We start from the raw sequence: 62,578 nt of genomic DNA on the forward strand, positions 1-62,578 counted from the left end.
AGAAACGACGGTGACAGTAAAAAAAAGAAGCTTTACCCCCGTTTGTTAGTGTGAATGCCTTGTTGTTCTCCATACAATATGGACATGCTAGCTTTCCATGCGTGCTCCAACCAGAAACCATTCCATAAGCTGGGAAATCATTGATAGTCCACATCAAAGCCGCTCTCATAACAAAATTTTGTTTCCTCGAGATGTCATAAGTCAAAGCTCCAGAGGACCACAACTGCGTCAACTCATCAATCAACAGACGAAGACAAACATCTATATTCCGCCCCGGACTGCTCGAACCTGGTATGACCATAGATAAAAACATGAACTCCGACCTCATACACATCCCCGGTGGCAAGTTATAAACCGTCAGTATGACCAGCCAACAAGAATAAGGAGCAGCAAATGACCCGAATGGGTTGAATCTGTCTGTACACAACCCAAGACGCACGTTCCTTGATTCAACTGAAAAGGAAGGATGCATACTATTAAAGTGTTTCCAGGCTTCACCGTTAGAAGGATGAACCATCACTCCATCAACCGCATGGTGTGATTGGTGCCATGTCATGTGCTCAGCAGTCCTTGGTGACATGAATAACCTCTGCAGTCTAGGTGTGATTGGGAAGTATCTAAGTTTTTTATATGCCACGAGAGTCTTCCCTCTACCAGTTCTGGGTTTGTAACGGGAATGCCTGCATGTTATGCACTCGATCATCTCAGCATTTTCAAGGTAGTATAACATGCAGAAGTTAGGGCATATATCAATTTTCTGGTATCCTAAACCGAGGGGTTTCATCATGGACTTGGCAGCATAGAAGTTCTCTTTCAGCCTGTTCCCTTCAGGTAAAATGCTTCTCGCCCATTCAATAATCTTGTCATAACCGGCCTCACTCAACCCGTGATCTAACTTGATGGTGAACACCTGTGCTACGGCTGATAATTTACTGTGGTTCGTGCAGCCATCCCATAATGGTTCGTCAGAATCTCTCAACAGATCAAAAAACCTTGCTGCATCTGCATTAGGTTCTTCTTCTACGATTGGACATTCCCTGACATTACCTTCACTCATTATCATTGCATCCATAACCATATTCCTGTAAGGATTACTGTTCTCATTTCCAACTTCATGCATGTTGCTAGCACTAGAAGTTGACCCAACCACTTGTTCTTCCATGCTCTCATCAGGAACAAATAGTTCTCTGTGAGCATACCAACACAGGTAATCTTCCATGAACCCTTTGGTTAGAAGATGCATCGTTACAACATCTTGATGCAGAAACTTTAAATTTTTACACTTCCTGCATGGACACCTAATACTGCCATCAGTAAAATTCCTCGGAATAGATGTTGCGAAATTAATAAAACCCTGGACACCGTTACAATAATCCATCCTCCGCAATCCTTGGGGTGAGTCCCGATACATCCATGAACGATCATCCATGACTTCTATTGAACCTCTATAAAACATAACAAAAATATTGGTTTTCCCCGACATTATCCAACAAACTAAAACAACACTTATGTTAAATATTCATTATCAATTATCAACTATCAACGTTCATACATACAAATTTATACATATATAAATTTACAGAAATCACAACTTCGAAATATAATTTATAACAATTAAACAAGACACTTAAACAAGCTATTAATTATTTATTTCATCACAACGACACATTTAATTCGGTGTAATTCAAACAAAATTTCAACAATTTACAAACAAATATAATTTGACAAAATCTAAAACAAACTATAACAACTACAAAATTATACATTCATACTACAAGTTTCTTTGACAAATAACAATTAAACAAGTACAAACATTAACAAAATACATATACTAAAACAATAAAATTCACAATTAAATATTAAAACTAAAAAGGATAGATTTACTTACAAAAAAATGATAAAATTCACAATTAAATATTAAAACTAAAAAGGATAGATTTACTTACAAAAAAATGATAAAATCTACAAGAAACGGATATTGTGACCACATACAAGATATAAGAAACTTGAGTGCTCGTGTTGAGAATAGTGGAGAGTTTGGGATGGGTGTTTGGCTGCAGTTTGGGAGGGGAGCTGTAGTTTGAGAGGGGAGAGGTGGGATGGTAAAGAAGAAGAAGGAGAAACAGAGGAAGAGAGTGTCGGCAGATGGGTGCATATAATGGTTTTTTCCGACGGAATCACCGACGGATTACTTCCGTCGGTGATTCCGTCGGTGACAGCGCCACATCACTGTACGGCTATCTCAGTTTGAATCCCTCGGTAATTTCCATCGGTAAAATCATCTGACGTCACCACGCCGTTGCATATTTCCAGACGAACTGTATACCCCGTCGGCGAAACCGTCGGTATATACCTACGGAATTACCGACGGAATAAATCCATCGGTATATATCGACGGATTTTGAGACGGAATTATTTTTGTCAGTATAAATTACCGACGGAAAAATTCCGTCGGTAATTCCGTTGCTTTTCTCCGGTTTTCTGGTAGTGTCTAACAAGATGTTCTTTAGCTCCTATCTTGTCACCCTTTCAATTTTGTTCCCAAACTGTAAAGCCAAACCACCCCTAAAAAAAACAAAATAAATTTAACCAAATCCAAGAAATAAAATGTTAGATTAAACAAAATCAACAAAAAAAAATCAAACACAATAGAAAACACTTTAAGAAAAAAAAAAGATTCAGCACAACATGTTACTTGTTCTTTCTTCCTTGCTTTTTTTCTCAACTGAAGACAATCATCCTAAGAGCATGCAATGAGCCGGGCACTTTTTTGTAAATGATAGAGAAGAGGTTGCCTTTCTGAATGTTGAGATGATTAACAAGTGTGTTGGGTGGCCTGATTTGTAGGGGGGTTTTCATACCAAAACTTTATAGAGCTACTATAATTTTAATTTGAAGAAGAAGATGAAATGGTGAGAGGAAAGGAGTAACGAGTTTTAATTCATCTTAATATTTATTGATGGAATTTTCATTGGCATTTACAGACCTTTTAAAATGCCGATGAAATTACCAACAAAATCTTTATTGATTTTTTTTATTTTGAAATTCCATTGTATTTTCCATTAGAAATTACCTTTAACAGCAAGTCTTGCTTTGTTTGTGTTAATAGTTCCATTTTTTTTTCACCTTTCTTTTAAAGATCTATTGATATCCTAATAGTTTAGTTTCAGGTGCAAAGTTCACTAGTTGTCATATATGATTATTTATAATGGATTTAATTTCATCATTAATTGCTTCTTTTCAATATGAAGCTTCAAGACATGAAATTACCTCGGGGTAGATCTAAGGTTCATTTTCTAATAAATATGTTAGAAAATCAGGACCAAATATTTTGGTTATTTTTCCCCTTTTTCTTCTTCTAGTCTAAACTTCATAATCTTCTTAATGGTGATAATTACTTGAGCTAATCTCAATCATTCTCTTAAGTGAATTATTTTCTTGTGCTTTTTTAAGTGAAAATATATCTTTAAAGAATATAATATTCCTTGATTCCATTATAGTATTATGATAAATATCTTCAATACTAGGCTTGTGTACTAGAAATCCATATACACTACAATTGTAGGTTTCATAACTCAATTTTGAGTTCTCCTAAAAAATTATCATTTTCTTAAAAAAAACAAATAAAAAATCAATAAATCAATAAATAAATACCAACAAAAAATAAAGATGAAAATGAAAAAATACTAGCAACTTAGCAGCAGCAGGATGAGAAGGGTTACAAACACATGGAAGAACTAAACTGGGATTTTGAACAAAATTGAAAACTCAATTGTACCTCATTATATCCAAGATTGAAAGACAAAGTAGATTCAATGTCAAATTAAATGATTATTGGATAAATTTGCATAAAAATTAAATCTAAGGACTTAATTAAATTTTTAATAGGCAAATTTAATTTAATCATGGATCCAATAAAAGATTTAATTAAGTTTAAGAATTAATTTGTGTCGAATTAAAAGATTTAATTAGGTGCAAGGACTTAAATTTATCACTATCATTGTTTTTCTTTTTTCTCTAACAACTTCAACAAGGTACATTAGCCACCTCCCCAGGAAAATAGCCACCATGAACTCCATCAAGTCACCGGCTACTTCAGCAGCAACACCAACTAGCCAACATACTACCCCCAAGCTAGGTAATCTCGTTTCTCCTTCCTTCTTTCCTTAAAGTTTCTTGTTACATGCAGGACATGAATTGATTCATGTCTTGCTGTTGTTGGTGTTTGCCAACAAAAAAGGAAGAATGGGCAGGACTTTTGTTTTAGCACAACCCGTATGGCCATGTTAGGTCCAGCCCATAAAAAATGGGCTTATTAGGATATTTGTTGGCCCAACAAAACAAGTTGGGTTGGGCTTCAACCTAGTTCGTATATGTCGGTTTAAACCTCAGACCTAATAGGCCCATCCTAGGTGGTTGTGCCAAGCCCAAGCCTAAACATAAAGGCGAGTTTGGCACGCCCTATTTTTCCTTAAGGTATAAGGTCTTGTTTGGCTTCTTAGGGTGTGTTTGTCAAATACACCCTTAAGGTATTTTTTATGCCTCTGATTTTAGGCTAACGACACATTTGACAAACTCGCCATAAGCTTTTTTCTTTAGTTTTAATTTGTTTATATTTGTGTGTCTAGCCAAATAAATCTTTAAAAAATTCAAAAAAACATCTGAAAAAATTCAAGGAGCATTTTGAGTTTATTTATAGGTTTTTCATGTGTGTTTACAACATTTTATTTAATATCAGGTTGTAGACTTATACTATAAGATACAAACCTAATATTAAAAATACCTACTTTTTCTCAAAAAAATTCAAAAAAAAATTCAAATATTCAAAAACAATTTCCTTGTTTCATAAAACACGAAAAAAAAAAAACATGTTTTCCTTCAAGAATTTCATTTAATATTGGGTTGTAGACTTGCACTATAAGATACGGACCCAATATTAAAAGTACTTAGTTTTCTCTAGAATTTCAAAAAAATATAAAACAAATTCAAAACCATTCCTCATTTCAAAAACACAAAAAAATATATGTTTTTTGTGTATACGAAAAAATTATAAAGGCTTTTCATGTATATTTTCTAAAAAATAAAAATCGTATTTTGTCATGCAAAATGGATATCGTAACCAGTTCATAATTATTCATTAAGATTTGGCTAAATTACCAAAAATCCCACAACTATTAATTTGTTTAATTAATATTCGGAGCGTTAGGATTTAGTTCTAGACTTTAATATTTTGGGGTATAAAATTACATTGTAAAGTATATCATTAGGTATTAAAGATATAAAAATAAAAAATGAATGCAAATCTAAAATTTGGGCCTTAGAACGATTAGGATTTAACCCAATAAGATAAATACTTCCTCAAGAAGAAAGATCTGCCTTGAACCTTAGGCTAAACTAACGGATAGAAACATGACCTAGAAAACAATCAATCAACAATGTAACTTATCTTAAGTAAGGTACATTGGGGGTGATGTGTCTACCCTTTGCACAAATAGTTCCCTTACCTAGGCTCTCACATACCATAGGTTTTATAGTGACTATGATTCTAGGTGGTGACTCCGTCAAATCATAACTTTCTGATTAAACTCAAAACTCTTTTCCATTTTAGGAGGCAGCTCTGTCATTCAATGTCGTGCACGTCATGATAGTAGATATATGTAATAAAAATATAATCCATAATTTTAGGTTATATCTTGACCTTTTGGTATCTGATACTGCTACCTTTGCAAGACACCCTTGTATTTTGAAGTATTTATAAGAAGATCTTCTACCTTTTCATAATTTATATGGTATTTTTTCTAACCTTTTTTATGGGGTACTTTGTTAAGTATATAATTAGCAATTACAATTTCCTCATCTCATAAGTTGTGAGGTGATTTTGAACTTATCAACATTTCATTTATCATATCTTTAAGGTTTTGATTCTTACATTTCACAATGTCATTTTATTGTAGTAAATAAAGAATGATGATTTGGTACATAATACCATTTAGGAATAAAATTTATCAAATGGTGTTTTGTATTGCATCTTTGTCACTTTTTATTACTTTTATTTTATTTTTAAGTTGATTTTCAACTTTATTCTTGTAATGTTTAAACATTTCAGGAGTATCATCTTTTTCTTCATCTATAAAGGTAATATAGTATTTCTTTCCACCTCTAGTTTATACCATTTTTAAATCACCAATATTCAAGTGAATTAAATATAAAGGTTCACTATTTCTTTGAATTATTTGAAATGAAGGTTTTATGAATTTGAACTCTATACAAACCTCACATTTATTATTATTTTTTCCTCAAAAACCATGTTTGGTATTAATTCAAGGTTAATTAATATTTGTATAGAATTATAATTCACATGCTTTATCATACTATGTCATACATCACAACACTCAATCAAATAAAAAGAAGAGGTACTACTACTACTACTACTACTACTACTACTACTACAATGGTCATTACATTCATTTTGAAAATCGCCAAGATATCCCTTTCTTATAAAAATACTTAAGAGTACAAATTTATCTCTCAAAGACTATTCTAAAACCATTTTTGCTCAACAACGAACTAAACATTAAGTTTTTTCTAATGTTAGCAACATGGTAATGTTAGCAACGTGGAGTACATTGTTAAGGACGAGAAGCTTTCTAGAAGTTATTTTTAATATAATTTTCCCAACTAGGTTGATGAGTACCCTATGTATAAGTTTTCATCATCCACTTCTCTATAAGTAAAAAACACTTTTTTTCTTGGTGCACGCATCTTTTATTGCACTAATATCAACCCATCACTGCTTAGGATTATTGATGAGGTTGACTTTAGAAACAATAGTAGATATATTCATTTTTTAGATTGTATTTGTGAGGTGATCAACCTCAGTAACATTGGCTTATGCAATCCCTTTCTTAGAGTTTTCTTATTAACCATTATTTTTACAATTTTTGGCTTGGTGTCCAACCTTATTGCAGACGAAACATTTAATATTGAACTTCTTAGCAATCATTTTCCCTTGCATAACAATATTTTTCTTTTAGTTTTTGTGTGTCTTTCCCACTTGTTTAATGATATTTTCTTTAGAGGTCACACTAAAAGAGTTGACTCTTCTTTCAAACAACTTATTGTCCTCTTCTATCTTTAACCTAAAAATGAGGTCTTCAACTCCAATCTCTTTGCATTTATAATTAAGGTAGTTCTTAAAGTTTCTCTAAGATAGTGGCAATTTTTCAATGATTGCAACTACTTAGAAGGATTCACTTAGAGACATACCGTCAGCAGAAATATCATGAAAGATAAGCTAAAACTCGTGAACATGTCTTATGATAGTCCTTGAATCATTCATCTTGAAATTTAAAACTTTATTAACTATTTATTTCTTTATATCAGCATCTTTAATGTTATACTTTTTTTCTAAAACTTCCTACAATGCCTTATCACTTTTGATTAAACTATACATATCATATAGTGTATTGTTCAATTCACTTAGGATGTAGTTCTTGCACAAAAAATTACTATGATTCCATTTGTCGACAATTATTATAATAGCAAGGTCACACTCATTAACTGCTAACTTTGGTGCTTCCTTGTTAAAGAACTTTACCCCAAGTTCAAAGTCATTAGATCAAATAGCATCTTTTATTATCGCCTCTTGAAGTTCAATCTATTTGACATTTTAGGTTTCTCATTATACACCAAAGTAGATCATGGTGGAATCCTCCCTATCGAACTAGTAGTTATAAAAGCAACATTGGTTGGAACAACCACTTCTTGATATAAAGACATAATGATTTTCTATAATAAAAAAAAAATAGCAAAATATGTATAAACAAAAATTTGGCTCCTAAAAAATAAGCAATATAAAAAAAATAAAGCAACTATAAAAGGCTAAACAAGTTATCTTTAACTATGTAAGATCAAACTAATCAAATATTGAAAGATATAAATCAATATGTTTTAAAAAATTAAAAAATTAGCATGGTCATACATATAAGTTTCAAATATAATAAGAACATAAGATAAATAATAAAATAAAACTTAAAAATGCTAGAAACCTCTTGAACAATCAATCTAGTTTTTTTTCGCAAGATAAACTAAACAAAATTTAATGAATAAAGCCATTAGATTGTTGTTTGTGAGCTATGGATTGAGCAAAGACTACAATTGTGTGTGTGTGTGTGTGTCTATATATATATAGAACACTAAAACTAGAAAGGTTATGGTACTTACTAGTTGAAAAAACTCAGAAGCATAAAAGCTAACAAGTTGTTGTCATCAAAGATAAGTCCTCTATTCTTAAAGCTTTATTACTTCTCTTTTGGTGTAAAGAAATTATATCAAAATGCCTTCTAGAATTCCAACAACTATACTCTTAAAATGTGCACTTTAAAAGTCAATGAACCATATGATAAAATAACTCAAAACTCTCTACAAGGATAGGAACTTAAGCTCTAGAGTAGAGGAAAAAGGAAAAATAAAAGGGAGGAAGGCTCCAGAACATCTCCCTTTCCACCCCTATTTATATTTATATTGATATTTTGAACCAAAACTAATGAAGAATTAATTACTAGAATTAATTCTTGTCATTTCACCTTAATTATCTACCATAAAAATAAATAAAAACCTATTAATTTTTAGCTTTCAATCTAGACATTTATCCTTTGAAAAATTGTTCAAAAAGATGAAGAAGATTGATTGTTCAGAACTTTTTTTTATGTGCTAGATATTTATAAATGGGCTAGCAAAAAATATTTTTTTTATGAGGCTAAAGAATTATTTTATAATAAATCTTAATCCAAGTCTAGAATAGGTTAGAAAAAAACAAATTCAAACCTAAGACATGAGCCACTTACCCGAGCCTGAGTCGAGCATATATGTGTGAGTTAAGCCCATACCACTTTGCGTATCTCATTTATGACCACTTAACTTCCTAATATATAAACTATAAGAAAATTTTATTTCTTTTCTATGTAGAATATAAAATTTTGGGTTTCACAAAAGATGTCAACTTAGGATTTTTTGATATTAACTTTTTACTCACCAATAATTTATTTTAATAATGTTATCGTTTTATGTTAAAGAACTTTTATTAAAGAACAATTTTTAACAAAATTTTAACTCTAAAAATAAATATATATTTTTTTTTTAATTTGACCTCAAATATACTAATTAGTAGTATTTTATAAAACAAATTCCAACAGTAACATTATCATTCGCAAGTGTCTGATAACATATAATGGTGTTAGCTGGCAAGATATGGATGGATCTCAATATTATAGGAAATTAATGTGTTTGTTTCCTTGTACAAATTGTTGTCCAATTTAGAATAGGATTCTAAGTAGAATAGGTTTCCTTGCTGCCATGTATATATAGCTGCTGAACAAGATGAATAAAACAAGTTGTAGAGAATATTTTACACAGCTAAAATTCTTTATTGTATGTCTACTGAAATCAACATGGTATTAGAGCAAACTTGAAAACAAAGTTTTTTTTTCTATTCTTTCCTGCATCTCTCCTTAAACTTTGTATTCTACGAATTTTCTCCTGCAAACAATGACAAAACATGAACGAAACCCAATTGTTCCAGTAACCCCAAACAACCCCCTGTCAAACCCAATTATCATTCAGTAGGACACATCTGGCTTTCCTATCAGTTGATGGAGATAAGTATTAGAGCTCGTAACAAGGTGGGATATCTCACTAGAGCAACGATGAAACTTGCACTTAATGATCCGAACTATGATACATGGATTACCGAAAATCATAAAGTAAAGAGTTGGCTCATCGAATCAATGAGCCCTCACCTGATGCAGAGATTTATCTATTTGGTTACAACAACAGAAATCTGGGAGGCAGTGTCAAGGACCTTTTATGATGGATCTGATGAAACACGATTGTTTGAACTGAATCAAAAATCTTTTTCAACCACTCAGAATGGGAGATATTTATCCACATATTATAATGAACTTATTCCAATCTTCCAGGAAATTGATCATCGCAACACACCCCAAACAGAATATGTTGAAGGAATTGTACAACTTCATGCAGCGATGATGAGATTGCGGGTACATATTTTTTTAAGCGGTCTTGATCCTGAATATGATCAAATCCATAGAGAAATTCTTTGAAAAGAACCGAAACTGGACCTAAAAGTAGCTTATGCATGTGTGAGAAAAGAGTCACAGCAGCGCCAAGTTATGGGAGTTTCTCGCCTGGTCTCTTAAAATACAGCCATGATAACTAACCGACACCAACGAGGGACAGGTTCTAGTTTTGCCAAAGGAAAACTTAGTCCAGGTTCAGGAAAACTGAATAATTATATCTGCACCCACTGTGGTGAAACTGGCCATTCCAAGCTACGTTGCTACGAGCTTATTGGATATCCTGAATGGTGGGATTTTTTGAAGAAACCAAAAAAGAACATTACTGGGAAAGCTGTGATGGCCACATGTGGGTGCAGATATAATTATTCGAAAAGAACCGAAACTGGACCTAGAAGCAGCCTATGTATGTGTGAGAAGAGAGTCACAGCAGCGCCAAGTTATGGGAGTTTCTCGCCTGGTCTCTGAAAATACAACCATGATAACTAACCAACACCAACAAGGGACAGGTTCTAGTTTTGCCAAAGAAAAACTTAGTCCAGGTTCAGGAAAACCGAATAATTATGTCTGCACCTACTATGGTGAAACTGGCCATTCCAAGCTGCGTTGCTACGAGCTTATTGGATATCCTGAATGGTGGGATTTTTTAAAGAAACCACAGAAGAACATTACTGGGAAAGCTGCAATGGCCACATCAAGTGCAAACATTCCATCTCAGGAGGGGACTTCGATGCCTACTGCTAATATAACTCAGCCAAGTAGTATTGGTAAGGCTAGTGTTCTTTCTACAATTACTATGGATAATACTTGAGTTATTGATACTGGTACATCCGATCATATGATTAGAGACTCTCATAAATTACAAAACCTTGGCTCATCGTCCCAACAGGTCATATCTACAGCCAATGGTGGTATCTCCCCTATTACAAGGAAGGGCTTCATTGATCTCACTATAACCATAACTCTTGATATAGTATTGGTTGTTCCTAGTCTTGAATACAATTTGTTATCTGTAAGCCAAATCACTTCAACGCTAAATTGCACTGTTACTTTTTTGCCCTTTTTGTGTTTTTCAGGATATTCTAACCTGGAAGACTCTTGGTTGTGGTGTTAAACGGGGCAACCTCTACTACTTGGAATTGACAACAACTGGCAAAGGTAGTATAACAAGGTGTGTTTTGCAACGAAGAGTGATCGGACACTATCTGAGGTGTGGCTTTGGCATAAGAGGCTAGGACATCTTTCATTTAGCTATCTCAAAAAATTAAAACCAAACTTGTGAATTGGCAAAAAGCCATCGTAAATCTTAATTTTCTTCTTCCAATAAAAGCTCTAAACCCTTTTATGGTTATTCATTCTGATATTTGGGGACCTGTAACCATTTCATCTGTGTCTAAAACTCGTATTTTATTACCTTTATTGATGAATGCACTCGAATGGCGTGGGTATCCTTCATAAAAAAGTGATGCCAGTACTGCCTTTCGGGAATTCATCAACATGGTGAAAAATCAATTTCAGAAACAGATTCAGGTATGGCAATCTGACAATGCCATGGAATTCCTTGAGAACGTACTTGGTGATTATCTTCGACAACAAGGTATTAGACATCATACCTCTTGCACATACACACCTCAACAAAATGGCCTTGTAGAGAGGAAGAATAAGCAGATTATGGAGATGGTACATGCATCCCTCTTTGGAATGAATATGTCTCATTTCTATTGGAGAGAGGCTGTCAAGTCTGTTGTATATATTATGAACAGAGTGCCTTTCCGGGTGCTTGAATTTCAGACTCTATACCAGAAATTACAAACCTTCTTTAACACACCCCATCAACCAAACTTGGAACCTAAAATTTTTTGTTGCACCGTGTATGTTTATATACCCAAAGTCTTGTGCAGCAAACTTGATCCTTGTGCCCAACGTTGTGTCTTCGTTGGCTGCTTTAATTTTCAGAAAGGGTACCATTGTTACTACCCTTAAACACACAAGCTCCATATGTCCCTTGATGTCTCCTTTTATGAAACGAATCTATATTATTTAGCGGGCAACTTGGGCTCTCCTCTTCTGGGGGAGACTTTGTGTGAAGAAGGAGATCTTTACAGTGTTGTTTCTGATAAAAGTAAGGGTGATGGTGCTGACTCTGATAAAAGTAAGGGTGATGGAGTTTTTATAAAGCTAGAGACATTTGAAAAACAGATGAGTAGCAACAAGCAGAATGCAACCTCGCCCACTGCTACTCAAACTATTCCTGATGAGAGGAATTTATCATTGGACAATGGTGACATAGAAGCTGTAAATCATGATGGGGAAGAAGCTGAGATAATTGAATTATGTGCTGGTGACACAGAAGCCGTGAACTTTGATGAGGATGAAACTACGAGGTCTAACTTGCCTATACCACCAACCAAAGAGTTTTCTGCCCAAAATATCCTGGATAATCCCATCACTGAGGACACATCTCAACCAGCTCTCAAGTGTTCACAAAGACCCAATAAAGGTGTTACAAAGAAACAATATGAGTCGGACATTAAAAGCAATGTTAAATATCCTATCAATAACTATGTCTCTTCTCATAGACTTTCGGAACCTTATGCACTAACCATTAATCAATTATCCCAAGTATCTATTCCTAGTAATGTGCAGAATGCATTGGCAGATCCAAAATGGAAAGAGGCAATGAATGAAGAAATGGAAGCTTTGTAAAAAAACTCCACTTGGGAACTTGTTGCGTTACCAGAAAGGAAAAAAAGCGATTGGGTGTAGATGGGTATACATAGTTAAACTTAAAGCATATGGAAGTCTTGATAGATATAAGGCGAGACTCGTAGCCAAGAGTTATGCCAAGAAATATGGTATTGACTACCAAGAGACCTTTGCACTAGTAGCCAGTCTCAACACCATTCATATTCTCATATCCATCGCTGCAAACAGAGATTGGCCTCGACAACAATTCGACGTAAAAAATGCATTCTTAAACGGTGATCTAGAAGAAGAGGTATATATGGAACTCCCGCCTAGAATAATAAAACATAGTTCTGAACATGACGGCAGAGTGTGCAAACTAAAGAGGGCTTTGTATGGGTTGAAACAGTCTCCTCAAGCTTGGTTTGGGAGGTTTACTGTAGCAATGAAAGCAATCGGCTATCAACAGAGCAATGCAGATCATACGTTATTTGTAAAACATAAAGATGGAAAGGTAACGACATTGATTATGTATGTAGATGACATGATTTTGACAAGTGATGATTCTGAAGAAATGAGGACACTGCAAGAGTACTTATCTGCAAAATTCGAAATGAAAGATTTGGGATAAAAAGTACTTTCTTGGCATTGAAGTAGCAAGGTCCAAACAAGGAATTTCCCTCTCACAACATAAATACGTATTGGATCTTCTAAGTGAGACTAGGATGCTCGCCTGCAAACCGGTTGAAACACCATTACAAATGAATCATCGACTTGGGATCCTTCCAGATCAAATCCCTAAAGATATAGGTCGGTATCAAAGACTTGTGGGTAAGCTAATCTATCTAACCCATACTAGGCCAGATATAACATATGTTGTAGGTATTGTGAACCAATTTATGCATGCACCAAGTAAAGAGCATATGGATGCAGTCTATAGGATCTTGAGATATCTTAAAGGTGCGTCTGGCAAAGGTTTATTGTACTCGAAGAATGGTGTCTCAAATATTGAAGGCTACATTGATGCAGATTGGGCAAGGGATCAAACAACTAGGAAGTCTACATCTGGTTATCTGACCTTTGTGGAAGGGAATTTAATTACTTGGAGAAGTAAAAAACAAAAAGTTGTAGCAAGATCTAGTGCAGAAGCAGAATTTCAAGGAATGGCTCAGGGAATATGTGAGTTATGGATCAAGAGTGTTTTGAAGGATTTAGAGATCAAATATACAGATCCTATTAATCTGTACTGTGATAATAAGTCGGCAATTCAGATTGCACACAATCTTGTTCAGCATGATCAAACTAAACATGTCGAAATAGATCGTTATTTTATCAAAGAGAAGCTAGATCAAAAAATTATATGTTTCTCATTTGTTAACTCTGCAAATCAACTAGCTGATGTCCTCACCAAGACAGTATCAAACAAGGATTTTTTTCGTATGATTGGCAAGTTGGGCATGATAGATATCTATGCACCAACTTGAGGGGAAGTGGTTTGCTGACAAGATATGTATGGATCCCAATATTATAGAAAATTTGTTTGTTTTCTTATACAAATTGTTGTCCGATTTAAAATAAAATTATAAGTAAAATAGGTTTCCTTGCTGCCCTGCACAAGATGAATAAAACAAGTTGCAGAGAATATTTTACAGGGGTGAAAAATTTGTTATTGCATGTCTGCCGAAATCAACAAATGGCAGTAACAGTAGAAGAAAAGGACAGTAGAGGTTATCCTGTAGCTACTTTTCTAGCACAGCTCATAATTCATATACAAGGATGATATTATCATGGTTTTGATTCTTTATTGGCCTTAAATGATGTTTAAGCTACAAAGAATGCATGACAGGAATATTTCACTCAGATTGTCCAGGTTGCTTTGGATGCTGACATCTTCTCCAAACACCACATCATACATGGAGGGCTCCTCTCGAATATCTGCCACATTTCGTGTATTGCAATGTTTTTTGGTTGTGGATTTTATTTAGTCACCTGCGATGAGCTTATAACGAATAAAGCATTTTGATCAATAATGGGAAATGGAAAATTAACAAATATTGTATGCCACATGGAAGGCACACCTTGTGGCCATGCATGCTTACCAGACAAACATGCTCATGCTTTCACATGTAACCTTGTTGCTTTTCGGCTATTTCCGTCAATGAATCTAGCATACTAACATGCATACGCATGTGCATAGATAGAGAGATCTGTGGCACTGTTATGATTGTGTTCCAACCTGAAGAATATATGGAAGATAAACCAAAATCACTACATGTGTTGTTAGTCCAATCGATCTGTCTTCGGTCTGAATCTTGCATCTGTGTCTTGTCAAATAATTAGTAATGGTGCAGATTTTATATATAATCTTGAGAATCTCTTCTTACAAATCTAGGAAAACCTTGAAGGATAATGGTTATAGATGAAACCTGCATGCATCCAGTCGTGCACGAAATGTCAAAATATGTTAGTAGCCGCAGATATAATTATAAACACTTGTGTTATTTATATTTATGTTTTTTTTTTAAATTTGACATTTAAAAAAAAAGTAAACATAATGTAAATCATGTAATGGAGGAAAGAGTAAAATAGTGCACGTCTGCGTTGTATAACCATTGCATATAAGCTCCCCATGCCATGGCAGTGCTCGAGTAAGGGAAAAAATTGCAAATTGTAATGGTGAAGAACGAACCAAGAGCCCTGATGATACCCTGCTGAATAGGTGATATTAAATGTGATGGATCTGCAAATTAATATGGGGGAATGCCTTGTGTTTTTAACTGAATGTGTTTTAGAAATATATTTAACATGAAATATTAAATTAATTTTTTCTTAATGTTTTATGATGATTATAATATAAAAAAATTAATTGTTTTTATATTTTTTTAAATAAAAAATACTTGTAAAAGTCAGCATAAATTGCATTACAATTTTTTATGCAAAACTGGAGACAATGGAAAGTACCTCTCTTATCTTTTTGCCCCATTAATTAATATTATACTTGGAGTACAATTTGTGGGGGGTCCTTTTTTTCATCGAAAGAGGAAGTCCATTATTCCAAAATCCAAACCTAGCTGACATACACAGTGCAGTACCACAGAGGCAGCACCCTGCGGCTTGCACTCGTCTCCCTCAAAATATTTTACTACTTTTAAGGTGATGAATGCGAATCACATTATCTATACTTTAAAATATATAGAAAAATTATTGTTGAAGTACACTGTAGATATTAGAGGAAGATAAGTGTCATTGCTTTTACTATTTTTTTTATTTCAAAAATGTACTAGGTCTGACATGATTATTAAATCTAAAATTTTTAAATTTAGTCCAGCTATTAGATCTAAAACTCTTGAGTGACACCTGCTTGAATTAGTGTTCATGGGTCTGACAAAAACTTTTGGGGCGATGTTATTTTGAGACATTTATATCAAGCATAATACTAAATTGGTAGTCCATACTACGCAATGGCTAAGTCAATTTTTTTAACTCAAAATAATAATAAGTTAAAGCACTACTGGCTTGGTATTTTTTTAAAAAAAAATTCTATGATTTAACCCATTAACTCAATTGAGTTTAATAAGCAAGTTTCATTTAATTATGTTAAAAAAATAGACAACTATAGTAAATCAAATGAATTAAAAAAATTAATAATAATAGCATATACAAAAATAACATTTGAAAATATTTTGGAAAGATTCATTGTCAATATTCTCAAAAGTTTTCTACAATCTTATTTGTTAACAATACAAGAGCTAAATGGAAATTAATATAAAATACAAAATAAAGATGTCAACCAACAAAATATTGAATAAAGGGAATGAACAAAAATTCAATTTTAAAAGAAAGATTCATAAAAAGATATAAGTCAACTTGGATAAGTCAACTAAACCCCGCAACTCAAGTCATAAGAACATAATAATCCAATAAAAGACAAACACAAAAAAATTAAGAAGTCAAATACTCAAACTAACTTAATATTAAAGGACAAAACTGAAAAAGATTGATAAGAGAACATGAAAGAGTAAAAAGACTCGAGATAACCAGCATTCTAAACCTATCACTTAGGTCATAAGATCGAGATAACTCTGTAGAAAAAAAAATAAACAATAAAAACTACAAAATCTGATTCCTAACCAATCCAATGTTAAAGAATAAAATAAAAATAATTAATTTTAAACAAAGAACAAAATGAAAACGATGTCAATCTAAGTCAACCTTCTAAACTCATGGCCCGAGTCATGAAATCAAGATTACCCTTAGAAGCCAAGTAAAAAAAGTTGCAATACCTCACTCTAAATCAACCAAATATTAAAGGACAATTTAAAAAAAAACAAAAGGTAATAAAAAGAATAAATATCAAATTTAATATAAAAATAAAATAACTTTCCACCTTGCTATTTTGAATGAGTCAACGTGAAAATCAAGGGGGAAAAAAAAACAAAAGACAACTCAAGGCAGCTTAACTAATACACTAACACATGTGTTACACGTGCTAGCAATGTTCTACCTACTGGCTCACTTTAATCCTTTATATTTATTTTAATTTTAATTTTTCCTTGAACCATAATTGTTTAAGATCAACAAAATTTTATTTTATTTTATCGGAAATCTTTCTCAATATTATAACATCACCATATTTAGACAATCAAGACAAACCTCTCAAATAACAGTACCGTGAAATGATTAGATTGAACAAAAACAATTTCTTTATCTATACAAATAAGTCCCTAATGGTAGGAAAATATGGGTTAAATATTTGTTAAAGATTTAGTATTGTTCCCAAACTTTTAATTATTTTAAACCGATAAAATTAAATTTTATTTTATCAAATCAAGTAACAAAATATTTTTTCAACATCGGGAGGGTAACCTATACATGCATAGAAAATAAATCGCCAAAACCAATTATAGATTAATATAATGTTAAATGATAAATAAAATAAAATAAAATCAAAGGATAAATCATAATTCACATTAATTACTGGAGGAGCTACAAATACAATAACGTTTTTAGGAGACTTGAGTTTTTTTTAATTAATTTAATTAGCGATGGAAGGATCCTAAGGAGTTGGTAATTTTTGGACATTTACATTGAACAATATTAGCATGAAAGGATTCTAAAAAATTAGCAGGGCGATCGAAGGATTACCTTCTTTTTTATGCATTAGAATTAAAATATTATTGAACAATATGCACAAGTTGATCCAAATATATTATTTACTGTCAAGTTATCTTTAAAAAAGCAATAAAAAATTAAATTTAAAATTAAAATTTAACAAATGTAATAGTTAGTGTAAAAAAGAGCATAAGAAAATCTCAAATCAATAATAAACTCTAAAACCGACTAATGTATTTATATTATAGAGTAAATTAGAAGAGGTGAGCATTGTATTATAGCTAACTCACAAAACATGGATTGCAATATTTATTCTGAATAGTGCATTTTTTTGGTCATTGAATTTTTTACCTTTTTAATTTCATCCCCCATGTTACATTGCCATAGTTTTTTGTTTTAACATTTATTTGATTTTACATTATCTGTCGTGTCCATAATTTTGAGCAACATTCAAAGATTAACTGTGCATTAAATTAGCAAAATCAAACATTAATTTTGATTACAAATAGAAAATAAAATGAGGATCAATTTCGATAAAAAAAAATCGATAATATTGTATGGCGAAAAAAATTAGTTCAATCTCTTGAGTTGTAGTTCTTCGATCATTTTTCCCGTATTATTTTAGAAATTCACATTTTGATATAAAACTATATTTTTTTTTATTTCTACATATATTGAGAGAAGAGAGTCATTAAAAAATTTTAAAAAGAGAAAAAAATATTTGGATTGCTATATGCCAACCATTAAAAAGGCTAATTTTTATGTCAATGAGTTCGTTTTCTTAAGATAAGTTCAATGGATATGGTTTTTTTCCCTGTAAATATGTTGAAAAACATGGATCGGGTTTGTTCAATTTTTTAATTTAATTAGTTTTTATCACTAACTTGGACCCCTACTTTTCTAAACCCTCCTTATAAACATCCTTATTTTGACTTTTTTATTTTTTGAAGCCTGCATTGCATCTTGTTGAGGAAAGTGGATTAAAGTTGAGAGAGAATTTGTTTCGGATTGATTTTGTATTTGTTTTTTAAATAATTTATGGTGTTTTGAGTTGGTAAATTATTTCATTGACACTATAAGCATATTTATAAGTAGGGTTTAAGTGAAAATAGATTGAAAATATCAAAATTTAAAAAGAAAACATGGGATTAGATAATTGCATATGCATTTCTTTTACTTTCAGGGGAAAAAATTAGCTTGTCAATTTAGTATTTAATTATCTTTAATAACTTTTTTTCAATTTATTAGTTCATATATTTTTTTTTTAATTTGCTCTATTAAACCTAAATAATATGTTTGCTTGTCTTAATTAAAAAATTATCATAATACTTGAAAATGCATCTACAATATTAACATGTTTATATATATATATATATATATATATATATATATATATATATATTCAAAATAAAACTAGTATAAATAACATGAGATGATTCAGAAGTAAAACTATAAATTTTATAATCACAAGATTCGAAGTTCTACACTTCCTAATGCCTTATTGTGGTCATTGTAAGAGAAAAATTATTTCCTCAATATATCAAGTGCAGGGGATATTACCTTAACACGAAGCTTTATTTTCTTTTTAAAGTAGAACAATAGGAATAAAATATTAGAGAAATAACATACTTGAACACTTTATTAGAGAAATAATATAATTTAGAGAATCATATATAACATTTACAATTTCATATGATCAAAATGCTAGAAGCCTTTTCTTCTCCTTTCTTTCCTTATTTCTCCTATCTTCCTCTTTTCCTTCCATCACGATCAGTAATCTAGTTTCTCTATATAGCTTTCTCTCCCAACCACAACAACCTCCCTCTCTTCACCATGACAAACCACTTCTCTCTCCCTTTTTCTCTCTTTCTCTCTCTCTCTCTCTCTCCTCACCATGATATATCAAGTATATTACACATAACTAACCATCTAGGTGGTGGCCTAGTGGTAAGAGCTTGGGACTAAGGGGTTTGCTCCCTCTTAGGTCTCAGGTTCAAACCCTATGGCTGCTCATATGATGGCCACTGAAGGCTTACATGGTCGTTAACTTCAGGACCCGTGGGATTAGTCGAGGTGCGCGCAAGCTGGCCCGGACACCCACGATAATCAAAAAAAAAAAAAAAAAAAAAAGTATATTACACATAACCCTTTGTTGATTTGATATTTTTTGTATTGATTTTTTGTATTGATTATGTTAGGGTTAGGGTTTTTTAAGTTAATTTAGAAATTTATTGAATTAGATATAAAGTACATCAATTGAGTTGATAGATTATATTATTTGGGTTAAGGGCTTTTTTTTTTAGTTTAGAGTTTTGTTGAATTAACTATATATTTTGTTAATTAGCTTTAAATTTTATCAATTATGTTATTTAGGGATAAATATGATGAATTAGGGTTTTGTTAATTATGTTATGATTTAGAGTTTCGTTGATCAAAGCTTTGTCAAAATTATATATCTTGACTAATTTATGATATCGATAAATTAAGGTTGGGTGTCGTTGTGTTGTTTCACATAATGTCTCATAATATATGATTACTATGATTTAATAGTGGTATTATTTCCAGCACCAATAATGATATTACTTACAATGGATAAAGTAATGAATTCTGAATTGCCAGATTAAATATGTATCTTATAAAGCTAAAAAGATCTGTATATTGTCTAATTGGAAGAAATTTATTTGAAATTAAAGTTGACTTTACTTGAAGGATAAAAGTTGGGATACATCATATTCATTATGTTGATGCACTCATTTCATGCATTTGACTTCTTTTTTTTTTTTCAATAGATGAATAATATGTCCCTCGTTGAAATAAAGTTTCAAGTTTTGGAACTCAAAAACTCAATTTTTAACTTGATTTCACCTTAAAACACCCTCAAAAACTTTCTAGCAAGCTTAATAAACCCATTTCAAAAAAAAAAAAAACACTTGAATCACTCTAAAAGTTTAAAATCCAATAGAATCAAAACTGACTTTATGGGTCCGGTCTTTTTTATGGTATTTTCAAAGGAAAAATTGTCTTTATCAAACTACTCATTTCTAACACAAAGTCATTAACACCATTATTGATTTTTTTTTTATTAGAATATGAATGAATGAACACTCTCTCTCATATCTCTTTTTTCCTAGTAACTTTCCCTTTTATCTCTCACCATATAGGGATTGAAATGAAAAAAGAAGAAGTTAAGCACTGAAAAAGAAAATATTAACAATACTATACACCAAGCATAAAAAATTAAATTCAAAGGCCAAATTATAGTTTTCCACATCCCATGAATGGTAAAAAAGAGATTTTTTCAGTGTTAATTTTAGTCCTTGTTGTTTTAATTTTTTTAATTTATAAAGCTAAATTTTATTTGTAATGTTAACTTTTAATTTAATGTTGGGCCATTGCTCACCACCAAGAATATGCCAGAGCACTCAAATTAAAATAAATTGTAACACTAAAAATAAAAATATTAATTTTTTTATTGTAAATAAATATATTTCTAAAAATCATTAAAAAAACACAAAAATTAAAAGTCAGCCATATCGAAAAGTGACAAATAGGTCTCTCCCCTGCCAAAAAAAGAAAAAGAAAAAAAAAGGGGGGGAAATACCACAGCTTCACGTTAGTGTCGGTGGCCGTAGCTAAGTACAAATTTTCCATCACTCCACTAAAGCCTTTCCTCTCCCCATGGCTGTTAAAAGCAATGAAAGCTTCATAATATAATAACAAGATTTAATTATAATTATGACACTAATTCTGACTTCATAATTAATTAAAACAGTGGCATGGCCTCAGGTTAAGTGAAAGTAATTAGTTTAACTAAGACAAGTCACCAGACAACCAGCTTAACTTAAATCCCAAGTCAATAATTACCCCATTAATAATGAATGCTGTTTTCGAGGCTGGATTTGGTAAAACTCTGGCTACCTACCACGTTGAGTTGCCTTCCATCAACAACTTTTGTCTTACTTTGGTTTTTTTCCTTCTGGGTTTGATGACTTGAGTCCTAGTTTCTGCCTCCCTTTCCTGTTTTAGCATCAGGACTTAATTTTCAAATGCCTTTCCAAACGGGTCTGTGTAGTCGTAGACATATTAAAAGCACCCATATTTATGTATTCCACTCCTTTCTTTTTATTATTATTACAGGTGTATAAGCCAGTTTGTACACGCTTCGATTAATTTTACGGGCCTTAAAATTAATAATCATATAAACCTTCAGTGACCTTAAAGTTTATAAAACTTGAACTAGTGATCTCTAAGAAGCAAACTCAAAACTTAACCAATTAAACTACACCTCTCAAAATAAATTTTATATAATCCAATTCTTAATATACATAGCTATAGTTATTATTTGTTTGTGTGTTCTAGTTGCACTTTCTAATTTTTTTAAAAAAAATAAAAATAATTTTTTTATATATTTTTAAATTGTTTTGATATACTAATTTTAAAAAATAAAAAAAAATATTCTGAAAAATAATCTTCAATACAATACCAAATATTAATATTATAATGTTTTGTTTGATTACAAACAAAGTCTGCTAGAATGAACAGCTTTAGAGTTTGATGTGCTAACTTAATTGCTGGACTGTGAATTTAGTTTCAAGACTTTCAAACCGAAGATCATATTCTAACAACTATTGGAGGATGAGCGATTAGACATGGCAACAATGCAAATCATCTTCCCATGAGAAAATGTTCGAAGTGAAATCAACGCAGTCAAATTGTAAGAGAGCACCAAGTCACTTTCTTAGCAAACAAAAGCAAAGGGGTATCTAATGGTAGGAATTGGATTTGCTCCTCAGCATTCGTCATTTCAAGATTTTTTAGAATCGTCAAAGATTTACTCGATTATTAACTTTAAAAATTTATAAAATTAATTAAAATATACCCACAAACTGGGTTGAACATCATTAATTAATTTTAAAAAAATCACAAGACCACACCCATCTTCACGTGTCAAGCACCAAGGCAGAGGCAAACACCATGCTTGCTTGTTAAGATGTCCCATTAAGATCACAGAAAGGTAAACTGTCCCCAGAGTGAGAAAAAAAACTAAGAGTCAGTAAGCAATAGAGAGAGAAATTACAGGCTTTGCTTTGCAAGATTCCAACTTTGGTCTGCAGTTAGCATCCCTTCCTTTGTTGGTACATTGTCCCTCTCTTCTCTGCCCTTTACATTCCCTCTCTCTGCACCCTCTCCTTACACCCACACACGCACGCACACAAACGCAACTCTCATTTGCAAACACTTGGCCAAAAAAGAGAGAAAAAATGTCAGAGAAAGTCTTCCCTTCTTCAAAACCAGCAACCAATGGCACCGCCACTGCTAACACCACCACCACCGCAAGCAACCCACCAAACGCCACAGCAAACAAATCCCACCTATACAACCCTACTTCCCGCCTACCTTACCGTCCACAACCTCACACCCGTCGCCATCGTAGCCGTAGTGGACGAAACATCTGCTGTTGTTGCTGTTTCTGGACAATCCTCACCATCCTCTTGCTCCTCCTCCTCGCTGCCATTGCTGGTACTGCTCTTTACATCCTTTACCGACCTCACCGCCCTACCTTCACCATCACCTCCCTACGCATCCACCGTCTCAATCTCACCACCTCTGCTGACTCCTCCATTTCCCACCTCTCCACTCTTCTTAACCTCACTATCATCTCCGAGAACACCAATTCACATATCTCACTAGACTATGAACCCTTCACGGTCTCTGCATTATCTGATGGCAATGGTGTGTTTCTTGGTAATGGTTCTTTGCCTGCTTTCAGTTTGAGTAAAAAGAATCAGACAAGTTTTAGAAACGTTGTGGTTTCTGGGTCGAACGATCTTGACGTCGATGCACTAAATTCTTTGAGATCGGATCTGAAGAAGAAGAAAAGTGCAGATGGATCAGTCATGTTGAAGATTGAGATGGATACAAGGGTGAAAATGAAGGTGGGTGGATTAAAGACGAAGGAAGTTGGAATTAGAGTTACTTGTGATGGGATTAAAGGGTCTCTACCGAAAGGTAAAACACCAACAGTTGCTGTTACTACCAAGTCTAAGTGTAAGGTTGATCTAAGAATCAAGATCTGGAGGTGGACCTTTTGAAGTTTTTCATTTCTCTTTTTTATGTTTTTGTTTTTGTTTTTCCCCTTCCTTTTTCTTTCTGGTTTTATATTTTTTTTGTGGTTTGTAAACTTTCTGAGAAGCAAGAAAGTGCAAATTATGGATTGAGAAAAAAAAAAAAAAGGATAGTAGGTGAATGAGAGTGAAAAAAGGTGTTGAAATTAAGAATTCTTGACAAATATTGATTATATTTTGGTGATTCAAGTTAATCTTCTGTCTTCTTGGGTGATGTATGCTTAGTATTTTAGCATTAATGGTTACTTCTCTCTCAACTGTAATAATCCATGTTCATGATTGAGATTTACCAGTTTTGTGAACACCTGTTGAGCAATAATTTCTGGGCATTAAACCCCTGGAACTGCTCCACATTTGGAGGTGCAGATCCCAGAAGAGCAAAATCGGGTGCTTGTGTTTCTTTCAACCAAGGGAAGGACGAAGGGATGGGCCAGTGATGCTGGCATTTTGGATTTTTTAGTAACTGTTTGATGTCATTTAATGTTTTTTTTTTAATTAAAATATTTTTCTATAAATTTTAAAAAATAATAAAAATATTGTTGTAAAATATATTTTAAAAACGATAAACAGAAGAAGCTCTATTACTTTTCTAAATACCTTCCTTTCGATGTGATGAATTTATTTTAATGTAGTTCGTTTATTTGGAATCATGTGGGGAGGTCTCGATTAATGCAAGAGCACTGAAATTAATGGCAAAACCACTTTTAAACAATTTATGCAAGCAAATTGTGGAGCTCGCTCTCTATTTATTGATTTTCATTTCTAACTTTGATTTGTTTTTGTGGTTGGGAAATAATTTTATAAAATTTTAATTTTTAATTATTTTTAATTATTTTGATATTTTAATATTAAAAATAGATTTTAAAAAATAAAAAAAATATTATTTCAATATTTAAAAAAAAATTTGAAAAAAAAATACAATACCAAACGAGATTCTAAAATCGTTGCAATGGATATTATAGATCTTTTTGCAAGCTTTTCGTCCATAAATCATAAATGTGATATTGTGACCTTTGCATCGCAATGGTAGAGTCGAAAATTAAATTGAAATTTAGAAAAGATCCAAGGCATGAAATAATGAAGTTGCATAGGACAATCCAAGTTGAGGGGCAAGAAGGACGAGGAGGCATTAACTATTTAAAAAGAATGAGAGAAGACGGTAACTTCTTAGCAAATTTTATTTTATTTTTTTATTAAAATAAATTTTCAAGTTAATTTATACGTATCTTAATTAATTTTATGGATTTTAAATTTAATAATCATATAAATTTCTAATAACTCTAAAATTTATGAGACTCAAACTGATAATTTTTAAAAAATAAATTCATGATCTGATCAGTTAAGTTATATATTTACAAATTTCATTATCTTCTCACTATAATGATGTGAGATAGGTCCAATTCATTCAATGCAACTTATTTTCCATGTTGTACATGGTACTACAACTACTCTCATCTTTCATGTAATATATATATATATATATATATATATATATATATATATATATATATATATATATCTCGTAGTTGACCCGTCTTTACCCTGCGTTTCAACCAAGAGTTCGATTGCCAATTTCCCAAGTAGGAAGGAGAAGAACATGTGAAAGAAAGAGTCAAAACGTGGAGCACAAATTGCTTGATAGATATCATAAAAATAATATAAAAAAAGGGTACTTCTGAATTAAGGAGGAATAAGGTCTTCATTCAGTATTTTAGATTGAACTTAACTTGCTATTGTTAAGCACTCAAGAAACTATTAATTTCGTGCAACTATGGTGTTATTTTTTTTTTCCTCTTAGGACATCTCCTATGTAGGATATAAAAGAGAAGCCAAACCCAAAAGAACTGTTCTTTTAGTTTTTTTTCTTCTCAATTAGAAGTTCCAATGGGAATATAGTAAAAATATCTCTCTTTCCCATAAAAATTATTTTACAAATTTCTTAAAAAAACTAAAACCAACAAGCCAATAAAAAAAATAAACAAATTAAGTGAAGCCATGTGAAAAGAAAATGATTTTAAATTCTTTGAAGAAAAAGTAAAGCATTTCCTTGACGTTCTCCACTAAAATTGGATCTTCAAATGACTTCTTTTTTTCCATTAAAGTACAAGACAAAAAAGAAAGAAGCTATATTTATATTATTCAAAATGTCATATTAATATTTTGGCACTTTAAGATAGCATCTTGCCTTGGAGATGTTTTTACAATGACATACTGAAATTAAAATTTTCTTTCTTGGGATATAGCACACCTAAACTAATATATTTATGAATTTCTTTCATGTTCTTTTTTTTTTTAATTAAATTCAAACCAAGAACAAAACCACTTACAAAAATTCATCATCTTTCCAAGAATTGCAATGTTATTTCATAAATGCACCCATTAGCTAGCTTAGTTGGTTGCAATCCCTTTTCCTACTCAACAACTCTTGTTATTATATTAATCTTTATAAGGTGTTTTTTTAAATAAAAAAACATTTCATAAATACAATTCCTTTAATGGGGCATAATTTACCCCAATTGCCAACAACATTAGGATTATTGACAAGTCCCAGCCCCTTGCACTGTGCAAATTTCCTTAAGTTATTAGCACATACCACAGTGTAACAGTTGCTACCCATATCACACAATGGATATATTTTTCAACTTATCTCTTTTTTTAGTATGACCTATTCTCTTCACCTACAAAGCCATTATTTTTTATGCCAATAACTATCTCCTTCACCTTGTCTCTTCTGAGATGCCTACTCTCTCGCTAATGGTTATACCTTGACTTATTTCACTCTTAAACCTTTCTACTAATGATAAATAAGACACAACAACTAAAAACTTATATATCTATATGACCCGAGGTAATGATTCTTCGTCATTTCCCCCCTTTAACAAGGTAAACTCATATGACCTAAGGTAGGGAGGAAAGGTCACATGAGACCATTTATTATTCTTCTTTGTTCTACATACCTCATCATCATATACATACTTCTCATATCATTTATTTATTGATTTAAGCATCAAATAGTCTCTTATTTCGACAAGAAATTTATTTTGTAGGAAAGCTCATGGACAAATCTAATCACTCCACCAATCTAAGATTAGAGCCATGAGAAGCCCAATCCAATTTGAGGTTTTCATGACTTTATTTGTAGCTCTAGCTAGTTCATTTCAATTTCACATCCATCACTCTTGTTACCTGCACCACTAGGTGCATATAAACAACTCCAAATTATCTAAGAGAACATAATAGAACAATGTGCAAAGTAAGCACAAAAACATTTGTACTCTAACTCTACGAAGGAGTCGCTCATACTATAAAAAGCATTCCTCAATAAGCCCTAGCTAAAAAAATGGCTACCATCATCAATTATTTTATGAATGTTGCTCACATGCTCGTCATTGAAAAAAACTAGATGCGAGATGAGATCAATAATTGCATGAGCTTCTAAGAATAAACACTAAGTAGAAAATGTTCCACTTTATCATTAAGTATTACAAGCTTATCTCTTCGAAGGTTGAGTCTTCGTAAAGGCCATCTTAAACAATTACGAAGATCTTACAAACCTAAAAGAGCACATATAGAACTTGGAAAGCATCCTAGAACTTATAGCACAAAAAAGTGATGTTATGTGTAAAATTCTCCTGACAACATTCCATGGATTTGCTTAGATTTGGTATCACAACCTTTAGCCTAACTCCATTATTAATCTGGATGATCTATGTGTTAAGTTTATCTCTTATTTCAACACTAACATACCAACTGAAAAGAACACCATTAAGCTCTTTATTATAAATACAATGGGAATATGAGAGTACTAGAGCAATATCCAAGGGTTTAATGAGGAAATGTTCAATATAAAGAATCTACTCGAACATGTTATCACTAAAGCTCTAAACACTAGAGTCTATAACTACTTTTTATTAGAATAATTGAATACTCTCCATTACTGAACACTCCTCAATGTGAAACAAGTGATAGAAAACCACGTTTGAGTAAAGAAAGTAAGTGTGACCAGACAAAAACACTTTTGTTTTCGGTCATGAATAACAAAATTTCTCCAACATCATTAACATCATACTAACCACCACACATGTTAAGGTATTGGTTGTTAATTAGTAAAGGAAAAGAATTCATATGATACCCACATTACATAAAAAGTGGCACAAGCACAAGAACATTAATAACCTTTTCACTTTCATCACGACCACGATCATGATACTAAGGAATGTCATGCCCTAAAAAAGAAGATAGAAATATTAATGGCTAAGGTTCACCTCCAATAATTTGCGAGGAATGAAATGCAACCTGAATAAATAGGAAAATATCCTTATGATGCATTAAATAAAATCAGATAATCTGTAGAAATTGTATCTCCATTTTCATGAAAATATTTTGAACTTTTTAATAAAAATAGTAATGTTTTAAAATTTCTCCAAACTAATTCTCCATGCCTCCAAATAGGTTTTCATGTCTCTAATAAAATCTCGATAATGAGATCTCTATGTCTCCAAGAGAAATCTCAACGTCTTCATGCAATATCTCCTTATATAATGTTTTAACACTACTTTCACACAACATTCTTCATTTTCTACGTAATAATATTCTCTACTATCTCTCTTATTGGCATCAAATTCATCAAACTTCCATCTCTCTTATTGGCAAATTAACAAAATTAATAAGGAAGCACATTATCAAAAACCATGAGAAGGTAAAATCACATGTATAAAATAATAAGTATTTTCTTACATCTATTAGTCAAGTCTTTCAAACATGAACAATTTAAAAAATAAATTTATAATCTAATCAGTTAAATTATACTCCTATAAATTACAAATTTCATTGTCTCCTCATTGTATTGATGTGAGGTAGAGGTCCAATTCATTCAATTGATGTGAGATAGTCCAATTCATTCAATGCAACTTATTTTCCATGCCGTACATGGTACTCCAACTATTCTCCTCTTTCATGTAATTAATATATATATTAGTTGACCCGTCTTTACCCTGCGTTTCAACCAAGAGTTCGATTGCCAATTTTCCAAGTAGGAAGGAGAAGAACATGTGAAAGAAAGAGTCAAAACGTGGAGCACAAATTGCTTCATAGATATCATAAAAATAAAGAAGGTTACTTTCTGAAATTAAGGAGGAATAAGGTCTTCATTCAGTACTTTAGATTGAACTTAACTTGCACTATTGTTAAGCACTCAAGGAACTATTAATTTCGTGTAACTATGGTGCTATTTGTTTATTTTTCCCTTCTTAGGGCATCTCCTACGTAGGATGTAAAAGAGAAGCCAAACCCAAAAAAATTGTTCTTTTAGCTTTTTCTTCTTCTCAATTAGTAGCTCCAATGAGAATATAGTAAAAATATCTCTCTTTCCCATAAAAATTATTCTTACAAATTTCTAAAAAAGACTAAAACCAACAAGCCAATAAAAAAATAAAGAAATTAAGTGAAGCCATGTGAAAAGAAATGATTTTAAATTCTTTGAAGAAAAAGTAAAGCATTTCCTTGTCGTTCTCCACTAAAATTGGATCTTCAAATGACTCTTTTATTTTTCCATTAAAGTACAAGAGAAAAAAAGAAGAAGCTATATTTATATTATTCAAAATGTCATGTTAATATTTTGGCACTTTAAGATAGCATCTTGCCTTGGAGATGCTTTTACAATGACATACTGAAATTAAAATTTTCTTTCTCGGGATATAGCACACCTAAACTAATATATTTATGAATTTCTTTCATGTTCTTTTTTTTTTTAATTAAATTCAAACCAAGAACAAAACCACTTACAAAAATTCATCATGTTCCCAAGAATTGCGATGTTATTTCATAAATGCACCCATTAGCTAGCTTAGTTGGTTGCAATCTCTTTTCCTACTCAACAACTTTTGTTGTTGTATTAATTTTTATAAGGTGTTTTTTAAATAAAAAAAACATTCCATAAATACAATTCCCTTAATGGGGCACAATTTACCCCAATTGCCAACAACATTAGGATTAGTGACAAGTCCCAGCCCCTTACACTATGCGAATTTCCTTAAATTATTGGCACATATCACAGTGTAATAGTTGCTACCCCTATCACATAATGGATATATTTTTCAACTTATTTTTTTTTCCAGTATGACCTATTCTCTTCACCTACAAAGCCATCATTTTTTATGCCAATAACTGTCTCCTTCACCTTGTCTCTTCTGAGATGCCTACTCTCTCGCTAATGGTTATACCTTGACTTGTTTCACTCTTAAACCTTTTTACTAATGATAAATAAGACACAACAACTAAAAACTTATATATCTATATGACCCGAGGTAATGATTCTTCGTCATTTCCCTCCTTTCACAAGGTAAACTCATATGACCTAAGGTAGGGGGGGAAAAGGTCACATGAGACCATTTATTACTCTCTTTTGTTCTACATACCTCATCATCATACACATACTTCTCATATTATATATTTATTGATTTAAGCATCAAATGGTCTTTTATTTCGATAAGGAATTTATTTTGTAGGAAAGCTCATGGACAAATCTAATCACTCCTATGATACCCACATTACATAAAAAATGGCACGAACACAAGAACTTTAATAACCTTTTCACTTTCATCACGACCACGATCATGATACTAAGGAATGTCATGCCCTAAAAAAGAAGATATAAATATTAATGGCTAAGGTTCACTTCCAATAATTTGTGAGGAATGAAATGCAATCTGAATAAATAGGGAAAGATCCTTATGATGCATTAAATAAAATCAGATAATCTGTAGAAATTGTATCTCCATTTTCATGAAAATATTTTGAACTTTTTAATAAAAGTAGTAATATTTTAAAATTTCTCCAAACTAATTCTCCATGCCTCCAAATAGGTTTTCATGTCTCTATAATGAGATCTCTATGTCTCCAAGAGAAATCTCAACTTCTTCATGCAATATCTCCTTATATAATGCTTTAACACTACTTTAACACAAAACATTCTTCATTTTCTACGTAATAATATTCTCTACTATCTCTCTTATTGGCATCACACTCATCAAACTTCCATATCTCTTATTGGCAAATTAACAAAATTAATAAGAAAGCACATTATCAAAAACCATGAGAAGGTAAAATCACATGTATAAACAATAAGTATTTTCTTACATCTATTAGTCAAGTCTTTCAAACATGAACAATTTAAATGACATGGAGGCAAATAATAGTGCCAAAAAATCAAGTAGGAAAAAAAAGGTCAAAGCAGTAAGATAAGAAACACTCCTACGGTTTAGGCCAAGCTCGAACAATAAGAGAAGAAAAACACAAAAAAAGCCCTTAGCACTCGAGCTAGGCCTAAGCAACAGGAGAAGAAGAACCCTTTTACTAATAAGCTAAACATAACAAAAAAAATATCCTTGCCAAACAAGGATTTTGCATGGCAAGTCCTTGCACCTTGCAAATTCCCAAAAGTCAATGGCACATACTACAATGCAACATTTGTTAGCCTTTTCACCCCATGGATATTTCCCTCAATAGTTACTTTACTAACTTAAGTATTATAAAGTCCATTGTTTTGACATGAGAGTTGTTTTACAAAAAAGCTCATAGACCAAACAGTCAAACATGCATTTTTTAGGGTTTTTGTTTTGTTTGCTATTTTTGGTTTTTTCTAAAAATTTATCTAAAATATGGATAAAAATTGGATAGCAACAAAGAGGAGGAAGATTTAAAAGAAAAGGTCGAGGAGGTCGAGGAAGCCTCAATAAATCAAATTGTCGACCGAATAAAGGGAACCGATTAATCGGTTTAACTGGCAATAGCAATTTGAGATCCAGATTTGACAACAGGTTTAACAGATCAAAATTTAAATGCTATAATTATCAAAAGACAGGTCATTATGCTAGGGATTGCTGGAGTCCAACCAAAAGGGTTGAAGAGAATGTAAATCTTATGATAGAAAAAGAAAAGGAAGTCACTCTACTACTAGTGCATGATGAGAGAATGGAAGACAAAGAGAACATGTGGTACCTAGACAACGAAGCTAGTAACCACATGTGTGGAAACAAAGCAAGTTCATGGAGCTTGATGAAGTAATTAGAGGTAATGTCACCTTTGTAGATCATTCAAAGGTTGCCATCAAAAGGATAAAGGTACAATTTTAATTAAATTAAAAGATGAAAGTCATCAATTTATTGATGATGCCTATTATATACCAACGATGAAAAGCAATATATTGAGATTAGGATAATTGTTGGAGAAGAGGTATGTGATTAAGATGAAAGATCATATTTTGACATTACTTGACACTAAAAGAGATATGATTGCAAAGGTAGCCATGACAAAGAATATAATGTTCTTGTTAAATATAGAGATGAATGTGTCTAAATGCCTAAATGCATGTGTGAAAGATGAAACTTGGCTTTGGCATTTGAGATTTGGGCATGTGAACTTTGATAGCTTGAAGATGATGGCATAAAAGGAGATGTTGAAGGGTCTATTATCCATTATACATCCAAATCAATTGTGTTAAGGATGTTTAGTGGGCAAGCAATTTCACAAGAATTTTTTTCAAAAGAGCCTACATCAAGAGTAAATCAACCCCTATAAGAAATACATGTAGGGGGTATACTTCTTAAAAGAAAAGTCTAATGTGTTTAGTTGTTTTAAGAAATTTAAGGTATTAGTTGCAAAAGAAAGTAGATATTCTATAAAATCACTTAGGACAGATAGGGGGTGAATTTTGTTCTAATGATTTTAATGAGTTTTGTGAAGATATGGTATAAAGAGACTCCTAACGATGCCTAGATCCCTACAACAAAATGACATGGTGGAGAGAAAGAATAGAAATATCCTTAACATGGCGAGAAGCATGCTCAAAACCAAGAAAATGCCTAAAGATTTTTGGGTTGATGCTGTAGATTATGCTATCTACTTGTCAAATAGATGTCCCATTAAAATCTTGAATGACACGACTCCATAAGAAGCATGGAGTAGAAGAAAACCAAGTGTCTCTCACTTAAAAACTTTTGGAAGCATTGATTATGTGCATGTAGATGATCAAGTAAGGACCAAACTAGATGACAAAAGTAAAAATTTGATTTTTATGGGCTATCACCAAAAGTCCAAAGGATACAAGCTTCACAACTCTAATGAAGGAACGATGGTGATTAATAGAGATGTTGAGTTCAATGAAGAAGGAGCATGAGATTGAAAGGTAAATGATGGTGAGAAATATGACTTCTTACTAATTCTTGATGAAAAGGAGGAAAGATATGAAGATCATCAAGAACTTATAGTCACACCTCCAAAAACACCAATGAGCTCAACTTCTTCTTCTAATGAAAGCTTAAGTAGTGGCACTCCACCAAGTCCACCAAAAAAGATGAGGAGCCTTGATGACTTATATGAGGTAACTAATCCTATTGATGATGTAACACTATATTGTCATCTTGCTACATGTGATACTATAGTGTTTGATGAAACAATAAAAAATGCAAAATGAAGAATTACTATGGATGGGGAGTTGCATGAATTGAGAAGAATGACACATGAAGATTGATTCCTAGATCAAATGAAAAGAAGTCAATAGGTGTCAAGTGGATCTACAAAGGAAAGAAGAATGTCAAAGGAGAGGTTAAGAGATAAAAGGCACGATTAGTGGCAAAAGACTATAGTCAAAAGCATGAGATTGACTATTAAAAGGTTTTTGCTCCTGTTGCTAGATTGGAGACCATTCGATTAATCATTGCCACCGCTGCCTAACATAGATGGAGAATCTATCAAATGGATGTCAAATCAGCATTTCTTGATGGTTTTCTTGAAGACAAGATTTACATTAAGCAACTTGTAGGATATGAAGTGAAAGGACATGAAGACAAGGCTTTAAAGTTAAATAAAGCCTTGTATAGATTGAAGCCAGCCCTAAGGGCTTGGTATAGTCGCATTGATGTCTATTTCATAAAGAATGGATTTGTTAAGTGTCCCATGAATATACTATCTATGTAAATATCAAAGAGAGTGGTAATACACTTATTGTATGTTTGTATGTGGATGACTTAATCTTTACAGGAAATAATTCAAAGATGTTTGGAGACTTAAAGCAAGCAATGATCAAGGAGTTTGAGATTATGAATATTGCTCTTATGTCCTACTACTTAGGGATTGAGATCAAACAAGGAGAAGATGAAATCTTTGTGAATCAAGAGAAGTTTGCAAAGAAGATTCTCAAGAAATTCAAAATGAAGGATTGTGCAAAAGTGAATACTCCAGTCGAGTGTGGAGTGAAGATGTCAAAGAATGATAAAGAGGGGAATATAAACTCTACAACATTTAAGAGTTTAGTTAGGAGTTTGAGATATTTGACATGTACTCGTCCATATATTTTTGATGAAGTAAGACTTACGAGTAGGTTTATGGAGACATCAACTATGACTTACTTCAAAGCCTTGAAGCGAATTCTACGATACATCAAAGGTACCATAGATTTTGGCTTATTCTATGATTATTCTAATAGCTTTGATCTTGTGGGTTATAGTGATAGTGATTAGACTAGAGATATCGATGATAGAAAGAGCATTACAAGTTTTATTTTTTACATGGAAGACACAGTTTTCACATGGAATTCAAAGAAGCAATCTATTGTCACATTATCTACTTGTGAAGCTGAATATATAGCTACCACAACATGTATTTGTGATTCCATATGGCTAAGAAAATTATTAGAGTTGTGAATGCCACAAGAGAAGCCTACAAAGATTTAAATAGACAATTGATCAGTCATTACATTAGCTAAAAATCTAGTTTTTCATTTCAGAAATAAACCATTTTACATTGTGGTGAACCGTTAGCATTGGATTGTTCTCATCGACGGTGGAGAGTGAGCCAGCAAAATCAGGTGATGTAGGAAAGAAGAATGAAAAGAACAGGGGAGTGAGTGATTGGGTGGTGTTACTCGGTGGCAATTTTGGCAGCTCTCGTGACCATCACGTGCTGTTGTTACTATGAAAAAAGACAAAATAATGAGGCCCGCGAAGGAAAAGTTGGGTCAGCCAATTCAATTAGTGGATTTTATATAAAAGTTTATATATATATATATATATATATATATATATATATATAACTAACAGTATTTCTAGTGTAGTTCTTAAATTAAAAGGTTGGTGGCAAAAATAAAATTGAAGGGGACCAAATGCAAGTGTCATTGTGTTATATGCACACACAAATGTCAACAATATTTTTAATATTAATTTCAACCAAACTAAATATTTTTTATTCATTTTCATTTAATATCAACTTTAATAATAATTTTAATTAAATATATATTTTAATCCAACTAAAACTATTTTATTTAAATCTATATTTTTTAAATTATAATCACAAAAGTTAAATACACACTGAAACATTTTCAAGCATTGCTAGATTCAAAGCTTACTATGATTCTAATGAGTTAGCTTTTGGTCTCTGATTTTCAACTAAATGGAAGCTTACACTCTCTTGCATGGTTAGTATTTCTGAAGCTGGTCTCTACCAACTCCAGCATGCCTCATCTATCTCAAACAACGCTTATAAAGCAACAGAACTAATGTCCAACAACCAGAATAATGTTAGCCAAAGAAGGTTCACCCAAAAATGCGATGTTTATAGCTCTGGGGTTATTTTGCTCGAGATATTGACAGGGAAAATGCCAAACGGAGAGAGATAAAAGTTTAGTGAAGTGGGCTCAAAGAGTGGCAAGAGAAGAGTGGACTTGGGAGGTCTTTGATTTTGAGTTGTTGAGGTATAATATATGGAGGGGGAGATGGTAGGTCTCATCGCCGAGTGACCGTCCAAAGATGAGCACGGTGCATACGATGATTGAAGATATTAGGACAAAGGGTGGTGACCGGAATTCTATTATCTATCAAAAAGCACAATCAATTTCACCAGTGGGAGTTGATTTCTTTATAGAAGAGAAGGGACAGCTGTTGTGTTTGCATAATTAAGCTCATAATTAGCAGAAAGGGAGCTGGGATTTGAGATAGCAAACCATGGCCTGGGCTATTTGCAAGTTCTGTTAGAAGTTAGAACAATAGCATGTAGATATCATCTAGTTTTCATCGTAGCATGTTCTGAATGATGGAAATTATATAGTATATATGTATAAATGCATGATTTCAAGCACTAACAAAGTAGCAGCAGAACATTTCTTGTTAGCAATTAGAATGCCAGCGGAAATGTAGGCAATTGGGATCTTGTCGTTCTTAGCGACTCCGAAGCTGTTTGACATTTAACACCAGTTTTTTTTGAAACAGAGGATTGAAACTATTGGCACGGTACTGGTTGTTGTTGGGTGCACAGAATCGTCAGTTGTTCCTGAGCCAAAAAAAGGGGCGGTACATCTTCCAGATGAAAAATCTCAGGACATGGCCATTCAAAGAAGGTCATGTTTGTTTGCTTGGTAGTCCTGGGACAGGATTTCAATGTTAATGCTATCTTACTCGGACTATACAGGATTGAATGAGCTTTTAAGAGGTCATGAACAACAAACACAATGCAACAAAACTAGAAGCTGACGTGAGAAGATGTTAACTTGTGGCTATGAATGCAAGACAAATCCAAAAAGAAAGGCCACAAAATCACATGGTTTTGACCAACTTGCATGGATGCTTCTTCATGTGGAGCCAATTTTTCCGTCGATCAACGGGTTGGCATTGGGGTCCAGAATTCAGGTGGCTCCAAGTAGAAATGGAAAAGAGGGAGATGGCTTTATTCACAGGATCGGTCGGTCCATCATAATCTTTCAAATGGCTAGCATTTCTTTCAGCTTTTAAGCAGCTATCTAAACCTCTCCTTACCTTTGTAGGACTCTGAATTGATAAATCCAACAACCATCGATAGCCATTACTTGATGTTTTCAACTGTAGCCAAAACAAATCATGAAAAAAATCATGGGCTGCAGCCTAAACAGCGAATACCTTGAGTACTGTGGATATTAACTACAATTCACCTTGTGAAACAAACTTTCAAGCGAGGCAGGACTTCACATCAAAGTTAGCTCCACTTTCATATACAGAAAATGATCCACATCAAAAGTGAACTTCCAGCAGGGTGCGGATTTACAGGTGCAACAGAAATTTAAGATTGTGCTATTCAATGACATTGCTAAATTCAAATGATTAAATGAGACCATAATCACAGAAGGCACGAAACAGTGGAATTCTCTCCTGCCAAAGTAAAAAAATAAAAAAAAGAAGCTAAGTTGTGTAATGCAAATCTATCAAACATGTCACTGTATGAATTTCCTGCTGGCACGTGTCTCCTCTCGGTATATAACAATCAAAATTATAAGAAACCTGAGCAGAGCTACTGCAACAGTTTTCAGTCTAATCTTTGTCATTTATCAGTTTTCCGAGAAAATACCATGGTATCATCCTTTATACTGTCCACTGCTCGTGTTGGCATGATTTTCCATCGTGTTTTAATCCTCTATGGAACTGAAAACAGAACAAAACAGAACTTGCATCAGTAATAACAGCATATCACATTGGTAAGAAGACACTGATTACCACTAGAGTGAAGCATCTTCTTTTTACAGTGCAAATACATGCTATACTGATTGTCCACTCCTATACTGATTATCACATTTCCCTGAGAGTCTCTCTCGGTCAACCAGGGACCTAAAGCCCAAACTACACAACAAAAGTAGTAAGGTAGGCCACTCTGTAGCAAGACAATGCTCAAGCAGCCCTTTGGGGGTCTCGGAAAATAAAACAAGGTCCAAGAAATTTTGCACTTGCTATCCAAAAACATGAATGAATGAAATGATATTATTTGCATAATATGTGAAAGCAAAAACTTGAGCTATCCTATTCTTTTTTATGCAACACAATTGTAAACTTGTAGGAATACTTGTCACTAACACCTACTATCCCAAGTCCAAACCAATTGTTGATGGAAACCATCTGCAGAGGAATCAGTCTTAATCCTTACTAGCTCAGTAGTATTTACTCATGCATTTGGTAATGTGTGAAATAAAACGAAAAACCAGATATAATCTCATTTGAAGTTAATCTGGGTGATTCAAAGCAACATTCTACAAGCAAAACATTAATTTATGGCTCTTTAAGTAATCATAACCGACACAATCACTCAGAGTTGCTCCACAGTGAAATGAATGCATGGCCTCAGACTTTGCAAAACAACGTAATTATCTAGTCTTATATGCACAAACACAAATTAAGAAGACAACAGTATTTATTTATTTTTTGAATAATTTACTCTATTATCTAATTACCCTCATCAATTTTAATTTGGGTTTCAACTCTTTTAACATTACAAAAACACAATTCTTTCTTGTTAATTGTTTGACACTTGTAACTGTTATGCTTATATATCACCTATTAACTCTTGACATTGACTAATAAAAACAGTAAGAATTATATGCATGCACTAATCAAGAATATCAAAAACCGTCATCGCTCACATCCTGGAGTGGTCGCTTCCCGTGTGCTTTTGAAGAGGATGGTGATGATGATGGAGGCCTTTCAGTCTTAACAGCAGGCTGGCCAATAGAAAGAGAAATCCCTTGATGAACACCATCAAACAGTTTAGTTTCTTGAGCAAAACTGGATTCTTGAAGTTGCTGAGGGTTCTGAAGATTCTCATACAAAAAGTCACAATCTTGATTAAGAGATTGGACAATATTAGCACTACTGTTTTCTTGAAGAAAGTCCACAAAGCCTACGTTATCAACAACATTTTGGTCTCCAAGTTGTTGTTGCAGGGTATGAAAGCAGGCCACTTGAGCTTGCACAAACTCAAGTTCAACCTTGACAGCGTTAATATTCTGCAGCAATCTTGAAATGATGCCAGTACAGCCACTAACAGGATCTCTTACTCGAGCATTAGCTTCATAAACCATAGATGTAATAGACTCAGGTTTCTGTTCGGGGATTATTTTCTTGAGGTTGTTGACAATATTATGTACCCCAAAAAGCTTGTGAGCAGCCTCAAAATCTTTTGCTTTCTCAGGAGGAAAAAACGGAGCCAGAGGGCAATCTGGTCTACATCTCCTACGTTGGTGCCTACAAGCTGCACAAGCAGGCGGTTTCATGAGCTAAGATCCCGGCAGCTTGAGATGAGAGAGAGATTAACGGGTGTGAAGGAGAAAAAGAAGGAAGAGAGGGGGGGGGGGGGGGACGAGGGCTTAACTGACGTACACAATGATTTATAAAGATAGAGGGACGTGGCGTGGTGTACGTGTGCTACAGTTTTTGTATTTTGAATGAAATTTGTATTTTTGGTTATCTTGATTTTCTTTCTCTGTGTTTGTTTTCTTGCTTGCTTTGCGCATGGAAATCTTGAAAACAGTGGTCAATTTGTGTTCAAAATATCCATCTGTATTATCAAAATAATATATTTTTTATTTTTTAAAATTTATTTTTAATATTAATATATCAAAATAATTTAAAATTATATAAAAAAATTAATTTCAGATAATTTTTTTAAAAATTTAATTAACCTGTTTAAACACAGCCGCAATGTTGTTGTCAAATCCATCGCTTGCTGTCATGTCGTCGGCGACATTAGGCAGATATATGGATAAATGTCTGCTCATCGATCATGGAATTGCCAACGTGAAAGTATTTTTTAAAAATTCTTTTTAGAATAGTATATTAAAATAATTTAAAATTATTAAAAAATTATTAATTTAAAATTAAAAAAAATTTAAATTTTTTCAAAAATATTTTTAAAAGGTTTTTAAATCCCTTTTAGGATAAGCATTTTAAACCAAATTTGTGCCTTATTATTGTCGTCCATGTTATTTTCATTCTAATTCTAGGTATTTTTTTTAACAAAAAGATTTAATAATTCTTTCGGCAGTGCATTAAAATTTAAATTACGCATGTGGGATAACACTACTTTTTTTTTTTTTTAATGTTAGAAAAGGGAACCCAAGACCTGCAAGAAAAAAACTAAACGGGGTACAGATCCCAACTACATCTTCTTGATGTAACAACGGCTTTCCAAAACAAACGGCACACATCTACTTCTTATTAGTGTGTAGGGATGTGAAAAAACATCAATAAATTAATTAATCTAAGAAAATTATAAAAATTAAATTATAAAAAATTTTTATTTAAATCTATTAGAATATTTTAAAAAATATTTGATTTGATTTGGTTCAGTTCGATTTCAATTTTATTTTTTGTATTTTATAGAATTTTGGCTTGGTTATTTTTATAAGTAAAAATCAAACCAAACCGAAAATAATTACCCCTACTTCCTTGTTAACAAACACTAAAATTCATGATGAAATTATTTATTATTAACCTACATATAGAGCAATGTAAATTACCACAATGCTCTTTTTAATTTTTTTTCCTTCATTTTTTGTTTTTTAATTACATTTTTATAGGAAAAAATTAAAGGCTAATTTAGACAAATTTATCAAGAAATGACAAGATTGAAAGATTCAGAGTCAAAGTGAAAAAGAACAAATAAATAAATGAGTGACGGTATTAAATTTAATGTAAAAAATTTACTCTATCCCTATTGCTTTTTAAATGATAACTTTTTGGTTACTCAATATTTTTAAAACTTAATTTCAGTATAAAGTTTAATTTTTTTTATTTTTTAGTTCCTAGCTTTACAAAGAAGACAAATAACTATTCCTTAACCAAAAGTTGTTAACACAAACAATATCTGTGTGTGTGTGTGTGTTGTGTGTGTGTGTTGATATCTAAAATAAATAAAAAGATATTGTATATTATTATTACTACGTCGTTGGAATGCACTATGCTATAGGTTAGATCAATTTTTTTAATGTAAATTAAAAAGTTAGGTATTTGCTAACATATTTTCTAGTAAAAAAAAATTAAACTTGTGGGAGTTAACCTGATGTGAACCAGTCAACTTGATGAGTTTAAAAACAACTTAGATTACTAAAAATATGACAACAAAAATAAACTCTTACAAAATCAAGCATTAAGAAAATAAAAAAATATTTATTTGAAACCATAATAATTTAATGGATAGCAAAACAAAATAACTTATGAATATCTATTTAAAATAAACCAAATATTAAACAATCAAATTGTTATATATATATATATATAACAAAATCAAATAATGAAATTAAAAAAATACAAAAAAACCTAGGCATGCGGGTCTAAGTGGCCCAGCTCTTTCAGGCCTTAATAAAAAAAAGATCAGGTGCATGAGTCTGTCTGCCCTGCTTGTGTGGTGCTTAGGCTTTGATATTTTTTTTTAAAAAAAAGCAAACAATATGTTGCCAACTATCTAGTTACTGGAAATCGGGACATGAGTGTTTTACATCTAAAATGTTATTTATAAACCATAATTTGACCCAAAAATACCATGGAGATTTAAATAAACCTGTTTATACATTCAAATAACTTAAAAAATAGACCAAGAAAAAAAAATCTAAATTCCAAAATTTTCTAAGGTCATTTCTATTTTCCCAACCAATTTAAAAGTAAAACAATATTCAAGTGAAACTCTTTATTAACACCAAAATTAACTTTTTTTAGTTGCTAGATTCGATGTAAACTGATGTTTCTCTCACCACCACTATAATCCATAAACTCTCTTTTCTTTCTCAAACTAAAAATAAAAAAATAAAGTTTTATACTAAAATTAAAATTTTAAAATCCATAAGTGTTGAAAAGTTTTTATGCGAGGAGTAGGAGCTTCAAAGTGAATGCTACGCACCAGCTTTTAGATTGTAATCTATTTTCCTCATGTTTTTTATTTTGATCCTCTATTTTTTCAATTTATCCCTCTCTTAGCAAATCAAAAAAAAAAAAAAAAAACAATTGGCTACCAATTTGTCGACGAAAATATCATTTCGATGTAGAAATCATCTATGCCTTTTAGTTCCGGATCCATGAAAGTCCCTTTTAGACCAGTTTTTTTTTTATATATATATAATTATTGTTCTGTTGCAATGTGGTAATGGATTTCTTGACAAGAGTAGTTATAGCTCGACTAGAACAGATCAAGAGGCCGATGTTGCAATGTGGTAATGGACCAAGATGATAGAAATTTTGAGAATTGCTTATTAGAACTTTCAACTTATTTTATTATATTTATTATGTTCTTTACAATTCCTATGCTTATTTATCTTTACTGTTTATCTTACTTTTAATTTATTTATTACTCTTACTTTTAAAGCAATCTAATGTTTTGAATCTATAAACTCAAGACAAACATGCTTAAATTAATTATATTTAAATTAAAATAAAATAAAAAACTACTTCCTTGTTAAGCACTTTAAAAGAATGAATCTTGATTTTGTTGTTGTCGTCAAGGATGAATAATTTGTTATTAAAGTCTTGTTGCTCATTACTTATGCAACTAGAATATATGCAATATGTCTCTCAAGATTCCAACACCATCACTGTGGTTTAAATACACTTCTAAGTTAAGGATTTTGAACCAAAAAATATAAAATTCAAATATTTCTCAACAATATGAATCTAAACTCTAGATTTAAAAGGAAAATCAAAGTATAAAATGAGAAGAAAACACTAAAAATATAAGGTGAGGAAAAATGTGAAAATCTGAAAAAAATATAGTTTTAAAATTCTTCATTCACTTTTTTTTTTAATGAATTTTAAGAGTTAAAAGGTTGAAAAATCAATAAGAATTAATTTATATCATTAGCAACTTTTAATTAGCCACCATAAATCAAGAATTAAATATAAAAAACAAAGTATTGTTTAAGTAGAAAAAATAAAAGTTTTTAAAGTTAATTTTTTATTAAGTCATAATTTATTTAATTAAAACAAATTTTCGCAAGGCATTTATTCAAGTGAATACATGTTGCTGTTACTGTTGCTGGTGATGGGCCAGTGACTGCTCTTACAAGTAGTGTGAAGTTTCCATAGTCAGGAACATGCAAGGGTTTTGGACTGGTCAGTGCCAGATAGTTGAAAATTCTCACAGCTTGGAATTCATCGATTACCAATAATTACGGGTGTTACTGATTTATCACAGATTTAATATTGTAATAATTTTTACTTAGTGCCTTTAATTGGGATTTTGATGCTAATATAGGTATATTTCTACGTTTTAAAAAACTTAATTTTTTTTACTTTAAATTACATTTTAAAAAATAATTACTATCAAACTAATAAACAGCCGTCTCGAAGTCTTTCAATCATAGCTGTATAAAGAATAAAACCATCATCTTGATTTTCAAGATCTCTATTAATCCCACAGGACACAAATCCAAGTGTCAAGTGGTAATGAAAACCACCATTCACATTCTTGGCTTCTTCCCAGATTCCAGATCACTCTCCGTTGCCAATTGCCAGCCAAACTGCCCTGTATTTCGTACCTTCACCGTATCATCAAGAAATGAAATCAAAAGAATCAGATGGAGGCCTCTCTTCTGATATTCTCTACGAGGCAGATCTCTTTCAATTTGTTGAAAATAGAGACGAAAAGAGAGGGTTCCATTGCTCGCTAGGGGAGACGAGGCTGCATGCTTCAATCTTCCATTGCCCGCCGGGGGAGATGAGGCTGTATGCTTTTCAATCAACTATCTAAAATTAAACAGAACTCAAAAAAAAATCCAACGGAAAAGAGAAATCTCAGTGCTTTCACAGCTAGAAGAATATGCTGGAACAAGAAACAGAAGAACGTCAGCAACAAATTGATTTTGCACCAGTGAATAGGAATTGGGAAGGCAGAAATTGTTTCAAATGATAGCAGATAGAAAGGCTCGTCTTTAAAAGTTATAACTTTGGCATTGAACAATTGCAAACAGTGTTTCTGACAATAATGAAGTTTAAAAAAAAGCCAAAAACTTATAAGGGATTTAAAATCAATGGTTATCAAAATCCAATGACGAAACAAGACGTTAATTTCGGTCTCTTTACTTTTCATAATTTTCATTTGAATTCAAAACTTTATTTTATTTATTTTCAGTCCTAATTAAAAGATAAAAACATCATTAAAAATTAGCGAAGAAAAAGAAAATCAATAGTTGATCAAAATCCAATGATTAAACAAGACGTTCTTGCTATCAACAAGTTTTATTTGATAATATATATATATATATATATATATATATATATATATATATATAAAGATTGATATGAATTGTTTTCAACTTGATTTTGTATATTTATTTTTTTACCAATTTTGACGTGTTTTGAGTTGGAAGATTATTTTGTGTTTTTTGGGTTATTAGAGTGTTTATTAGATGTTTTTAGATTAAAATTGGTTGAAAATCTTTTTTTTTCAAAAGTCTCCATCCTTGATTTTTCAACCTTCTGTCTGGTAGTTGGATTTTGGGTTTCTAAACGACGTGTTGTTAGATTATTTTGTGTTTTTAAAGGAGTTAACAAAAAAGAAAAGGCTAGGTATGCATATCTGACCTTTTCATTTTATAGATAAGTCGCAATTGGCTCCCCATGCCAAGTTTCCTAGCATGTTTTTTTTTATTATTGTTTTTCAACATTCAGGTGTGATTTTATTAAAATTTAATTAATTACAAATATAATATGTTTATTATAAAAAAATAGCAAATAATTTTTTTTGGCTTTAGTGATTGTGTAGTTAAATAAAAATAATTTTGAAAAACAAAGTTATGAAACTTAGTCGAGTCCATAACCTAAATCATAAGTTTGACAGGTCAGCTCGGGTTGACGCGCGTTAATCTGATATGTCATCATCTCTATATTGAAAAAAAAAAAGATTTCATCGTGAATGTTTTAAGTTAAATCAGATTTTTATTGATCATTTGAGTTGTCTTTTGACCTGCCAAGCCGACATAGTTATATCGAATCAACCACCACGAACTTAGGTTAAGCAAGGACTTAGGTTGGGATGTTTCAAGATTGAGTTGCTATGCAAAATTTGATGATGCTGCCAAAGAGTTCCTCGTGGCAATGCACGAGTACTATGTTATTCTCGTGGGTTTTAATATAATCACATCAAAATTATCAGGATATTTTTTTTAATTGAAACTTGCTTTTGTGATAATGATAGAATGTTGTCTAAAAACAAATATTCTAGTAAACAAATAATTCAAAATTGTAATGTAAAGAAAAACTTATGTTTTTTTTTTATCATATTTAACATACACCAAATTGTAAGTTCACAATTAATATTTTTCTTGTTACTAGAAAACTCATTAATGATACTTGCACTTTTTTTTTATGATGTCGAGAAAATTTTTATTCTGATCTACAACATAACACGAGTGAGGTAGCTAGTATTTATCTATATGGTGTTTATTTGTCCACCACTATAAGTATATGTAATTCTTATAGTCATTCAAACCAATCAAACAAATCATATCCTAACTTGTTATCCTTTACTAGCTCTTTTACAATTAAGTTAAACTTATCTTGTAATTTAATTTTAACCATCACTTTTATTCCATTTAAAAATAGAACTCCATCAATATTTATGATTAGTCTCTAAGAAAGTTGAACCTATCAATAACCACATAAATTATTTTATTATTTGTCAAGAAATGATGGTGGTGAATTTTGAGACAGACAATTTGGTGCTACCATAAGGTTATTTTTGCTTATTTTCACTTTTTTAAAAAAATATTGGTGAAATAATACAGTTGAAAAAAGAATTGACCAAATGGCATAGTTTTATACATGTCGTGATTGGAAAACATTATATTTATATATTGTTTTTATTCAGAATAATGGCATCCATAAAAATTCATTAAAGGAGAAGAAAAGAGTAGAGAGAAAAAGAAAGAACAAAAAAAGAAGAAGAAAAAAACCCTAGAGATACACCAAAGTTTTAATTATAACACCATCGATACCATCAGAAAAAACTTGATGAAATAAATTCAATAACACCAATAAAGGTCACAAAAGGTGACCCGAGTGTGCCATATTTGCCGCCCATAGGTGGTGGGTGGCTCACTTATCTTTGGTAGCAAATATGGCTCACTCAGGTCACTATTGATGACTTTCTTTGATGTTGTTGGATTTGTTTTGTCGAGATTTTTTTTATGGTAACAATGGTATCGTAATCGAAGTCTCAGAGTGTCTCCGAGGTCTTTTCTTTCTTCCTTTCATCTATCCTCTCTCTTGTCCATTTAATATTTTTTTATGTCTCTATTTTGAATAGCGATAAGCTATAAATATCATGTTTTTTCAATCGTGACATGTACAAACTATGCTATTTCACTAACTTTTTTTCCAATTGTGCTATTCTGCCAATATTTTTAGTTTATTGTGCTAATTTTTTAAAAATAAATCCTAGAAGAAGCCTAATTTGATTTGATGGAATGAAGAAACCAATAAGTGTTGCTAAAAAGGCAAAATTTCATGCACAAATTCATCAACAATAAGATTGGGGTCTCCAAGAAATAACTCGAAAGCTTGAAGAATTGGAGAGATAGTTTCTCTAAACACAAGAAAAATGTCATTAAAACAAGTGAGTGTTTTGAAGGCTGTGATGGTCATAACTTGTGGTAAAAAGACACTAGAGTTTGTTCTTCAATTTATAAAGGTAAAGAAATGTCCACAGAGGGTTTATCCTTGTCTAAAATTTGAGAAACCATCATATTGGAAACAATAAAAAAGAAATATTAACAAGATTTTTTTCTTTTTGTTTTTTAAAGTCAATATTGATGATAAACTAGGAAGAGAAGTCTGAGAATTATATTCAATAATCTTTGAATGTGAGCATCCTTTTTGGTTATTAAGACCTCATGAACTTAAATGGTATCAGTTTGGTTGTTACACAAGTTCAATTCTTATTCGGCATGTCCACTAAATGGTTGTAACAAGTAATGAGTTTCTTACAATTCTTGTAATGCAACAATGGCATAATGATTATTTTTTTATATTTTAAAAGGATTAATTTAAATACATGAAAGCCAACAAAATGGTCATTTAAAGGAAAGAACAATGATAAAAATAAATAGGTTTGTTAACAACTTGTGGGTTTTTTTTTCTAACATTACTTGGATAGTTTGGAATATGAGGGTCTTTTTTTTCCAGTAAGTTTGTATTAGTATTCCCCCATGTTCTCATGAACTTAATGGCATCAAGAATAGTTTTATCCATGTTCCATGTCTAACTAGCCATGCTCTTATGATTTGATCATGTTTATCCAGAACTAGTCATGTTCATAACCTCCATAACCACCTATTATTATGCTATAAATGCCACCCATAACACCGATGCAACTTCCTCGGCCAACTACTAGCCCTATTGTTGCGAAGTTAGCTGTGTTTTTTATGACTTAGATTGTCTATCATCCTAGTTTATATTCGTGCTAGCATGAACCCGTTATTCACATGAAGTGTACGGTGAACAAGGACTTACCATTCCTATCATTAACCTGTTCTAAAACATGTTATGACTTTGTTCCTCTCTAGGGTCTTGCTTGTTTTCTATAAAATCCATCATCAACCTGTTTTGAACCTTGTTATGACTTTGTTTCTTTTTAGAGTCTGGCTTGTTTTCTATAAAATCAAACCAATGTGTTGAGACTAATTTCATGATCTTTAGAAAACTATATGCAATGCTTCTCATCACACATAAATAATAATCATTCCCTTGGCAATCCTAAATGCTAATTCATTCATTTGTAAGCTTGTTTTTTAATGAAATTTAGAAACTTTCTATAAACATCCCAGTATTATCCCTTTCTTTATAAACATAACCATATAGAGATGAATGAATTATAAACATCTTAATATTCCACCCCTTTCTATAATCATCCCATTATTTCATCCTTTTCTTTATAAACAAAACCATATAGAGATTTGAAAAAACTCTGATAAGAGCATTGGGCACGTGGATCTCTTGCTACTACTGCATGGAGAGAGTCTACGTGGAATTACTTTATATTTTGTTTGTTTCATTGTTTCATTGTTTAATTAAGTAATTGAATGGGTCAGAGAATAAGTAACGGGATTAGCAAGAGCATCCCTAGTCTTCAGCTCTCCACTACTGGAGTTCCTATTATTTAGTTTACAGTTGTATTGAATGGCCTATTTAGGCTCACTATTTCAAGGGAAAAGGCATGCAATCAATAAACAATCACCTTTTCTCTTACTATCTCTTCTTCCTCTAAATCCTATCTTATCAGTGGTATCAGAGCCTGGTTAATCCATGGACACGCGTGGTAAAACTAATGCGGAGTTTCGTGCTGAGATCACAGAAACTCTCGAACGACACGACGCCAATTTTGACGAATTGAATCACAATTTCAATCGAGTCAACGACGCCCTTCAGGGAGTCATGGCAAAGCTACAAGCGATGAGGATCGCCCATTCCCATCGTTCCAGTGAGAGGGAAGTAAATCCTTTTGCTGGGGGAAGTACTTCTCACGACAGGTCGTCTGCAACCTTCAATGCTGACAGAAACCACACTACCCTCAAGTTGAATTTTCCAACCTATTCTGGAGAAGGGGAGGATCCCACTGGCTGGATATTTAAGGCAGAACAATACTTTGAGTTCCAGAACATTGACGCTCCATGACAAGTACAATTGGCATCATTTCATCTGTCGAGTGTCGCCTTGCAGTGGTATCATTGGTATACGAAAAGCAAGGGACTATTACGCTGGAAGGAGTTTGTCTCAGCCCTTCTCCACCGTTTTGGACCAACTGAGTATGATGATCCGTCAGAAGCATTGTCCAGACTTAAGCAAACCACGACTGTGAATGCATATCAAGAAGCCTTTGAGAAACTGTCTCACAAGGTTGATGACCTCCCAGAAAATTTCCTGGTGGGGTGTTTTATTACGGGATTAAAAGATGAAATTCGTTTGGATGTTCGAGTTAAGCAACCAAAAACTCTCTCCGAATCCATTAGTGTGGCTCATTTAATTGAAGAATGAAATCAATTCCAAAGGAAATTCAACAATCCAATCAGACCAGCGACAACACCTTCATTCCAGCCGAAACCACCACACACAAACACCATGGGACTCTTGGGTCCTGCCCCGGCTCAACGAACAACTCACCCAACTACACCTATTAGACGGATAACAGGTCATGAGGCAAGGGAAAGACGTGAAAAAGGGTTGTGTTTCTATTGTGATGAACGATATGTTCCCAGACATTGTTGTTCACGACCTCAGTTGTTCATGATGGTGGATGTGCAGCAGAAGGAGGAAGGAGACGATGTGGACATGGAGATTGTGACGCCTGAGGAAGACCTTCCAGAGATATCATTTCATGCTCTGGTGGGAACAAACCACCCACAGACTTTCCGTGTCATTGGTAGAGCAGGAAACACGGCTGTGACAGTGCTCATTGATGGGGGAAGCACCCATAATTTTATTGATCAGTCCACGGCAACCAAATTGGGACTACATGTTATTCGTGGCAAAACCATCCAAGTCACAGTTGGGAACAAGGAGATTATTGAGTGTACTGGGAGGTGTTTAGGCCTTTCTTTATCGATTCAAGGAATCATTGTTCGCGCAGACTTCTTTGTGCTTCCAGTGGCAGCCTGCCAAGCCGTATTAGGAGTGTAATGGCTGGAGACTTTAGGCCCCATCAAGACCGATTACAAAAAGCTCATCATGTCATTTAAACAAGAAGGCCAGACGTACACATTGAGAGGACTATCAAACACTGAACTCGCTCCCCTAAGTGATAAGGAGTTGATCCACTTATCAGGTGTGGGGTATTTTGTGCATATAGAAACGGAGACAAAGCCAAAGACAGCCTCAGCGTGGTCACCTGACCTCAATCTCATCCTTTCAGATTTTGCACATGTTTTCCAGGAGCCTACAACGCTGCCACCTACGCGCAGCCATGACCACCAAATTCCCTTGATGTCCAATAAATCTCCAATCAACAGCCGGCCTTACAGGTACCCGCACTATCAAAAAAATGAGATTGAAAAACTGGTCAAGGAATTCCTACAATCTGGAGTTATTCGCCCCAGTCACAGCCCCTTTTCTTCTCCGGTTTTGTTGATTAAAAAGGCTGATGGGTCTTGGCGATTTTGTGTTGATTATCGGGCGCTCAATGAAATCACAATTAAAGACAAGTTTCCCATTCCAGTCATTGATGAGTTGCTTGATGAATTACATGGCACGAAGTTCTTTTCAAAGCTGGACTTGCGCTCCGGGTATCACCAGATTAGAGTCCAGCCGGAAGACATTCCAAAAACCGCATTTCGCACTCATGACGGTCACTACGAGTTTGTGGTCATGCCATTCGGATTGACAAACGCCCTAGAAACTTTTCAGAGTCTCATGAATGACCTCTTTCGCCCTCATTTACGGTGATTTATATTGGTATTTTTTTATGATATTTTGGTGTATAGCAGGTCTTGGATGGATCACTTACAACATCTCCGTCAAGTGCTGCGTATTCTCTCGGACAACCAGCTGTATGTAAAGCTCTCAAAATGCCAGTTTGGAGTGCTTACCGTGGGTTATTTAGGGCACCTCATTTCTGCTGAAGGAGTAGCAGTGGACCCTGCCAAAATCCAAGCCGTCCAAAATTGGCCAATTCCAGCAACTCCCAAGGATGTCCGTGGGTTTCTCGGTTTTGCTGGATATTACCGAAAATTTGTGAGAGGATTTGGCGTCATAGATGCACCATTAAATCAGCTCCTATCCAAGGAGGGGTTTCGCTGGTCTGAGGAGGCGCTCATTGCTTTCAATAAACTGAAGCAAGCCCTCACGTCCCCACCTGTGCTGCGACTTCCAAACTTTGCACAGCAATTTGCAGTGGAGTGTGATGCGTGTGGTGATGGCTTGGGAGCAATTTTATCTCAAGACAATCAGCCAATTGCTTATTACAATGAGGCCTTGAAGGGCAAGGCTAAATTATTGTCAACGTATGACAAGGAGATGCTCGCAGTAGTGAAGGCAGTGCGGAAATGGCGGCCGTATTTATTGGGCAGAACATTTGTGATCAAGACCGATCATCAAAGCTTGAAGTACCTTCTTGAACAACGACTTACCACGCCTTCTCAAGCTCGTTGGCTGCCAAAGATTATGGGGTTCGATTACAGCATTCAGTATCGCAAGGGCAAGGAAAATCAGGGAGCTGATGCTCTCTCTCGCGTGGCAGCAGCACAATTACACGCTATATCAGCTCCTATTACAGACTGGTGGGAAACTCTACAACAAGAAGTCCAGCAGCAGCCCTATTATAGGACTGTGGCCACCAGTCCCATTTTAAAATTGGTTTAAATAGATGGGGTTTGGATGCAGAAAGGGAGGATACACTTGAGTCCTACATTCTCTTTGTTACCTGTTGTTTTGGCCGATGGGCATTCATCCCCTGCAGGTGGACATTTTGGCTATTTGAAGACCTTGACCCGCATCTCCTCCAGCTTTCTATGGCCTGGCATACGAACATCTGTCAAGAACTTCATTAGAGAATGTGAGGTGGCCAGCATTGTAAACATGAAATTTTAAGGCCAGCGGGGTTACTTCAGCCTCTCCCAATCCCCCAACGCATTTGGACGGACATATCTATGAATTTTATCGAGGGCTTACCATCTTCGCAAGGTTACTGTGTTATTATGGTTGTGGTGGATCGGCTCTCCAAATACAGCCATTTTATGCCACTTAAACATCCCTACACTGCAGTGACGGTTGCGAAGTGTTTCTTAAATAATGTGGTCAAATTACATGGCATGTTGTGTTCTATAGTGAGTGATCGGGATAAAATCTTCATCAGCTCCTTCTGGAAGTCTTTATTCATGCTACATGGCACGACACTTAACTACAGCTCCAGTTACCATCCGCAAACGGACGGCCAAACCAAAGTGGTTAATCGGACCTTTGAACAGTACCTGCGCTGTTTCACTTGCGACCACCCAAAGGCATGGATGGAATGGCTGGCTTAGGCTGAATATGGTTACAACACGGCCATTCATTCAACAACGAAGGTTTCTCCATTTGAAGCTGTGTACGGGGTCCCTCCTCCATCTATGATCTCCTATATACCAGGAACTACAAAGCTTCAAGCAGTAAATCAAATGCTGCGCACAAGAGAGGTCATCCTGCGGGACCTCAGACAGAATTTAATTGTTGCACATGGACGCATGACATCTCGGGCAGATTTGCATCATCGGGAGGTCACATTTCAGGTTGGAGATTATGTGTTCTTAAAAATGCAACCATACCGCCAAAAAACGGTAGCTTTCAGGAGTTCCTTAAAGTTATCACCCAGGTTTTTTGGCCCCTTCAAGGTTCTCACTCGCATTGGACCAGTGGCATACAAATTAGACCTTCCCACAGGGTCACGCATACATGATGTTTTCCATGCCAGTTTACTAAAGAAACAGTGGGGAGATATAGCCAAGGACACGGTGATCACCCTTCCTCCAATTACATCAGGTGCTGTGGTGTTACCAGAACCAGAAGCAGTCCTTGATAGAAGGGTTATCCAGAAGGGGAAATACAGGCCACGAACGGAAATCTTGGTGAAATGGAAGGGCGCATTGCCAGAAGATTCTTCGTGGGAAAATTTGTGGCGATTTGCAAAAACTTATCCTCAATTCAACCTTGCGGACAAGGAGAATTCAAGGGAGAGGGAATGATAAGAGCATTGGGCACGTGGATCTCTTGCTACTACTGCATGGAGAGAGTCTACGTGGAATTACTTTATGTTTTGTTTGTTTCATTGTTTAATTTATTTCATTGTTTAATTAAGTAATTGAATGGGTCAGAGAATAAGTAACGGGATTAGCAAGAGCATCCCTAGTCTTCAGCTCTCCACTACTGGAGTTCCTATTATTTAGTTTACAGTTGTATTGAATGGCCTATTTAGGCTCACTGTTTCGAGGGAAAAGGCATGCAATCAATAAACAATCACCTTTTCTCTTACTATCTCTTCTTCCTCTAAATCCTATCTTATCAAACTCAAATGAACCCTCATAAGTTCATTCAACTTTCCAAACTTGATATGCAACTTGTAAGTATAGAAAATAGACAATATTGTTGCTAGTGTCTATTGTATAACAACCAATTTTGTTCCCTTCACCAAGGTATATTTCTTCACTAATATGCATAGAACTCCCCCAATTCTCCCTCGCTCAAGGTAGTATGACCAAGCCAAATCCCCCTTGATTAGGCTAACTCTTTTATTGAATCCCCTAATTCAGCCACTTAACACATGCATTGGATTTGTGTATGCTATTTCTTAACATCATCCTCCACTAAGATAGCATTGAGTTATTCCTTTTTTGGGTGGTCCTTCACAAAATGATTCCTCTCACAAATAAAAACACATAAATTTGATATTGAACCTTTACATATTGTTTTCACTTCTGAATATCCATTGCCAGCAGTACATTTAGGTTCCTCTTCACCAAACTTCTTCTTCTTCTTCTACGTCTCTTCCTTTTTCCTTAGGTTTATATGAGAATTATTTATCTACTACAATTAATTTAACCCCAAATTTAATCACATGATATTCCATATATACTTGTTATATAATCGCTAATAGTGCATGGATTTTTATTTTTCAAAAACTTTGGTAGAGTTTCTCCTATTTATTTCATTACCAAGTTATCAACTTAATCAAATTTTCACACCATACAAATAAAGATTTCAACTTTTCTCATCATCCAATATTTTCACCAATTTAGTGTCCCACCTTCCAAGACTTTCACATTCTCAATATCATCCAACAATTAATGTTTTTAGCATCTTTAATTTATAATTCAAGACAAAACATTCATTATTGACATTTTTCAAATGATAGAATTATTATTAAATAAAATCGAAGTATAGTTTAGCTTATCTAAGGATTTAAAAGCAAACTTATGTCAAGACATAATATAAATTATCCTAGTTTAAAAATAATTAACATTACATCATCCAAGATGATTTTATAACATTCTAAATTAAATCTAAAATATAACATTTTAGGACATGTTTACATACAATGAACAATGAGCTAACAATTTGTTACATTACAAAAATTAATACAAAAGTGAAACTGCTGCAAGGTACTTGAAATTTGTTTCATATAAAATTGATCACTCTTAAAATATAATATAAAATAAATATGCAACACATAAAAATTCTTTAATTTAACTTAATTAAACAAACCTTGATAGACTTCACATCTCTAGGATACAAATAAATTTTCGTCCTCTCTTAGACGCCTTTTCATTATCAAATGAACTTTTATCTATGACCGCAACCAAGCTTAAACCTTATATCTAGTATAGTTATCCGCATTTCTCCAATCTGAGTGTTTGTCCCTAAATTGGGATAACTAGCTCAACATGCCTAAATTAGGTGTTAGTCCATAAATCAGAATAACTAGCTCAATATACTCAAACCGGGCGCTAGTCTCTAAACTATGGTAACTAACTCAACATATATTATTTGAAAATATAAATTTTAAATTAAACAAGATTTCAAAAACAAACTTAACTTTAATTAAGTAAATTAAAAAGGATATGGTGTTTAACACTAATCTTGAACTTATGCTCTACTAGCCATCCCTTGCTAATATATGGTACCCGCGGTCTCACATATACCAAATACCAACACGTACATTGTAAAAACTTCAAATCTCCATCCACACAAAATCCACATTTCCATTTCACCATCATAACTAAGTTTTTAACTCGTTGATAAGAACTTATAAATCTTTCTTTCTTTTTTCTATCATAATTAAGCATAAATTTGGGAATAATATTCCATTTCAAATTTCCTTGAAATTAATAATTTATTCATCTATTAATAATTAAATTAACATGTTAATAACCACATTCAATGGTAAATTAACCATTCTAATTAATGTTCATTGTGTCTTATATCGCACGTGTGCGGCGTCGCGATGATTGTCCTCTCGAATCAAGATCTTTTCGGTGATAGGGGAAAGAACTAGGAATTCTTATTTCTTATTAGTAAAACAAAAAAAGATGGAGTTGCCATCTAGTATTTTGATCATTAGAAACTCTAATTGGTTTTAAAGTCTGAATAAGGGGATTGATTCTTCTCAATTTAAGACAAATTATTGTTCATCAACTTAAAACCAACACAATGCCAAACATTCACACAAGTCTTACTAATTTCATAAACTTATATTCAAAATTCAATTCAAAATTCAGGCTAATTCAAATAAATCAACATCAATCCAAGCACAACCCATAGATCAAGATTTAATGTTCAAATCAATATAAACTCAACCCTAAATCACGAATCAATATTTAGTATTCAATTAGACAACAACCCTAAAAATAAACTCGCAATTCAACACAAATTATCGAACAAAAAACACATGAATTCAAATCAAATAATATCCAAGCAGTCCAAAAATATACACAACAATAATCATTTTGTTCTAAAATTCACAATGTTATAGCAATTTGTCCAAAATATATTATGAGTTTATTAATCGACCTTTTGATATGTTTAGCATGTACAAAAATTAACTAAAATCAAGTTAAAAAGACTGTTAGAATAGTGGTGGCGCGTGTACCATGTGCTATCACTAATTAAAAAGCTAAAATTGACGGATCTAAAGTGGCTCCTTCGCCTCTTTCTTTTCCTGTCGACAATGCTCCTATATGTTCTCTAAGAAAGGACATTGAGGCACATCAAACATCGATCTTTTGTTTCTTTTTCTTCTTTCCTTTTTTTACTATTTTGTTTTATGTCTATTGCCTTATAATTTTTCTTCTTCGTATTGGTTACTTCCACGATCAACAATGGAGGGAAAAGTGCTAGTCCATTGTGGCTTGGGCGAGATGAGTGGTTGAGGGTCACAATTATGTGTGTTTTTAAGCATATAATGTTTTGTATTGCATGCAATTAAAGGGCAATTAAAACAATATATAAAGTTTAGTCATGCAATTAAAAGAAAATTAAAAAAAACTAAAAAAACATTATATTTTTTTATAACAACTCCTTAATAAATTTTCTTATAAAAATATTCTAACAAAGTTTACTTGTGTTATTATTTGACCCGGTATTTTCCCTATATTTCTTAATTTCTTAATTTATATAATTATTGTAAACTTTGTCAAACCAAACCTAATTATCTAACATTTATTTTTCTTTACTATATTATAGCTTTTAAATTACAAAAATGTTTTTAAATTACTATTTTCCTCTTAGTTTTATAATGTTATATTCACACTCCAAAAAAAAAATCTAAGTTTTTAACTTTACTTTATAATTGTGATTCATAAAGATAAAAAAAATAATTATTAATTATTAATTAAGAACTAGTGTTTGTCCCGTGCTACAAATACGGGTGCTCTACTTATTTGAGTTACGTTTGATTCCTTTCACTTGCCTTTTTTTTTCCCCCTTATTCAAAATTAAAGACAAAATAAAACTCAAAATGCATAATTTATTTGAAGGGTTACAGAGAGTAAGGTTGAAAGGTAAAAGAGAGAGAAGTAAAGTTACTAATGAGATATATCCCAAAAGTTTTATAAATAGTTTTGAAATCCGGCCAGTTTGGAAAGTTGACCGGGGTAAGAATCGGGTTGAGTTAAAGAAAAAATAGAGAAAAGAAAAACTTAGTGTGACCCAACGGGTTGACCCGGCAAGATCAGTCAAAAATCTAGTTGCAACCTGTTGACTTTTGTTTTTTTTTATTTTTACTAAAACGACATCGTTTTGATTTTAAAAAAAATTGACCTGGACGATCCGGTGACCTGGTCAAAATCCGGAACCTATGACTATAACTTTATAAAACGACATCATAATGAAAACTATCACTTTATAAAACGATATGGAAAAATAACATCCCTTAATTCTTCTATTTCTTAAATTAATTTCGTTCAACACTTAATAATTTCATTATAAAAGTAAAAGCTCATGTAGAATGTTAATTAGAAAAACTAAATTCAATTAATATAAAAATAAATGTGGTTAATGTTCAAGTGGCGACCTTTTGATTTCTAAAATAATTAATCAAAACACATGGAAAAATCCAATTAAAAATTAAGATAATATATTATTTTACTTTAATGGAAAAAATATAACATGCTAGATAGGCAAGTATCTCTTAAGGCTTGATGAATGAAAAGAAAATGAGATTATATTTATGAAATTTACGATTATGATTACCAGGATCTCAGATGAATTATCAAATTAAAAAAAGGGACAGCAACTCATTTTTAAGTGAATGATTGAGTTGTTTTATTATTTTAAATTAATTTCATTTTTTTTTTATTCCTTTCAATTGATTATAAATATATTTTGTTTCTATATTTATTCTAATTCTTACTTTTCATTAAGTATTATATTTTTAACTACTTTTTTTTAAATTATTGGTTAGATTTGATGATATAGTGTATTTGGGAGTGTGATTTTGATTTTTTTTAAAGTATTTATTACATGAAAATATATTAAAATAATATTTTTTTTAATTTTTTTTTTGATATCAACATATTAAAATAATCTAAAAAAATAAAAAATAAATTAATTTAAAATAAAAAATAATTTTTTTTTAATTTTTTTAAAAATATTTTTAAAATACAAAAATAATCAGGTTTAGCTTTATTAATTGTTTATAATTTACTGCTTTTGTCTTCAACTTTTATTAGACCTAGCAAATATATAAAATTAATTAGTATGTTAGGGTTCCTTGATATTTTATGTAAAAATAGTGCTAAACATTAAGAAGAAGAAAAAAAGCAATATAAAAACTTTAAGAATTTAGATGTGTCATTAAGAATCAGGTTCTCTTCCTCCCCTCTGGTCTGGGCATCAAATAATATTTCATAGTACTTAAATTAATCCCGATCACCCCTATCAAAACTCCCAGAGTTCCATGGCAGAGAAACCTGATCCAGTGCAAGTGTTATACTGCCCAACATGCTCTCTCCCTGCAGAGTATTGTGAATTCGGGTCTGATTTCGAGAAATGCAAGCCTTGGCTCATCAAAAACGCCCCTGAACTCTACCCTGATCTCCTTAAAGGTATGAACTTTTATTTATTTATTTCAATCTCGAAAACCCCTTGTTTCCTGCTGTAATGACTGATTTTAAGACGCAAAGAATTGATCTTTTCATTTGGGTTGGCAGAGGCTGACGAAAAGGAGGCTGGGAGGGTTTCGGAGCAACTGCACTCAGTTGGAATTTCCTCAATTGGTGCTGATGGGTCAGCTTCTTCTGTTCACTCTGGTAACTTTTGTTTTGTACCCTTACCCAGTATGAGATTTTAATGGGTGTTTGTGTCGAGAAACATTACACGGGGCATGATTACTTTTGTTCTCCAAAATTTTATCTTTTTGTTCATTGCCTTTTGGTTTCAGGAGAGACATCATCATCTAAGCAAGAAGAAGTGAAAAGGCTTCCAGGTGGCAAAATCAAGAAGAAAGTAAGGACTTTTTTGTGTGTCTTGGAAGCTTTTCATTCTTTGATAGCATTGCATTTAAGATTGGCCAAACGCATGTGAAATTTTAATTCATAAAATTAAATTGTTTTGGTAAGTTAACTAGCAACCATCATCGACATGCTTCCGTTTCAGAAATGAGATTGTGGCTTCCTCTGTAACTTATGATGCTCAATTTGCTTTATTGCATTTAATCATGTATTTTTCACCTCTTCTGTAACTTGGAATCCCAAAATGGCTTGCATTAGAGGTTTGCTTTTTGTTATATGATGGCAAAGATTTGTGGATGAAGTGAAACTGTAAGAGCGAAGTGCTTATAGAACATGTTTGTTGGATGGTTTTTGTCTCATTGAGGAAAAATATTAGTGACTATTGGCCTTTTAGTTCATGAGATGATTTTGTGCTGGATTTAATTTTTAACTAAAATTATAATGATCTGGCATTACTGAATGGAATTTTTATTTCACTTTGCATTATTCCGTATAGGTAAGACAAGAAGTTGTAATTGAGAAGGTTGTTCGCAACAAGCGCAAAAGTATCACCATTATTAAAGGATTGGACCTATTTGGTAAGCCTGATGCTTTGTTGACTTCAAATCATTATCTTGTGGTTTTTTGCGTTGATTACTAATTGCTGAAGTTACTAGTTGTATCTCTTATGATGAAATATTTATGTTCAGGTATTAAATTGAGTGATGCTTCCAAAAAGCTTGGGAAGAAGTTTGCTACTGGAGCATCTGTTGTTAAGGTGCACCAAATGCCTCCTATGATTAACCAAATTCATCACCTTTTGTTCCTCTGAATGATAAATCCTTGTTCATTTCAGGGTCCAACAGAGAAGGAACAGATTGATGTTCAAGGAGACATAGCTTATGATATCGTGGAATTTATCACAGAGACGTGGCCTGATGTAATTTCTTCTAGCAACCATTTTCCACCTTCTCCTTATCTCCTTCCTTACATCCTTCTTAGTTGTCATTCTTCTTTTAGACAGCAGCATGTTTTTGAATTACGAATAACAAACAAGTCCAAATTCAGTCGACCAAAGATTTAATTTATTTTTTTTTGCCAAAAAGCAAGTTTTGAGTCAAAAGCTGATTTGTGGGTGTTTAGTTAATTTTGAAAGACTTTTATTTTGAAACCTCAAGACATTCAAAACTATGGCTTTCAGAGCCAATCCTGAATAGTTTGATGATGATGAAAGTTTATACACATGCAAGTGGAGAATTCACTCTTAAGTTCTGCGTTGTCTTGAAAGTTTATTTTCTCGCTCTTGAGTTACATGTGATAATCTTTGCTTTTGCCAACTTAGTTATAGTGTGATGATGATGCTGAAGAAAGATTACAAATGTCCAATTCTCTTAGGGAAAGATTCATGCTAGTCTGTACAAAGATTACAGACTTGGCAAGAGTTTCCTTTTGCTCCTATAATGGTTCTGCTACCTTTTGATTCATAAATTATGCTATAGTAATTATGTTATGTGTAGCATGTGTTACATTTACTCACGTGAAAAATTGCCTATTATTCTTTATTGGATATTTATACAATAAGATCATGTTCATGTTATGTGATTGCTATTCATTCGAACAATTTTAGCGATATTTATATTTGTATGAACAAAAGTGATGTTTGAAATTTACAAAATCAAAAGTTGCATAACTAATGCCCATGGCTTTGGCTGGTTTGAAAGCTTCTTGTGTGCTTTGAATATGAATATCGTTTGTCAATTGTTAGTAGAAGTTTACTGCGTGTGCCTCACTTATGAATAATGGGTTTCTGTTTTCACAGTAGAACTTCACTGTGTTCTTAAAAACAATCTGTTTAAACTTTAAATTGCCTTATAAATTCTGTTTTGTATCTCTCTTTCATGCTTAACTGGTTTACATTCCACTGTTTTTCCTTTCAGGTTCCTGAAACCGCCATTTACTTCATTGAAGATGGGAAAAAGGTTCCAGCTGCTTGATGTTTGCCCTTCCAAGTGAAACACAGATTGATTTTTGATTTTGAAATGGCCCACTTGTAAGCGCCATTGACAGAATGGAACTTCTGATATCCCTTTTGTTTGGATGAGTTCTCACAAAATCAAGTATGTTTGGTAGGGGGGAAAATGCAATGGAAGCATGCATCAATGGAGCTGGAGCATCGTATATCTCCAATAGATCCAAGAATTTGTATTCGATCTTTTTATGTTTCTTTGTGTCGTGTTTGTTGAATCTAACTTATTAAATTCAAATGGAATAGACATGATATAGTGCAGATGTTTTTATTGAAATCAGACTAGTAGTGATTTTGTGGCAGCTAGTGTTAGTGCTGGCTGCTGAGCCACATTCAAAACTTGATGTTAATGCTGGGAAGGAAATTCACATTTTTATTCTGACGTCTCAACTTTGTAGAGCCACCGGAAGAGTCCTAAAAAATAATTTCGTTTGATGCAGAATGGTTTGATAGCGAATCTGTAGCTACGCACACACATTTTGGGTTACCCCTTCAGCCATGTCAACGAAGGTTGTCATCAAGGAGATTCTTCGTTCAATGATAATATATCTATCTAATTGGATGTGCCCTCAAGCGTCAAGCTGCCAGCATTAGCTGCTGAAGACATAGCATGAGTTCATCTCAAACTGCTATTATAGTTTATAGCATGCTCCCTCCTTAAAATTCTTTAAAAGATTTAAATCTGACATGGATGGTATTTCTCTGACAATTCAAACAAAAAAAAAACCTTCGAATCCACTATTATTATAACTAGAAAATCCACTATTATTATAATTAGAAAACTAGTTAATGTGTTTTTTTAACACTTTGTAATTTAGGGTTTGTTTTCATTTTATTATTGATGAATTTCTGTCTCTTTTAAAACAATAAATTAAAGCTGATATTTTTTTTAATATTGAAATGAAAATGACAAGGAAATGAAATATTAATTAGTTGATCAAGGAATTAAAAAATGAGAAAATGAGTATATATGTAGTGACATGTGGCTAGTAACCTTATAATTGAATGTATTACGTAATCTATTGTAAAGACAGTGTCGAAAGTAACAAATATAAACTTAGTCGTCATGAAAGCTAGTGTGTGATTCAATATGTATACGATGTAATCGATGTTAAAAGAATTTTGGATAAGCATATTGATTTCTTTCCTTTATGGAATCCACGTACATCTATTTTATAGCTAGTTGTTAAATCATAATGTTATTTTACTTGCAATGATGAGCACGAATATTGTCATATGAGTTTATGTATTATTGAACTTTGGTTGAATGTGTTGAACATTAGTGTTCAAATTTTAATAGACATAACAATCTCTTTTCCTCATGAAAAATCATGGGCATAAGTTTTCTTGATGACTAATAATTCTTATAATGCTATATATGTTGCAAGTCGATATCATGAAGTGGATCTTCATTGATTGTGTCGTTTCACTGTTTATAATTATGTTAGGTATTTACTTTATGTATTATGAATACTTATAATTATGCTAATAACTTTACATGGAAATGTACTAAAATGGTATAAGTGTACTTCTGACGTTTGATAATTGACTTTTTTTTGTTGTGTATATCATGTGTGTATATTCATTTCACATATGTTTTTCTCTAAATGAAAAATGAAAAGAATATAAGATAAATTATAAGAAGTTATGAAAAAGAATCGAATGGAGAAATAATTAAATTGATGGGTGGCTGAAAGTTACCGCGTTTATATAATAGAGTTATTTGATAATCTAAAGGATTCTGCTATAAATTTGGTAAGTTGTGCTACCCAAATAATTGAATTGTGTTACCCAAAGAGATTAAGAAAAGAATTGAGGAAATGTATAAGTTATAGGGGAAATTCTGCTATAAATTTAGTAAGCTAAGGATCAATAATGAAATGTATTATTTAGACAAATTTCACCCTAAAAAAATAAAATATTTACCCCATTATACTCATACAAAATGATTAGAAATGCAAAAGTTATATGGAAATTTCAGATTGTTACAAATGTGGTCTTTGGTTTTTATATTATTTTTTTGCTCTTTGATTTTTTTTATTTTATTTTTAAACCCGTCAAGTTAATTAAGTTATATTAGAGCAACTCCCACATGATTTCACTGAAAAGCTGAATTTGACAAAGACTCGAGTAAGGAGTTTTTAGGTTTGACTTGCTAGACTGAGTTTAATGATAATGTTAAAAAATTTCCTGTAGCTTGAATATTCTTTTTTAAGTTTAATTTTTTTTAATCCAACAAGCAACATAGCACGAGAAGTAAACTAATATACTACTAAACTATACAGTGTGTATGCGCTAGCATGAGTGATTTTTT

At 32.6% G+C, this 62,578-nt stretch overlaps 4 protein-coding genes across 4 annotated transcripts; 3 read left to right on the forward strand and 1 right to left on the reverse strand.

Annotated features, from left to right (window-relative positions):
* The first annotated feature begins 22,951 nt into the window (after nt 1–22,951).
* LOC133673647 (NDR1/HIN1-like protein 13) lies at nt 22,952–24,210 on the forward strand. Its single transcript, XM_062094485.1, has one exon. The coding sequence runs from the start codon at nt 23,153–23,155 to the stop codon at nt 23,981–23,983; it is 831 nt and encodes a 276-aa protein (XP_061950469.1). The 5' UTR covers nt 22,952–23,152; the 3' UTR covers nt 23,984–24,210.
* Nucleotides 24,211–34,068: 9,858 nt separating this feature from the next.
* Nucleotides 34,069–34,533, forward strand: LOC133674681 (uncharacterized mitochondrial protein AtMg00810-like). The gene has a single exon (XM_062095894.1). It carries the CDS (start codon nt 34,069–34,071, stop codon nt 34,531–34,533), a length of 465 nt encoding a protein of 154 aa, XP_061951878.1.
* Nucleotides 34,534–37,003: 2,470 nt separating this feature from the next.
* Nucleotides 37,004–39,142, reverse strand: LOC133673691 (protein LATERAL ORGAN BOUNDARIES-like). Its single transcript, XM_062094548.1, has 2 exons — nt 38,448–39,142; nt 37,004–37,458 (listed from the first exon to the last, which is right to left on the reverse strand). The coding sequence occupies exons 1-2, from the start codon at nt 39,075–39,077 to the stop codon at nt 37,399–37,401; spliced, it is 690 nt and encodes a 229-aa protein (XP_061950532.1). The 5' UTR covers nt 39,078–39,142; the 3' UTR covers nt 37,004–37,398.
* Nucleotides 39,143–57,582: 18,440 nt separating this feature from the next.
* On the forward strand, nt 57,583–60,525 carry LOC133673980 (translation machinery-associated protein 22-like). The gene is made up of 7 exons (XM_062094933.1): nt 57,583–57,854; nt 57,960–58,058; nt 58,190–58,254; nt 58,756–58,837; nt 58,949–59,016; nt 59,095–59,178; nt 60,176–60,525. Exons 1-7 carry the CDS (start codon nt 57,707–57,709, stop codon nt 60,230–60,232), a joined length of 603 nt encoding a protein of 200 aa, XP_061950917.1. The 5' UTR covers nt 57,583–57,706; the 3' UTR covers nt 60,233–60,525.
* The last annotated feature ends 2,053 nt before the right edge of the window (nt 60,526–62,578 follow it).

The sequence above is a fragment of the Populus nigra genome, chromosome 15 (genome assembly GCF_951802175.1).
Source record: "Populus nigra chromosome 15, ddPopNigr1.1, whole genome shotgun sequence".
In the NCBI taxonomy this organism is placed as follows: Eukaryota; Viridiplantae; Streptophyta; class Magnoliopsida; order Malpighiales; family Salicaceae; genus Populus; species Populus nigra.

Excerpts from the sequence above, each read along its gene's own strand:
- LOC133673647 (XM_062094485.1), top strand. The coding sequence starts at position 23,153 with ATGTCAGAGAAAGTCTTCCCTTCTTCAAAACCAGCAACCAATGGCACC.
- LOC133674681 (XM_062095894.1), top strand. The coding sequence starts at position 34,069 with ATGTTTGGAGACTTAAAGCAAGCAATGATCAAGGAGTTTGAGATTATG.
- LOC133673691 (XM_062094548.1), bottom strand. The coding sequence starts at position 39,077 with ATGAAACCGCCTGCTTGTGCAGCTTGTAGGCACCAACGTAGGAGATGT. Across the intron at positions 37,459-38,447 it reads GGAAGCGACCACTCCAGGAT|TTCCATAGAGGATTAAAACA; the intron begins GTGAGCGATGAC and ends TTCTGTTTTCAG.
- LOC133673980 (XM_062094933.1), top strand. The coding sequence starts at position 57,707 with ATGGCAGAGAAACCTGATCCAGTGCAAGTGTTATACTGCCCAACATGC. Across the intron at positions 58,255-58,755 it reads GTGGCAAAATCAAGAAGAAA|GTAAGACAAGAAGTTGTAAT; the intron begins GTAAGGACTTTT and ends TATTCCGTATAG. Across the intron at positions 59,179-60,175 it reads TCACAGAGACGTGGCCTGAT|GTTCCTGAAACCGCCATTTA; the intron begins GTAATTTCTTCT and ends TTTTCCTTTCAG.